This window comes from Panicum hallii, chromosome 4 (assembly GCF_002211085.1).
Source record: "Panicum hallii strain FIL2 chromosome 4, PHallii_v3.1, whole genome shotgun sequence".
NCBI lineage: Eukaryota > Viridiplantae > Streptophyta > Magnoliopsida > Poales > Poaceae > Panicum > Panicum hallii.
In genome coordinates, this window is record NC_038045.1 from 23845981 (window position 1) to 23918069 (window position 72089).

General features: G+C 49.0%; 1 protein-coding gene across 1 annotated transcript; it reads left to right on the forward strand.

Moving 5' to 3' along the window:
• Positions 1-34361: 34361 nt before the first annotated feature.
• LOC112890400 lies at positions 34362-34703 on the forward strand. The gene has a single exon (XM_025957296.1). It carries the CDS (start codon positions 34362-34364, stop codon positions 34701-34703), a length of 342 nt encoding a protein of 113 aa, XP_025813081.1.
• Positions 34704-72089: the final 37386 nt, after the last annotated feature.

A 72089-nucleotide genomic window follows, 5' to 3' on the forward strand; every position in this document is an offset into this window, starting at 1 on the left:
GCCGTCGCAGTTCTTCTCCGCCACCGTTCGGCTCATTGTCGACCCGCCGCTCCCGTCGTTCTCCGTCCTCGACAAGCGTACCACCCGAACCACATCACCCCGGCGTAGCTCCTAGACCACACCCCCACCCCTCTCCAGTCTCCAGCACGCCGGAACACCGCCGCCATAGTCGAGCTCCACCGCCGCCGTCTCGGGTGGTCACCATTCCACCTACTCCGGTCAACCCCGACCTGCACATCACCTCCAGCAAGGTTCCCCCTAGTCCCCTGGTCCTCCCTGACCGGTTTCCCCTCGCCACCGGCAACCACCGTCGTCAGAATTTGGCTGGTGAGTTCCAGCTTCTCTGTCCCGATGAACCAAGGACCCAATTGCGTGGATTTAAATCTTCCTGAGGGTCTGGCTGCAAGATTCCAGTCCCTCCCCTCAATTCAAAATTAGTGATATTTAGAAATTTGTAAAAATTCGTAGGAAACTCAGAAAAATGTCAAACAAGTTTTGTTTGAATCCTTGAAGTAAATTCTACAATTTTGTTACTAAAGTTTAATGTGAAACAAAATGCATTTTGAGCTATTTTAAAGTTTAGCAAAAGGGTATCTTATGTGTAACTTTTGCATGCTAGCTCTATTGCTTGTGATTTTTGGTTTGTAACCTGTTTAGGGTATGAGTGAGCTTATGTGCAAGTTTCACTTATAGTACTGAACTCTAGCTTGAACTAATTTAAACTTATGCAAATCAAGCTTAAAATGGTTTAAATTTAGTCAGGCCCATTACTAAGGCTTTCATGCTTAGATCTCTTTACCATGGGATGTTCCGTAATTGAGTAGTTCATAGTAAATCTTTCAAGAATTTATGGCACTATTTTTCTAAGGTTTGAATTTAAACTTGAAATTTGAACTTAATTCAAATGCTTTAGTTTCTATTTTTAGAAAATTATGAAAAATTCATAGTAAGCTTATCTGCTAGAAGTAAGCTTACCCACAAAAATTCATGGCCATAACCTTTATGGATTTCAAAATAAAAATCAAACTTGTTAACCTAATTCAATTAATTCAATTGATTATGATAATTGAATTAAGATACCAATAGTAGGGTTGAATTCAAATTTCTTGTATTATGAAGTTGTGTTTATCTATTGTTAGATTGCAACTTTATTGTGAAGTAAAATTCTTAACTCAAAAATCACCTAATTCAAATCATGGCATATCATGTAGAGTCAACGACACTCGACGACGGGGACTACGAACTAGTCCCAGAACACGAGCAAAGATTTTCTGAAGACCAAGTGAACATCGCCGAGGAATTAACTGAAGCCCCGAACCAAGGTTTGGAAGTTTTTGACATCCCTGACCCCAACCCCACCAGCAAAGGCAAGCTCCGGACATAAACCGCTATTTTATTACACTTCAAATTATATATATTATATATATCTACGAGTGCATGTAAGTTTCCAGGAATTATATTGAAACCCTAGTTGCATATTCCTAGAAACCTATGTACTGAATAATAGAACCTGAGTCCGACTAGCTGCTAAGCTAATAGGACCGGTAGAAATCGAGTCATTTCCTATCACTCACGAGCTTTATAGGAGTTGCATTGTTTACATTCCTGTAACAACCATAAGGATGACGGGCGGGGTTGTGATTCATGACATTGGTAAGAACCCCATCTGTGTTGATGAAAATTTGATAAGGTCGCAGTGTGTGGTAGCAGTGGTTAAGCGTTTGAAAGTACTAGCCATATACCGCGAAATATGGTAAGCGGTAAGACTAGTAACCGATCGGCCCGAGGAGTGGACATACCCCCCACCACTAGTAATTTAGCTCTTCACACGCACTGACGTGCGGGAGTACGTTCCGCACAGCGGACAGGAGTACGGTCATGTAGTCGCGCTACAGACGTACGTCCTGCACATTAGTGTGCGTATGGTCCTACAGTCGCTTGTGGTGGCACTGATCCACGAGTCGGAATGAAAGGCAAACGGTTGCTTCAGAATAATCATTGGATATTCCAAGCGTGTGAGTTAGGTTTGCCCTTGCAAGGTTTTGAAATTCGATTCAGAATCGTTCGTTTCTCGTGGAGATTGAGACTGCTTGATCCCTTTGCCACATAGAGTAATAAGAGCAACCTGATGATGATCAAAGATGATATTTGCTGTAAAAGGATCTACCATACTTGGGTAGCTATAGTTGCCTACTTAGAATGGATAACCAACTAGAATTTGAAAGCTAAAAGTTGAAATTAAGGATCTACTCTTTGTTGCTTTTCAGCTGAAATTAAACCCAGAACCATTACAAGCCTTCATAGTCTAGTTACATGGCTAAGTATACCATGAAGCGGGTAAGTCTTGCTGAGTATTAGAATACTCAGCCTTGCAATGTAACTTCTGTTCCAGGTACTCCCCCTGAGGACTCTGCTCTGCCTGTACCATGGCCCTATGCACTTCCCGATGGTTGGACCGTGGAGTAGGATCCGTCCCTGGCCAACACAAGACCCTCCGAGTGATATTGAGCTTGGGCTTAGCTCAATATCCGTTTCGCGACGTCTAGTAGTGTCGCATTTTAAATTCCGCTGCAGATGCTCAAACTTGAACAGTTTGTATAAATTCATACTAGTTAGATTTCGCTACTTTATATGTTTGGATACTAATGAAATATTATGCCTGTGATGTAAAATTTGTCGGCACTTGTATCTCTGGACTCGCCTTCATGCGAGGTATCTTGTTTTGATCCTGAGTTAGGTGGTTTTATCGGGACTTTACCCGACAGACCACGGGGTTACACCGTCTGAAGTGCAGTTGAGCCTTTAATGCCGAGAAAGGATCAGCGCACTTGAGCTGGTGTAATTTAGGTTGGTTCTGCCACAGGGATCCTTTCTCCGTGGGACATTGAATAAGTGTGATTTTGTTTCTAACTTTTCTTACTCATCGATTTTATCGGTGCTAAACATGAATTTATCATGTTGACGCAAAAAACGTGCCACGCTAAATTTCAAGCAGCACCACTGCGCAAACTGGTCAAACCGGTTTGATAGGCTGGTCAGAGCAGTTCCATTGGGGAGTCCGATGAAGATCTAACAAACGCTTGTCCGGAAGGGACCCTGTCGGGGCAATCCCACGTTGTACACACCGGTCAGGTCGGTTTACACAATCTTGCCAATTTTGATTGTCTAACATATCCACGCCATGTTGACAAATAAAATAAATATTTATCGCTGATGCGAGAGGTAAAAAGATAATTTTGCCCTCATCTCTTTCTCTCCCTTTTATACCGGATCCACTTAGTATCATGTCATCATTTGTGACCGGCAATCTATCTAGGGTTGCATTTACAATGGTAAATGAATGGGAGGGTTGTTGAGCCAAACGCTAAGTGTAAATATATGTGCGAGTCTTTTATTAGGTTTGGACCGTTGGTAGCGTAGTAATATTGTAGGTCTGATGTTGGTTAGTTTGTATTACTTGTGTGATTAGGGTTTTTATGGGGTCATACCCACCTTATATATTCAGGTGATAATGTTACAAGTCAATCGTATGAATTTCCTAATCAGTTATAAAGTGTTAGATCTGAACAGATTACAATCATAATCTTCTTAACCACCGATCAGAATCAATCCATATCTTTACATCATATGATCTTTAAGAATCTCATCCTCATCACTGGTCAAGTCAATAAAGTCTATCACTATCATTGTGCAACCTGCAAATAATGTAGCATGATACAGTAATGAAAGAGGTAGAAGCACACTCCTTGGGCAACCAAAAGTTTTCAATTACTCTACTTTTCCAGAGAAGAAAAGATCAAAATAGAAGAAGGTAAATCAAAAGGGACCCGTTCTTCCAATTGTGAGTGGGACACACCACTCTGCTTCCTGGTTCCTACCTCACAAATAAACAACCCAATTTCGTCAACTATGCCAAAAACAAAAGGATACCTCCGACAAGAAATTCCTATCCCAAAGAGACCACATAATGCAGTTCAGTCTTGCCTAAAATAAAAGCTGGGAAGCAATCTCCGCACGTGCATTCGGTGCCATAAGGTCCAGGCACAGCTATGTGGGGACCCAAGAAACACTAGTCATGGTCAAAGAAGCTACATGAAACGTGGCTAGGGCAGGTGCAGAATCAAAACGACTCTATGTCTCTGTACATGCTTAAGGGCAGTCCCAATGCTCCAGGTCATCTAGTTTCCATAGCATTTAATAGGCTGCCACTTTAGCAATTTGATGATGTGGCAAGAGAATTAAAGAGGAAACAGAGGGAAACAATTTCTTATATGAGAAATGATGTCTACGCGTACTTCAAGGGCTGAAAACATGACCGGATGCACGATGGGGTGACTATGTAGTTTCCATCATGTGGGGGCCACATAGTATACACTCTACCCGAGGTCCTTGCCATTATCGCCCGCTCGTGCTCGGCTACCGTGGACTGCGTCGCCGCGCGTGCCTCGCCAACGGCCATGCGCTATAAGCTACCGCTGCTTGTGGGCAAGCTCGCCACCGTCACCACCCCTCCCCCCCCCCCACTCTACCTCCGTGCCGGCGAGCGTGTTAAGAATATAGACAATTGCAGTATTAAATTCCGTACGAAATAAATCATGATGAACACAGGAACTAGCATGCACAGATCTAACATACTAGACAATATAAACAGCATAGCTAGAATCTCAGGGTACATGCTTAAGAAATAGATCAAATCACAGAACACGTACTGAGTATTGGCTGGAGGGCTGATGATGACGAACCGCCGCTGCTGGAGACGACGAAGGCGGTTGGCCCTTGAGGCGACGGAGTTGGGTGGAAGACGCGCTGTGGTGAAGACCTTGAGCAGTCGCACGAAGTGCTTCCCAAAACCTTATTCGCCCTCTCCCGGTGCAGGATCCCAAAGGCGAAGGGTTCTGGAGACCTGCTCTCCCATTTGCCGGTGCATGCCGGTGCTCGGGATGGAGAAGGCTACAGTGGTGATGCAGCAACGAGAAGAGGCAAAACCCTAGCTCGTTTTGATGTATTTTTGGTGGAGGCCGTTGGGTCATATATATAGAAAAGCCAACCACCATCCCTCTTCTCCACTAGCAAGGTGAGACTAAACTTGCCCATATCCTCTTGCATACATGGGCCTTTGAGATTTACTAGAATTTCTAAAATTTTTAATGGGCCAAGCCCACTAAAATTTCAGCAATCCCCCACCAGATCTCAAATACCCGTTTAGAATTTTGACTGTTCTTACCACTGTTTGTACTAGTGTTTCAGCAAAGACTGTTAAGTTGAACTTCCGCCTAGAGCTTCAAGCTACGCTTATTCACAACTTGACAATGGACTATGCCTTCAATTACTAGTTTTCTACGAATAAGTTTCACTCAAAGTCATAACTAGTATAAGGCTGCCTGTAGCCTACCCCTCGGGTGGAGCATATACGGCGTACTTTCTGGTCTCTTCATGAGCTTGCTAGAGATTACCAAAATCTCATAGACTGCGACATTTAACAATCATGCTCATATAGGTGTGTTCTTTCATGGATGCTCTGTAGGATAGCACTGTTGCTTATCAAAGCATAATAGAAACACATTAAGGCATATAGCCAACCTGCCTTACAGCATTTGAGAGTATTGCATCTTCACTTAGAGAGGGTTAAAAGTTACTCTCCTCAGTTAACCAATAGCTTGTTCTTCCTAGGTCCTAATTCACGGGATCTCCGATCACAAAGGTTGGGTTACTACTATGGCAACCTATATAGGTCACATACCCATCTCCCTCGATGCATTTTCAATCATATTCCATGAAAGCTCTTTTGTAAAGGAATCTGCCATGTTTTTCTCTGTTGAGATATAAGTCACACTTATCACTCCGGAGTTTCTCAACTTCCTGACTGACTTCAGTCATCTCTTGACATGTTTTGATGACTTCGCATTATCTTTAGCACTGTTAAGCTTGACTATCACTGTTTGATTGTCACAGTTCATAAGGATAGCCGGCACTAGTTTTTCAACCACAAGCAAGTCCATCAAGAGCTCACGCAACCACTCTGCTTCAATAGTGGCTGTGTCTAGAGCAGTAAGTTCTACTTCCATGGTTCACATCATCAAAATGGTCTGTTTGCAAGACCTCCATGATATCGCACCACCTCCTCATGGCATACAGCTCATCTGCATCAAAAATCCAGTTCGAATCACTATATCCCTCCAGCACAGTGGGGTGCCCAGCATAGTGAATCTCATAGCTCGTAGTACCTATCAAGTAGCGCATAACCTGATCAAGTGCATGCCAATGATTAGAACCTGGGTTTGACTTGAACCTACCTAATTTGCTCATAGCAAAAGATATGTCGGGCCTCGTTGCGCTAGCTAAGTACTTGAGTCAACCAATAATCTGAGAGTACCTCAATTGATCCTTACCAATTTTCTTGTTCTTGCGAAGTATCACACTGGAATCATATGGTGTTGGAGATGGCTTGCTACCCATGTAACCGAACCAGCTCAAGACCTTCTCCACATAATGGGATTGTGACAAAGTAATCCCATTCTCATCCTTTATAAGCTTAATGTTGAGGATCACATCAGCTTCTCCTAGATCTTTCATATCAAAACTCTTTGACAAGAAAGACTTGACATCATTAATCACCTCAATATTTGTGCCAAAAATTAATATGTCATCCACATACAGGCATAACATAACTTCTTGACCCCCACCATGGTGATTGTACACACATCTATCAGCCTCGTTAATGACAAAGCCCACAGAAGTCAATGTTTTGTCGAACTTCTCATGCCATTGCTTAGGTGCTTGTTTAAGACCATACAAGGATTTTTAACACCTTGCACATCTTGCTTTCTTGACCTTCAGCTACAAACCCATCTTGTCTAATCCATGTAAATCTCCTCATCCAACTCTTAGAAAAGCTGTCTTAACATCCATCTGATGTACAATAAGACCATATCAGGCAGCCAGGGGAAAGTAGTGCTCGAATAGTGATCAATCTAGAAATAGGTGAGTAAGTGTCAAAGAAGTATTCTCCTTCCTTTTGTGTGTAACCTTTGGCCACAAGCCGAGCCTTGTACTTCTCAATAGTACCATCAGGCCTAAGCTTTTTCTTGAACACCCACTTATAACCAACTGCTTTGCAACCCTAGGGTCGTTCTATTAATTTCCAGGTCCCATTGGATAGAATCAAGTCCATCTAGTTATGAACAGCTTCTTTCCAATCATCAGCATCAGGAGATGCGTATGCCTCTGCAATAGACGTGGGAGTGTCATCTACAAGGTACACAATGAAATCATGACCAAAGGATTTTACAACCATCTGTCTCTTAATCCTCCTAGGAGCTTCACTATCATCCTTCTCAAGGATTTTTTCCTCATTCTTGATAGGTTGTTCAGAAAACTCAACAGGTGCAGTAGGTTTAGGAGTTATCTCAGTAGAAAATCTAGAAATACTATGTATATCTTTCATTGGAAATATATTCTCAAAAATTGTTGCATCACGATATTCCATAATAGTATCAACATGCATATCAGGTACCTCAGATTTAACTACTAAAAATCTATAAGCAATGCTCCACTAAGCATACCCTAGAAAGACGCAATCCATTATCTTAGGTCCCAACTTCCGTTTCTTCGAAATAGGTACATTAACTTTCGCCAAGCAAGCCCAAGTGTGCAAATAAGAAAGCGATGGTTTTCTCCCAATCCACATCTCATATAGTGTTTGATCTTTATTATTGTTTGGAACTCTATTCAGGACATGACATGAAGTCAAAAGAGGCCCCCCCACTATGCCTTAGATAAACCAGCAGTGTCTAACATGGCGTTAACCAAGTCACTCAGGGTGCGGTTTTTTTCCTCTCAGCAACCCCGTTTGATTCGGGTGAATAGGGAGGCGTCCTCTCATGAATAACATCATGTTCCTCACAGAATTCATCAAAAATTTTGGAGAAATATTCGCCACCACGATCGGACCTTAGACGTTTGATCTTTCTCTCTAGTTGATTTTCAACTTCTGCTTTATAGATTTTAAAGTAGTCGAACGCTTCATCTTTAGTTTGCAACAAATAAACATAGCAAAATCTAGTCACATCATCAATCAACATCATAAAATATTTCTTTCCACTTTTGTCAACACACCATTCATCTCGCAGATATTAGAATGTATGAGTTCTAGATGTGCCAAATTCCTCTCCTCAGCCGACTGTGAGGTTTTCGAGGTTGTTTCGATTGCACACAACTATAACACTTAGAACCTTTGGCAATGGTGAAACTCGGAATTAAACGCATCTTGGAAAGCCGAGACATTAAACCAAAATTAACATGACATAAATGAGAATGCCAAACACTCACATCATTATTACGCTGCCACAAATATGGTTCATTGACTTATTTCAAAATTCTGCAAGGGAAAAGCAGAACAAGCCTCCGCTATCATAGCCTTTACCAACGAATTGTCCATGCTTAGACACTACTAATTTATTGGACTCTAAAACTACCCTTAAACCATCCCTACACAGAATGGGCCTGTCAGATCCGGATGCACTGGACTGCACACATGGCATACTTCTCCTAGGATATGGGATGGGACATGGCCCACGCCCTACATCTGTTGTAACTACTTGTAATGCAGTAAGATTACTCATAGAGTAGTGAAACTAGTCAGACACGGTAGGAAACTACTCAAAAAGTACTCGAATAGGACTTCTGGGCTTGTACCCGACTAGGACTTCCATGTAAACCTGTCCCCCTAGACTATATAAGGGCGGACAGGACCCCCTCGGGGACAATCATCATCAAAGGCAATACAAACCACATAGGACGTAGGGTATGACGCTCTCGGCGGCCCGAGCCAGTCTAAAACCCTATGTTCCTTTGCACTTTCAAGTTCCTGATCTCGGCGACACCCTACCTACAAACTCACCACCTCGGGGGTATCCCTCGGTGGGCGTGGTGGTAAAATACCAACAATTGGCATGCTAGGTAGGGGTGCTCATTGAAGATCCATCGAAGAACTTGGTGGCATCGTTCAACTTCACCAGCGTCATGCTCGACGAGGGCATGACTTTCATCTTCGGTTCCTTGATCTGCGTCGCTAATGGTTTGGGAGGCTTCAACAGCCACCTAGCCAACTCCAAGGAGCCGGAGGCCTCTTCATCAACTTCAAGCAACGATCTAGATGACTTCATGGACAACCTCAACTGCATGCTGCTTCCCGATCTGGCCCAGCAGATCCAAAAGATGTCCGTTGAAGTAATGCACCAGATTTATTCAGGTCGGATTCAAACCGATCTGAAAAGACCTCACGATCTAAATCCCTCTTCGACTTGGAGGAGGATTTGGATTTGCTGCTCAAGATCAAGGACGCGGGCGCCACCGCTTGCTGGGCTGTCGGGTTTTATCTGGCTGCCCACCGAGGGGTATACCCAAGGTGGTAGGTTTTGGGTTAGGATGCGCCGAGATCAGGAACTCGAAGGAGTAGACAACACAAGATTTAGACAGGTTCAGGCCGCAAATATGCGTAATGCCCTACGTCCTGTATGATGGTTTGTATTGCCTTGATGTTGATCTGGTGATCTTATGTTCTGAGAGGGGTCCCTGCCCGCCCTTATATATCCGGGAGGATAGGGTTACATGAATCCTAGCCTGATACTAACTTAGGAATCGTACTCAAGTACAACTCGAGTAGTTTCCTTCTGTACCGACTAGTTCTACTCCGCATGCGGGTAGAATACAACATAAATAGGGTACAGGACACGTCCTATCCCCTAGCCCAATACGGACTCCTTGATGTACACAGCCCCATGGCTCCGGGTCTGACAAGCCCCCGAGCTCTTCGTAGCTGAGTACTGCAGGCTCTTTGAATACTTCTGAAGCAACCTTCGATTTCTTTCGAAGCTCCGTCTTGAAATTTCTCTTCGAGTACTCTTCTGACTGCATCGAAGCTATGAGGTGCTCATGCCCCGAATCCTTTCTCTTGTATGGGGTGCGATGAATAATCGCACTCCATATGGAGTAGCCCCCGAGCCTTAGGTTGAATCAAAGAATCAAGCTGAGGGTCAAATAGTCTTGAATCTTTTCTTCTTATCCTTCGAGTACTTTCGAAAAACAAGTAGTCGATGCCACGTGTCTCACAGCCCCCGAGCCTTGAATCCAAATCTTTTGGAGAAAAGGATCCCAAAGGTCGTGGCAAAAATGCTCCCTTTTGATAAAATATATTCTAAGAGAAGGTAATTGGCAGAAATTGAACTCGAAACTCAAAAAACCTCTTTTTTCGGGACAATTAACCCTGAAAAAATGGTTAGTCAAGTAACGGCCCAAAAAAATCCACCAAAAAACTGCCCATGTCCCATTAGTCCCCTTGCGCGGCGCTTCACCTTTCACACAGTAAACCACTGCCTGAGCGCTGGTTATTTAACCCCGCAGTCAGTTAGGGTTTTTCCTGTGTCTTCAGATCTAACTCCGCCGCCAGAGAAAAAGCAAAACCCCAATTAGAGCTTATCCTGCCATCGCCCTCCCGCCGCCCTGCGTAGTCGAAAATCTCCGAGCCCGCCACCGTAGCCCCCGAGCGTTGTGTAAACAACTCGTGGCTTAGGAGATTTGCGATGGCGCCGAAGAAAACCGACCAGAAGGACTTGAAGGAAGCGCAAGCAGCAGCCGGCGAGTGGTCGATTAGTAAGTGTTCTCGCTACAATCTCGCAAATTTGGTATTGGGAGGTCTGCTTCAGGAGAGAGATCTCATCAATTGGTGCCTTCCCTTTCGTGATCCATTCCCCATGGAAAGCGTCGACAAGATCGTTTCTTTCTACTCTTTTTCTGAACGGGGATTTGCCCTCCCCACTTGTTCATTCTTCCGTGGCCTTCTCTACTTCTACGGGATTGAGCTGCAACACCTCAACCCCAACTCGATCTGTCATATCTCCATTTTCATCCACTTCTGTGAAGCCTTCCTCGGAATTGAGCCCCATTGGGCTCTTTTCCGCTATCTTTTCCGCGTGAAGCCCCAGCCCACCTCAAAAAATCCTTCTGCGATAGGGGGCGCTGGTATCCAGCTTAGGCAACATGCTAGCGAAAAATACATATCTTACAAATTTCCTTCCAATATCCCCGGGTGGAAACAGCAATGGTTCTACATTGCAGCCCGGTGAAGCCGAGATGGACCAAGTAAAAGAGCTGCTCGAGTTGATTGCCGCACACAAAGAGATGGGGGTAACCGGGGCATCTATAATGTTATCATTCTTCAAAAGCTGAATTCAACCCATCCAACAGCGCCATACCTTAGGATTCGAGTACATGGGTACTGAAGATCCATCCCGTATGTGCGCAGAAGAGCTTGGAGACGATGCTGCGATGGTTCGCGTCAAGCGAATTCTGCTGGATGTGGATGCCGTCCCTTATGTTCCAGCGGGATTTACAGCCCAGAATCGAACACCATCGGTGAGTGTTCGACTTCTCGACTTCTCCTTTGATATGAAGAGTTAAGACTGATTGACTATCGTAACATAGGATTCAACAGCATTGTATCGGAGTTACCCGCCGCAACCCGATCTGCCTCGCCCTTATCACATGTTGCCCAGCGCTGCAGCCAAAGCACAGAAAGAAAAAATTGCTGGCAGCGAGTCGACCGTGGGCAGCCAGGCAACCGGGGAGAGGGTGCCAGCAAACAACTCCTCCGGATCATCCGTGGAATTATTTGACAACGCACCTCAAATTCCCCAGCGGCGCCGGGAAATGCGGAAACGCAAAGCCAGCACCGCTGACCTCGCCGGGTAAGTACTCGTCAAACTATAAAGGTATCGAGTTGCTTTGCTGAATACTGATAACAACTCTGTTTTGCAGACCTTCGTCTTCTTTGCCCAGCCCCCAGCGCCAGAGGGTAGCCGAAGTGCCCCCCACCGGGAATGATGCACCAGAAGCTAGACCCACAGAAACTGATAGGGTGGACCCGTCACCGTCTCGCGCAGATGATGTAATGATCGCCGTGGCGGGTCTTGTATCGGGGCTGCCCGCGCCCTCAACTGAAACAGCTCCACCGCCAGCAGAAGGTGCCGCAGTCATCGCCACGCCAGCGCTGCCAGCCCCCTCGACTTGTGCATCTGCGCCTCCGGCCACGAGTACTATGGTGAAGAAACCCTTGAAGCTGGTGTGGAGGAAACCAACAATGATCCGATCCCGAGTGTAAGTGACGCTCTGGACCCTGCCTTTAGCTATGCGTGGAAATTATACTAAAGGTGTTGTGCTGCTGTCTTAAACAGATCAACAGCCGAGGTGACGCCAGAACTCGAGTTGGCTCCACCAGCCCCCGAGCCTTCGTCAGAGCAAGCCAACACGCCGGAGCCAGCAGAAAGCGCAGATGTGGCCCTGCCTGACTCACCGCGGCCTGAGCCCCAGCACGCGGAACTCGAAGCCACTGGTGATGAGCAAGTCGAGGCCGCCGTTACCGTACCCGCCGAAGTTGCAGGTAAATGACCCAGTTGCCTTCTGCCGTAATCGTCGCTATGTTAAACACTTGTCCTTTGCAAAGACCACACAGCCGTCAGTCTTGGAGGGTGCGGGTGCTTCTAACGAAGCAATTGTGGTGCCAACTCCTGGAGGAGAAAATGATGACACGCTCCAAATGATGCACCTTCCAAGGGACAACCTGAGCCGCATGCGTCAGATGATCAACATTGCGATCGATAAGTTTGCCCTGGTAAATCTTGTCTAAACTGCTGGTAACTGTACGCTCAATTCGTCTATCTCTGACGTCCAGGAACGTGCAGGATATGAGCCAAAAAGTTGATGAGCGGGCCGTGAAGCTGGAGGAGTTCACCAAGCGTATCGACGAGCTGACGCAGGAGCGGGCCGGCTTCGAGCAGACCATCACCGAGCTCCAAGGCCGACTCAAGGAGTAGTGGAAAGCCCATCAAGGTACGTTGGATTCAATTCTTGAAATTGTACCCGCAGTCGATAGCTCCATGGTCTGAAACCTGCTTATCATCGCAGAACTTAAAGAACTCTTAAATTATAAAGAGGGATTGCTTACTGATTTGAAGAACATGCTGTATCGCCGCGCAGATGAAGTTGAGAGTCTGCGGAAAGTGATGGCCGACACGGAGAGGCAGTTCGTCGACTGTCTCCAGCAGATCAAGACTTTGGGCGAAGAGAAAAAGCAGCGCCAGAAGGAACTCGATGATTTGAAAACAGCGGCCCAGGAACTCGTAGAGATGGTGGACCCTCGGGAAGACGGCGCTGAAGACGGGCCACCACTACTGGATCGACTTCGCGGGTGTAAGCATCGAGGCCCTCAAGGTATGTTTCGGTGATTAATGACAACCATTATTGTGACTAATGAGTTTGTACAGCTTTATAGATCATTATCGCTCATTTGGTCATATGTCAAAAGAGGCCCCTAATTTTCATTATTCAAAAAGGCGATCTCGGCATTCAACTCAATAATATATCAAGACTAAGGATCTTTCTAGTCCTAAGTGTCATAAGGTTGAGAAGGACACTTAGGTTAGTATAGGTTTTATAGTTTTGTAGTGATCGCACTATTAAGAGGGGTTTAGGCTAAGTAACTTGAGCATGGACATGGTCACTTGAAAATGAATGCACACAATGGTCACTCAGGGTTCTAGAAGCTCTAATAAGTGGTTCTCAACTTATATCTCAAGAATAATTGGATTTCATTCAAGACTCAAGTCAGAAAAGGCAAAATCAGGAAAAATCCTTAACACCGGCTTAACCGACGCCTCAACTTTTCTATACGTCGGTTAAACAAAGTCAGCAGAGTCTGGACAAGTCAATACACCGGTTAAACCGATGATATTTGAAATGGGACGTCGGTGCTGTTGTCCAGAGACTTGGTTTTTCAGTTGATCAGTGGATGACTACACTCACCGGTTAAATCGATGATGCGTCGGTTAATCTGCCCAAGCTGTAACGGCTAGTTTTCAGAAGGGGTAGTTTACATTCACCGGTTAAACCAACGATGACTATTGGAGGTACGTCGGATTAACCGGCGCTACGCAGTTTTCTGGCAGCTTTTTCTCCAACGGCTCTATTCGTGTGAGCTGCCTATATATACCCCTCCAATGGATCATTTTACTACTCTTGACACCAGGCAACATCCAAACACTCATACTATAGTCAAGAGCCACCTTGAGCTTCATCATTTCACATACTTGTTCATTCAATCATTCAAGAAGCAAGATTAAGGACTTGAGTAGAGAGAAGCTTGTGTGCATCCGTTCTTGGTGATCGGTTCTTGCTCAAGTGAAGGCCTTAGCTTGTTACTCTTGGTGATTGGCATCACCTAGGCGATCTTGGTGATCGAGGTGATTCTCGCGGAGCTTGCCAAGGATTGTGGGAGCCCAGAGAAGAAGATTGTACGTGGCTTGATCTCCACCACACCGGGATGGTGAATGGAGACTCTCAGTGAGCGCCCTCGTCTTAGTGACTTGGGAGGTGACAAAACTCTTTGTGAGTGTCACAACGTGGATTAGGGGTGTGTGCCAACACATCGATACCACGGGAAAAAATCCGGTTGTCTCTTGTCCACTTTACTTATTCAAGCATTATCTTTCATGCAATTTATTCATGTGCTTGATTTAGGGATCATTACTTTGCTCTACCTTGCTAGGCGTTACCTCTTTTTATCTTTCCTAGCTTGCGTAGGTAGTTTTAGTTACCCGGTTGGTGAATTGGTGCCTTTCTAGCGTTGCATAGGTTAAGGTTGCTTTACCTTATTTTAGAATTTGAAAAAGGCCCAATTCACCCCCCCTCTTGGTCCATCGATCCTTTCAGCGGGGCGCCGCAAAAGATCCTCAACTTTGTCACCGAGGCGGCCACATCATACGTGGGTCATGCTCTGGGCCTTGTGAAGTCCTTCTGGCCGAAGGCTCAGCTAGAAGTACTCGCGGAGGGTGCAGCTGCTGATTGTACTGACGAAAACTTCCGCGAATATTTGCTAGAGGTCCGGCCGGTAGCTGAAAAAATTGTGGGAAACATGGTCCAGGATTGAACCGTTAGAGGTTGTGACTTTTGTAATACAAGAAACCACATTTGTTTTTTTGTAGTCTTATGTGAAGTTTAAGAGCCCCGCCTGCTTTGGAGCAGGGACATGCTACCTCTGAGTGCAGCGACTCAGAGAGTAGTTGGTTTAGCTCTTCACGCGAGCTCATCGGGTGAGCTAGGTAAGATCCAGCCGAAGGGATCCAATTGTGCCCGGAACGCGCGGTTTGTGGCGCGACGACTAGGATGCTCATGGCAAACAGTCGAAAACTACCCTGAAGTGTAACAACCGCAGGAGTAGCCTATCATGCGGACATGTCAAACAAGTTAGGTAGAACCCGAGCCAGACGGGCCTAACCAGTTTGGAAAAAACACGATTATCATCGCGAAGACCCATGTGCCACTAGCAAGTAGTCGATTTGTATAAAGCTTGAGCGTGGCCAAAGCCGCCGCATTTGGAGTCAAGAATTTATATTTCGGATCATGTGGCCTAAAGCCGCCAAATCGACCCAGAAAAGAATAACTTGCCCTTGACGTATACAGAGATTGAAAATGAGTCTGTTTAGGGGTAGAACCGTCACAGGTGCTGGATATTCCAAGAATTGGGTACATCCTGACCATCGGGATATTGTAGTCGATAAGATCCTGGTCTTGTGGCCCTCTTGACGATGAACGGTCCCTCCCATCTTGAGTTAAGCTTGTGTAAACCCGACTCATCCTGAACGCGACGAAGGATGAGGTCGCCTATGCTAAACGACCGTTCCTTAATGTTGCGATCATGATATCGCCGGATTCCCTGTAGGTAACGGGCTGACTGAACGAGAGCAGAGCAGTGAGCCTCTTCGACAGAGTCCAGCTCCAGCTGTCGTGCTTCGTCCGCCTCGCCTTCTTTATACATCTCGACCCGTGGGGATTTCCACAAGATGTCTGCTAGGAGAATTGCCTCGGAGCCATAGACAAGAAAGAACGGGGTCTGCCCTATGGCCTTGGAAGGTTGAGTCCTGAGCCCCCAGATGACATGTGGCAACTTATGAATCCACTTCCCGCCCTTCTTGCTATTTGCGTCGTAAAGTCTCTTCTTGAGGCCATCAATAATCAAGCCGTTTGCCCGTTCGACTTGCCCATTTGCCCTTGGGTGTGCCACCGAAACATATTTGACCTCGATGGAAGAATTTTCACAGAATTCCCAGAATTGGGTGGCCGTGAAATTTGAACCCAAATCGGGGATAATAGTGTTAGGGAAGCCGAACCGATGCAAGATATCGGAGATGAAGTCGACCACCCTGTCTGGAGTAAGCTTGGCGATCGGTTTGAACTCGATCCACTTGGTGAACTTGTCGATAGCCACCAAAACATGAGTAAAACCTCCTGGCGCCATTGCGAAGGGCCCAATCATGTTGAGGCTCCAGCAAGCGAACGGCCAGGAAGGCAGTATAGTAATGAGGGTGTGGGCCGGGACATGAGTTTGCTTGCCAAAGAACTGGCAGTTCTGACATCTTCGCACCAGATCTTCGGCATCGGACACGGCGGTGGGCCACCAGAAGCCAGCTCGAAACGCTTTGCCTACTAGCGTGCGTGACGCTGCATGGTTACCGCATACTCCCTCGTGTATCTCTCGCAAAATATCCTAGCCTTCTTCCGTTGTGACGCACTTCATGAGCACACCAGATCGTGCGCCGCGCTGATAAAGTTTGTCTTTGACTAGGGTGAACCCCTTGCTCCGTCGCATGATGCGGCCAGCAGCAGCGCTCTTGGGATCCACCCCTGCCGATAATACGAGATCTCGGATGAAGTCGATAAAGGGTCCTCTCCAGTCCTCGCCAACCAGCATAACCTCCCGTTCTGGCCATACAGAGCCAGTTCTGGTAGAGACCTGTGGTGAAGGGCTGATGGATGGTTGCTTCAACTCTTGTATGAATACCCCTGCTGGGACTTGTGCTCGGGTTGACCCCAGCTTAGATAAGGCATCCACAGCAACATTGTGCTCCCGTAGCACATGAAGGATTTCTAGGCCAGAGAATTTGTTTTCTAGCTTGCGTACCTCTTGTACATAGGCTTCCATGGTCTCCTTGTTGCAGTCCCACTCCTTGTTGACTTGCTGAACGACCAAAAGTGAATCGCCGTATACAAGTAGTCGCTTGATCCCTAGTGATATCGCCAAACGAAGCCCGTGAAGCAAGGCTTCATACTCGGCTTCATTGTTGGATACCTCCCAGAGGATTTGGAGGACGTACTTGAGTTGTTCGCCTCTTGGGGGAAATGAATAAAACTCCAGCACCGCCGCCATCGAGCTTGAGTGAACCATCGAAGTACATGGTCCAATGCTCTGGCTTGCCAACTGGATTTGGAACTTGATTTTCCCTCCACTCTGCCATGAAGTCGACTAGAGCTTGGGACTTGATTGCGGTACGTGGCTTGAAGTCGATCGACAAATGTGGCAGAACCAACCTGAATTATACCGGCTCAAGTACGTGAGTCCATTCCTGAGGGCTCCAACGTGCTTCAAACGGTATAATCCCTTGGTCTATCGGGTAACGTCCCGATAAACCACCGATACACAGGATCAAATAAGGTTACCTCACACGAAGGTGAGTCCAGAGATACAATCACCCTCACATTTTACATCACAGAGACTTACATTACAAGCATTTCCAAAGGAAAGTATGAAGTTTCAAATTTAGAGAAAAGATTACAAACTGTAAAACTAGGGTTAAAAACAGCGGAAAACATACGCGAAGAATTACAACACGTCGTCAAGGTGGATGTCATGCTAATCCCAGACACGACATCACTCGAGATCATCAGTATTGGTCGGGGACGGATCCCATTCCTCGGACCAATCTTCTGGAAAAGCACAGGGCCATGACAAGGAAAGAGTAGGGTCTTCAAAGGCTTTACCTGAAAAACATAAAGCTAGCAAGGCTGAGTATACTAATACTCAGCAAGGCTTACCCGGGATTGGGTATACTTTAGCCCATATCTAGACTTATGAAAGCTTATAATGGTTCTGGGTTTAGTTTCAGCTGAAAAGCAACAAAGAGTAGATCCTTAACTTCAAGTTTTAGCTTTCAGATTCTAGTTAATTATCCATTCTAGGTAAGCACCTATAACTAAGCAAGCATGGTGTAATCTTTGGTCAAACATCATCTTTGTTAACCATAATATTGCTCTTGTTACTCTATGTGATAAAGGGATTAAGCAGTCTCAATCTTCGTGAGAGGCGGACGATTCTAAATCGAATTTAACCTTGCAAGGTAAACCTAACTCACACGCTTGGAACATCCAACGATAGTTCCGAAGCAACCGTTGCCTTTCATTCCAACTCGTGGATCAGATCCACCACAAGCGACTGCAGGAACATACGCACATCACTCGTGCAGGACATACGTCTGTAGCGCGACTACAAAACCCGTATTCCTGGTTGCCCTTGCAACACGTATTTCCTCAGTCGAACATAAGTAACCAAAAGAAGCAAATCGAGTGGTGGGAGGTATGTCCACTCCTCGGGCCGATTGGCTACTAGGCTTACCGCTTACCATATTTCGCGGCATGTGGTTAGTACTTTCAAATGCTCAACCACCGCTAACACACCCTGCGGCCTTATCCAATTCAACAACACAGACGGGGTATCACCTCAACCATGATACCTCACAAAACTCCCGTCCGGCATCCTTATAGTGATAACAAGAATGTAAACATTACAACTCCTATATCGCGCGAGTGACAGGAAATCACCCGACTTCTACCGGTCCTATTAGCTTAGCATCTAGTCGATATGACCTCAGGTGCAATACATTGGTTCCTAGGATTCATGCATCTAGGGTTTCAAGCAATTCCTAAGAACTTAATGCATAGAATACGTAAATAGATATAGATTGCAGTGTAATAAAATAGTAGGTTATGTCCGGGGCTTGCCTTTACTGGTGGGTCTGAAGTCAGAAATGTTAATATCTTCCGAACTTTGGTTCGGGGCTTCAGATATTCCCTTGGTGACATTTACTTGATCTTCAGGAACATCCGCCGTAGACTTCTGGAAGATCTTGTAGGAACTGCGTGCGGAAGTAGTCGTATCTACATGTAATGCAACATCACATTCAAGTATGCACTCAAAACTATTTTACTTCACAACAGAGTTGTAATCCAACACTCATATAACACACTATTCACATAACAACTAAAAGATCTGAACTAAACCTAGACAAAGCTTTAGGGGGACAACTAACTAGAATCGGCTACTCGTTGAAGATTACAACAGAGCCGATTGGAAACAACGGGGGTTTAGCTGATTGATGTGCTTAGGTCGTGCCTAACAGAGGTGTGTCTAATGCACGATCTTATTGATCTAGGGTTGTGTACTTTAGTTTGTGTAGCCGATTGATAGGTGCACCGGTTTCCTGATTGATCGATGAAAGCATCGATTACTTCAGCAGAGGGAGGATTCCTAAAGCAGTTGTGTCTTAACTGAGATGTGCTTTAAGTGTCATTTTAGGTAACTAAGTGTGGTTATATCGACTCGAGTACGTCAGCACAACTATTGAGTGACGTACAGTCGATGGGAGTGTGATTGAGGATACATGACTGATAGATATAGATAGACGATCTCTCAGTCGATAAATCGGCTCATAGAGATGTGTGGAATGGAGATAGGAAAACTAAGATTGATCGGCCGTGTTTGACCGACATGGAAAAGCAACCAAAATCGGCTTGGGTCGGCCGATGGCAAAAACCCTAAGATTGTGTGTGTCTCTTCGATACATCGACTCTGTGTAGTCGATGTAGGACAGAACAACAGACTTGTATCGGCAGTAGTCGATACTTGAAAGGTAACAATCGTATCAGTTAACCAGCCGATAGTAGAAGCATATCACAAGAAATGTATCGGCTGACAGCTGTTACGCAGAAATATTCTAAACTCAAAGGGAACAGATGCTTAGTGGCTGATCTGATAGCCAATACTAAAGCATAGTTGCAGAGAGGTATTGGCTAAGTAGCATATACACACGGATTAATAGGGATCTTTATACGAAGAGAACCCTAAGGAAACGACAATCAAGAAAAGGACAAAGTCTTGAAGGCAGAGATATGAGCACTCGGGTGACAGGATTAACTAACTGTCACACATCTCCATTTAAAACATATATCCTATAATTATTTCCCAGCTATATCACATGCATACAATATAAAGCACAATAAAACATTCATTCCCTAATATTTGACCTAAACCACGCATCAAAGATCTCAACTCAAGATCATGACATAAAGCTTGTAGTGTTTGACTTAGGGTTTCAAACAAAACTGATTTTACATTTTTATGAACTTCCTACGAAAATCTATGAAATGTAGAAGTTCATCGATTTGAAATACGGAAAGCTTTGGAAATTTTTACAAAGAACACCCTAGAATTTTCTAAAACATCGTAATCAAGTCCCTGGTCGGGGAAAACAGATAACAGGAAGATAACGACGATATTTCAGTAAAGAAATCACCGGTATTAAGGAGATTTAGTGAATTAGGGTAAACCTTGGTTGTGGAGAATAGCAGACGGAAAGTGAATTCCCGTGGCGAACAAGATTGGCGATGAGAAGAGCTCGATGAGAGGGTTCACGAGCTTTCTTGAGGTGTCAAGGTCTTGCTCGGATGATCGACGGGAGATAGGAGTTGCTGGGTGTCGTGGACTCCTGGGACGAGACGACAGAGCCGGATTGGTTCGCTATGCCAAATCCTCCGCGAACCTCAAGGTCCTCTTGTTCACGGGTTAAGCCTTCACTGCCCATGCGCGTGTGCCGCTGAGACATGGTCGGCACACCCGCGCAGTTGCTCCTTTTGAATTCGCCACGCTATAACTGTCGCCTTTGCTTCGCCATCTTTCCTTCCGGCTCGTTGCCCCTCGTGCATCTTACGAGCGAGCGAGCTCGCATCCTCGATACAGCCACTCTTGCATCACCAGAGATCTCCGTGGCGTAGTTAAGGTCGACGCCACCGTGTTCCCGCTTCTCGCGCAGAAACCCCGCTACGTATCGCCAGTCCTTGCGCAGGGGCTCGGCGTCACTTGTTCCGGTCTTGCCGCACTGCTTCTGCGTTCTTGGTCCGCGTCACGTCTTGCTGCGGCTGCCCGCGCCAAACTACCATCAGATACTCCACACACGGGGCCTTATTGTCCTCGTACTGGTTCACGCCAAACTGCCGCGCCAAAACTCCACCTGCACACTCCATCCGCACAGCCGCGTCACTAGCTGCACCCACTCCAACTTCGCTCGCCATCAGCCGAGCCGCGCGCCCCTTGGCCGCGCCCATTCGCACGCCGTGACCCGCACCGCCGGATCCGCTCCTGCACCGCGCCTGTGCGCATCCACGCCGCGCCACGCCAGCACACGCCGCCGCCAGCTCGCTCGGGCTCGCCTGCGTTTCGCGCCTCTCGCCTCTGCTCCCCTGCGCGTTCGCGAGCCACCGCCTGCCCGCCAGCGTCTCGCTTTCCAGCTAAGCTGCCGCTTGCCGCACGCTTACGCGCGCCCTTAGCGCTTGCGCCGCGCGCGCTCCTGCTCCACGCCGCCAGCTCCTGCATCCGCGCGCTCTGCCAGCTCCTGCACCTGCCGCGCGCGCTGCTGTGCCGAGCCATCCACACGCCCGCTCGCACCGCACCCGAGCCGCTGCCGCCGCTCCATCTTCCGCTCCTGCGCAGCGCCGCCCGCCGTTCTGCCCAGGCCGCCTCCGCTCGCTCCTCCACCGCTGGTCTCCGTGCTAAGCCGCCCCGCGCCTTGTGCCGTCCGCTCTGGCCCCTGCGCCGCCCGCACGCCCACCTGCGCCGGCCGCTCTCCGCCTGCTCCGCGCCCGACCCACCGCGCTGCTTGGGCCCGCTCCAACCCCGAGCTGCTCTGCCGCCAGTGCGCCTGGGCCGCGCGGCCGCTCACCCGCGCGCGCCCCGCCTGGCCTGGGCTGCTCGCCGCCCTGGCTCCCGCCGCAGCCGCCGCTGCTAGCCGCCCGAGCCCGCGCTAGGAGCCGCGCCTGCCGCGCTTCTGCACGCAAGCCGCCGCCCGCCGCTCGGCTCCTGCCGAGCCGCCCGCTGCCGCCTGCTGCGCTTGGAGCTGCCCGGCCTGCTCCTGCCTGGATCCACTGCCCCCCGCCTGGTGCCGAACAGAGGGAGGGAAACAGGGGAAAAATCCCCCACGCCGCCTGGACGCCCTGTATCAGTGGAGGGAAGAGAGAGGGAGGGAAAAAAGAAATTTGCTAGAGCTGCTGCCGGTGGGGAAAGGATAAGGGCGCCAGAGAAGAAACAGAGCAGAAGGGGAAAATTGATTTTCCCAAGGACTTATGCGCAAATACAGAAAACTGCAAGGGCTTGTCTGTAAAACAAAATTTCCCGTTGATTTAAAACTCAAATGAAGAAATGCCCAAAACGAAAGTTGGAGAGTTTTTCAAACTCTACAACATTGCTTTAGGGCTCAAGTTCAAAAACTCAAAACTTGTATTTTTACACGTGAATCTTTGAACAAAAATCGGATTTGAATTGCTTTTGTACTAAAGAATGAATTTTATAAAATTCAGGACCTAAATGCAAGCATTTATGACACGTCATAATGACGGGATAGACTCGTCATAATGAGTGGATAGACAATGTCATGATGACTTGCACTTTTACACTTTAGTCCTGAGTAATTTTGAAAGTTACTTTTGTAAATCAATTACTTTGCATAAAAGGACTTGTACTTTTATAAAATCACATAAATACCCTTATTTTTACCACTTTACCCAAAATTTTTACCCATTTCAACATACACATTTTAAATGAAACTTTTGGATAAATAATATTTATTTTTACAAGACATAAAATAAGAAAAACATGTTTACAAAACCACCTTTCACTTATTTCGAAATTACTTCCCATCCAAACATATTTTGCAAAAACAACCCTAGGTTTTTCTGTAATTACACAAATACCCTTTTTACTTGCACTTTAAATTTTCAAAAGCTTCACACAAACACGCACAAGCTTTACGGTAACAAACACATATTTCACACTAACAAAATATATCTAGCATTACAAATACACGAACTGTCACAACAAAGCCCCCAGTTCTACTGCCCACTTTGAAATACGACCCGTGGCGTCCTGGTTGTGTAGGATGTCGGCCAGCGGGTAGTCTGTGATCACGGTGATCTGGTACTCTTCAAAGTAGTGACGTAATTTCCTTGAAGTAATCAATATGCCATAGAGAAGCTTTTGGACCGCCAGGTACCGCACCTTAGACTCCGAGGGTACCTCACTGACAAAGTATACGGGCCTCTACACGCCAAAAGCATGGCCCTCCTCGGATTGTTCGACAACAACGGCACTGCTAATAACATGGGTAGTTGCCGCAATGTAAAGTAAAAGGGTCTCACCCGGCAATGGAGCTGTGAGGATCGGGGGCGACTGTAGGTGTTGCTTGAGATCCTGCAGGGCCCGCTCGACTTCCTCTGTCCAATGAAACTTGTCTTGATGCTTTAAGAGTCTGAAGAAAGGTAATCCTCTCTCCCCGAGCCGGGAGATGAATCTGTCGAGAGCTGCCATGCACCCTGTAAGCTTCTGCACATCTTTGATTGTGGCAGGTACCTCCATGTCGGTGATGGCGGTAATCTTTTCAGGGTTGGCCTCAATGCCCCGGTTACTGACTATGAACCCGAGCAATTTGCCTGATGGAACACCGAAAACGCACTTGGTCGGATTGAGCTTCCATCGGTACTTCCTTAGGCTGGCGAAAGTTTCCTCCAGATCCGCGATCAGGCCCTCGGGACTTCTGGTCTTCACGAACACGTCGTCCACGTAGGCCTCCACGTTCCGGTGTAACTGATCAGCGAAACACATTTGAATTGCGCGCTGATAGGTAGCGCCTGCGTTCTTCAACCCGAAGGACATGGTTTTATATGCATAAGTTCCAAACGGGGTGATGAACGCGGTCTTGATCTGGTCTTCCTCCTTGAGAGCAATCTGGTGGTACCCTGAGTAACAATCAAGGAAACATAACAGTACACAACCTGCGGTTGAGTCGACTACCTGATTGATGCGAGGGAGCCCAAAGTGATCTTTTGGGCAATGCTTGTTGAGATCGGTATAATCGACACACATTCTCCATTCTTTATTCTTTTTCAATACAAGAACAGGGTTAGCTATCCACTCTGGGTGGATTACTTCTTTAATGAATCCAGCCGCGAGGAGTTTAGCTATTTCTCGTTTGATAGCCTCCCATTTGTCGGGGGCAAAACGATGAAGTCGTTGCTTCTTTGGTACAGCTTGCGGATATACATTAAGACTAAACTCGATCAGCTCCTTGGGCACCCCTGGCATATCCGATGGTTTCCATGCGAATATGTCTCGGTTAGCCCGCAGGAAACTGATGAGCGCGAGTTCCTATTTGGCACCCAAGCCTGCACCGATAGTGGCTGTCTTGGATGAATCGCCTTCTTGGAGCTGGATCGTCTTGAGAGCCACATCGCCTGTCGACTTGTCGCCTGATTGGCTCGCCTTCTTCGTCGGAATTTCCAGCTCGGCTTGAGAAAGTTGCTGTGTAGCCGCGAGTACGTCTTCGGAAGCATCTGGCACACGGGAAGTCGATGCATACTGGATGGCCTCTTGGTTGCAATCATAGGACTTCTTCAAGTCGCCTCGGAGCGTGAGCACGCCACTACGTCCTGGCATCTTGAGAAGTAAATAGACGTAATGCGGCACCGCCATGAACTTAGCGAGCGCCAGCCTCCCTAGTATAGCATGGTAGGAAGATTCAAAGTTGGCCACCTCGAACTTGATGAACTCGGTTCGGTAATTCTCCCTCGTCCCAAAAGTGACTGGGAGAACGACCGTTCCAAGCGGGTGCGCGGCATTGCCAGGGACAATACCGTAAAAAGGAGCCTTGCTCGGTGTAAGCTTGTTGGTCAGGTCCAGACCCATCTTCTTCAGTGTACTAGCGAAGATAAGATTAAGTCCGCTCCCACCATCGATAAGAACCCGAGTGAGCTTAACTTCTGCGACCACGGGATCCAGCACCAGTGGAAACTTCCCAGGCTCAGAAAAGCTGGTCCACTGGTCAGCACAGGAAAACGATATGGGGACCTCCGACCATCGGAGTGGTCGTGGTACCGCTGGCTCAATGGATAGAATTTCCCGTAGCAGCAACTTCTGTTCCCGCTTGGAGCAAAAATCTTCATCACCGCCAAAGATGACATTGACGGTCTTGGAGGCATCCTGGCACTTGGGCGTCTCAGATTTATCTTCCTGTTCCTCGTCTTCGGGCTCTCTGCCCGTCGACTTGTTCTTCTTGCCGTTTCCAGGAGAGCCAAAGGTGCGCTTGAGCTGAAAGCAGTCGATCGCTGCGTGTTTGGAGTTGACGCACCACGGGCACTTTTTCTGCAGGAGTTTTTCAAACTACTCCTGCGTGGTCGACTTCTTGCCCCACGAAGGACGTTCCACAGCCGTGACAAGATCGTCTGGCTTGCGTTTTCGGGAAGAACCCGAAAAGTCCCGCTGGCCTTTGTCAGCCCGGTTGTCGTTGTTGCGCTTCTGGTTGAGGTCGGTGCGTCTTGGAAACCTCTCGCGCATCTTTTCTTCTTGTTCAGACCAGTCGTGCATCATGTCGCGTAGTCCTGCAACCGTCTTCGGTTTGTTACGTCCAAAATTGCGATATATACCTGGGTCTGTGAGGCCGTTGTAGAAGCAGTCGATGATGTCCTCCTCCGAGATGTTGGCGATGGTGGCCCGTACATCGAAGAAACGTCGGGTGTAGGATCGAAGGAGTTTGTTACGCTCTTGCTTGCACTGGGCGAGGTCGTGCCGGGTTCCTGCTCGGGATATCGCCCCCTGGAAGTTGTCGATGAAAACCTTCTTGAGGCCTTCCCAGGAGTTGATGGAGTCGTTGGGGAGGCTTTCCAGCCAAGTCAATGGTGCAGGCTCCAAAGCCATCGGAAAGTAGACGACTTTGGTAGTGTTGGAGCCGTCAGCCACCTCAATAGCAGTGGAGTAACAGCGGAGCCATTGTTGGGGGGCCTGCTTACCGTCATACTTGGTAATACCAATTGGCTTAAAACCCTCCGGGTACTTATAGCTGTTGAATCTCGCAGTGAACGCAGGAAAACGATCGCTGCAGTCAGCATCGTCTCGCTCGACTACCTCGCGTTCCCGTCGCCTCGAGTCGAGGACTGACCGGGCATCGCGCCCCTCATTGATCTTCTGGCGAAGGTCTGGTTGTGGACGTGGAGGGTTGGGCTGCCTCGAGTTGTTTGCCAGAGGTGGCTGCCGCCTCCCGCCGGTGAACTGACTCCCGCCCACACCATCATTGTTATTGCTGCGTTGGGGTCGCGGGCGATGACCTGTTGTTCGGCTTGGGGCCTGGCTACGGCTGTCTCTGATGTGCTCGTCCCTGAAGAGTGATGCCGGAGCCTGCTGGTCTAGCTGGACCCACGCCCGTTGGGCGTAGAGGAGCGCTTGTCGAACGTTGGGGTCATTGCTTCGCTCGAGTAGTACTGTTACCCGAGCAATGTTGGCCACAGGAGTCCTGAAGCCACGTTCATCTGCCGCGGCGAATTCAGCATCGAGTTCACGCTGTGCAGAACGTATGCGCTCGTTAGCCCACCTTCTACGAACCGCACGAGCTCTGTTTCTTGCTCGTCGCGCGTCGCGCTCGGCGTCGTTCTCGTCCACAGCTTCAGCAGTGTCTTCGTCTTCTGATATCCCGTCAAGTGCGCCAATGGGGATGAGGGCATCATCATCCCCCTCCTCCGCCATTAGAACTTGGCGGGTTGCGAGTTCTTCAGAGGGGGCTTCGACTAGTTCAGTCGAGCCCACGGTAATGGTAGCCAACGCTCTGCCCTCCTGAAAAGGCAAAGGCTCAAGGTGGGCTACCAAGCGGTCTTCATGTCCGAGTAGATCGGACAGATCCATCCCCTTCCAATGAATGATTCGTCCTTCGGAGGTGGTGGTGATCATCAACCCACAAGTGGCCAGGTGATCCTCAGCCCCCCGACATGCGGTGGCATCGGAGCCCCCAGCCTGGAGCAAAGAGCCCAAGTCCTTTTCCAACGCGGAAAAAGGAATAGTAGTGACAGACTCTGCCTCGGTTTCCCTGGCAGAATCAAGAAACGGCAACTCGTCGAGATTATCGACAAAGTCATCGAGCCTTGAGGCGAGTGCTTTCGGCTTGATGGTGTTGTTGACGATGTGCCGACGAAAACCGCCTGCGCCGTTGGCAACGCAGACCCACGAGCCAAAAACAAAGGTTGTGCCCTCTGGGAGCATGGGACTGGGGAGCTTGAAAAGAGCCATCGAGTTCTCCAGCGGATCTCTGATGCACTCCCCTACCTGGCGCGCCAGCTGTCGGGTTTTATCCGGCTGCCCACCGAGGGGTATACCCAAGGTGGTAGGTTTTGGGTTAGGATGCGCCGAGATCAGGAACTCGAAGGAGTAGACAACACAAGATTTAGACAGGTTTAGGCCGCAAATATGCGTAATGCCCTACGTCCTGTATGATGGTTTGTATTGCCTTGATGTTGATCTGGTGATCTTATGTTCTGAGAGGGGTCCCTTCCCGCCCTTATATATCCGGGAGGACAGGGTTACATGAATCCTAGCCTGATACTAACTTAGGAATCGTACTCAAGTACAACTCGAGTAGTTTCCTTCTGTACCGACTAGTTCTACTCCGCATGCGGGTAGAATACAACATAAATAAGGTACAGGACACGTCCTATCCCCTAGCCCAATACGGACTCCTTGATGTACACAGCCCCGTGGCCCCGGGTCTGATAGGAGGTCCCCATTTTCAACATCTACTCGAATTCCGATGAAGAGTACTCCCCGTGCAGTACTACACCTTTAAGCCGGATCCAAGAAGGACTTGAAGACGAGGGAGTCACCGCTTGTCGGGCAGCCCCCGCCCTTGAAAACCACTCGCAACCCGATGGCCACACCGAATCTTTTTCGGGTAGCTTTCTGGGTCTAACAATCACTTCAACGCTGCAAGGATGTTTCGTGTACTAGAAAGGCTTTGAGCCCTCCGAACTACTCGATTATGAGTCTCGCCTTGTGGCCTTCATGCAGGAACTACCCTTCCAAGAGGGTAGACCTCGTTCTCCTATCGCGGAAGAAGGAGAAAGTAGCACAGAGCTACTCGAGTACAGCCTTAGGGCTAACCACTCGCTAGATCGTCAAGTCTGCATGGCCTCCCTTCGCAATGCGGAGGAAAACGAGCTGGGCACCCAGTACGACAATGAACAACTCACGGACATCTCAGCCGACAAGCCCACAACTGACGCTCCCCAAGATGAAGACGAGGAGCACCGTTGGATCCGGCGGGCAAAGAATGCCAAACGCGCTCAACGCAGGTGCAACGCACAGAGTCGCGCCTATGAACCAAGGGATCTCAACAAGTCTTTTGCAGCAGTCGCGGATCGCGAGTACCGTACACCGATTGGCGCAATAGCAGAAGCAGCACTACTAGCTCAACAACTCCCAAAGGCTACAGTACTTGACCCCACGCGCGCACGTGCAACTCGATGGGCAACACCCAGTGTCCTCCACTCGAAATCAGCTCTCGAGATCTGAGCTCCATGGTGATACCATGCTGGTGAGTCGTATCCCTAGAGGAGGACATGGGAGTCGGAGGAACGACAACAGCCAGCGCAATGAGGGCCATCTTTTCGCGCGTGGCAACAATGAACAAGAAGTACAACAACCCCCTTGCAACCAGCGCAGGGCAAAGCACCACGACCAAGATCCAGTCGAGGCCAACCTCCATGATGCTCCCACGATCGACCTGAGGCAGAAAATCAACAAGGGCTGCGACACGCGGCTTGTTATTGAAGCGAGGAGAAGGGACCGTCCCGGCAGGTACCGTGACGATGATGACAGCGGCCGCTTCCCCGCCTTCACCACCAGCACCACTGACAAGTCCTACCCCAAGGACTTCAAAACAGTCAAAATCCCCAAGTATGACAGTAAGCAAGACCCGCGCCAATGGCTTTGTTGCTACTCTATCGCCATTGAAGTTTTAGGGGGATCCAACTCTACAAAAGCTCTCTACTTCCTGGTGGCTCTGGAGTCTGCACCCCTCACGTGGCTTGAAAGCCTCAAGCCAAACTCCGGCGACTCATGGGAGGACCTCAAGCGGGCCTTCAGCGACAACTTCCAGGGGTCCATGATCAGGGCGGGCACTTACCACGACTTCTTCCAGGTGAAGCAGGAGATGAATGAGACCCTGAGGTCTTACACACGGCATTTCTTTGAGACGCGCGCCACCATCGCTAACATCACCGATGAGGACATCATCTTTGAGACGCGCGCCACCATCGCTAACATCACCGATGAGGACATCATCCATTTCTTCCAACATGGCCTTTTCTCAAAGAACACGTACCACAACTGTGACAATCAGGTAATTAGAAATCTAGCCACTAGATTTAGTGTAAAGGGTATATTGGTAAATTCTATAGAATATGGGTCCTTGAGTGTTAATTAAGTGAAATGGGAGATAACATTAAAACCCAAGATAAATATAATACTAGGTGTCAAATTTATATGACCCTAGGGAAGAAAGTGTAAAAGGTAGGTTAAAACCTAAGAAAATAGGCCTTTGTGTGGAACTAGGGACCTATGTGTGACTAAAACAAAAATTGAAGGGCCTATAAGCAAAATAGTTGAAGTGTCAAAGTAATAATCATGTTATTTAAGGGCTAAAGTGTAAAAATACAAGTCATCATGACATTCCATGAAAATTTACAAATATATCCAAAATTTGATCAAATCTATTTTAGTAAAGACAAAGGTAATTCAAATTCCACCTTTGTTTGAAAATTTAACATAAAAAGCTGTAAACTTTGAATTTTTGAACTTGAGCCCTAAAGCAATGTTGTAGAGTTTGAAAAACCCTACAACTTTCATTTTGGGCACTTTCTCATTTGATCTCTATATCAGTGAGAAATTTTAGTTTACTGAGAGGCCCTTAAACTTTCTAAAAATTTCAAACAAGTCCCCTGGACCTCCTCACCTCTCTTCTTCTTCCTCGCGCACGTGCCTCCCCTGCTTTGCTCGCCTGTCGCCGGCAGTGCTTCACCTCTGGCCGCCGCTCTGCCGCCGCCGCGCCACCTCTTGCTGGATTAACCCCCACACGTCATCCTCTCCTCAACCCCGGTGCTATTTGCCCCCTTGCTGCCCTCTTCCGCGCACGCCACGGCGACCTGAACCACCCGCCGGCCGCCACGCACCTCATCGTCATCGCCAGCTCCTGCTTGCCCGCGTAATGCCCCTCCTGGCTCTAAGGCAGGCTCAACCGTTGCATTGCGACTTGCTTCACTTCTCCGAACGCCCTAAGCCTTAGCATTTTCTCTTCTTCGAGCTTGAGCTCTCACCGGACCTCCGTCGCCCTTGCTGTCCACCGTCGCTAGCCACCCTCGCTCCATCTAAACTCCAATCCAAAGCTGCTAAAGCACCGCCGTGACCCATTGGTGCTCTCTAGCCCGATCAATTTCACCCTCTCGCCCCCGAGCTACATCTTCCATAGCTCCGGCTACCTCGAGCTCCGCCACCGCCTTCGGTTCACCGTGGGCAGCTCACTTCAAGCATTTCCACGCCGCCGCGACCTATTGGCCAGCACTACATCATCGCTGTGAAGCTCTACGGCCACTTCGTAGGGTCTCTAGTGCCCTGCATCGTTCTCGCGACGCTCACCGGCATCCATCCCCCCGCCGCCGCCACTGTCTTCATCGGTCACCTCTAATCCGAAGTGTATACTTCCAATTGACAGCATCACCACCATCCCCACGTCTCACTGAAGCTCGTGCGCAGGTTCCCTGCCGACGTTGGCCGCCGGAGCCTCACCGTCGACAGTGACCTCTCCGCCGCCACCTCGGGTTCTCATCGAGATCCACTCTTCTGACCACCACAGCCCTCGACACGGGGTGCACCTGAACCGTCGTGAGCTTCTGAAACCTCCCCTCCCCTCGGACCTCGCTGCCGACGACCCTCTTCGCCGGACCCTCTTCGCCGGAACATGGCCGTCCCCTCCCCGCTCCCCTTCTGTCTCTAGCCTAGGGATCTCGGGTTAGAAGAATTAGAAACCCAGGGGGCTATCTGAAAAAAACCGTAGACTCATGTGAATAGTGCTTAAAGGACCCCTTTATGTTATTCTGATGCAAATTTTGAAATTCTGTATCAATTCAAGGAAAAATCACAAAAATACAATCTAAAGTTTGTTAGAATCCTCTTTTTAAGATCTACAATTTTACTTAAAGGATGAAATTCAGTTTCTGAATGTTTGATGCTCTAATTTAAATGTTAAGTTTAATTGGTTGTAGGCTTAAAGAAAGTCTAGTATTTGATAGAAAAATGATAAAAATATGAAATCAGTTGTGTTAGTTTTCTTTTAATATGTAGAATCTAAGAAAAATATTTATTCTTTTATTTAAGTAGTATTTTCATAATATATGAGTTTAATTATGAATAATGCATAGTTAACCTTATATAATTAATATCTGTAAATTTAAATGCTCAAAAATTATGAAAATATGTTAGGGTGCTGTTCTCTAATAGTATAACCTGTCATTAAATTCCCAACTTAGGATTAGATGGTAAACAATTAAAATAATTTGGACATATTATAATAAGTCCATAATTTAATATCAACATAGGGTTCATGTAAATACTTGGTACAGCAAATAAATAAAGTTATTTAATATGGTTATTAGAAACCCACCCAACCTTTTACCTTATGCCACTAGTTAGATGCTTAGTGTAGTTAACCCTACTGTTTAATGTGTCTAGATAAAATAATTAATACCCAATAAATGACTGCCCAGTGCAGAACTAAATGACATATGTAATAAGTAATTTCTACTTTTCTTGGATTGGAACTTTATTGTGAAATAACATACAAGAATATGCATTCTTCAACTTATAGTTTTGCACATCATGTAGACTCGACTACTCTCGCCGACGGTGATTACGAAGTGGTTCTGGAACAAGGAATAGAACCAGCTGAAGACCCAGGGAACACCGTCGAAGGTCTAACTGAAGTTCCGAACCAAATTTCGGAAAACTTTGACCCTACTGCCCCCAACACTACGCAAGAAGGCAAGCCTCGGACATAACCCACTATTTTATTTACACTGCAATGTATATCTATTTATATATTTCTATGCATTAAGTTCTTAGGAATTGCTTGAAAACCCTAGTTGCATAATTCCAGGAACCAATGAGCTGAACACTAAAATTTGAATCTGAATAGCTGCTATGCTAATAGGACCGGTAGAAGTCGGGTGATTTCCTGTCACTTGCGCGATATAGGGATTGCAATGTTTACCTTCCTATAATCACTATAAGGATGACGGACGGGAATTATATAAGGTATCATGGTTGAAATGATACCCCGTCTGTGTTGTTGAATTTGATAAGGTCGCAGTGTGTGGTAGCGGTGGTTAAGCGTTTGAAAGTACTAGCCACATGCCGCAAAATATGGTAAGCGGTAAGCCTAGTAACCAATCGGCCCGAGGAGTGGACATACCTCCCACGACTCGTATTTTGGTTCTTCCTGTTACTCTATTCGACGTGTAGGAATACGTGTTGCAGGGCAACCAGGAGTACGAACATGTAGTCGCGCTACAGGCGTACGTCCTGCACTTTGGAAGTGCGTATGGTCCTGCAATCGCTTGTGGTGGATCTGATCCACGAGTCGGAATGAAAGGCAAACGGTTGCTTTGGAACAATTGCTGAACGTTCCAAGTGTGTGAGTTAGGTTTATCCTTGCAAGGTTGAAATTCGATTCAGGAATCGTCCGTTTCTCGCGGAGATTGAGACTGCTTGATCCCTTTACCACATAGAGTAACAAGAGTAACTTTGTGATTATCAAAGAGGATGCTTGGCTAAAAATTCTACCATGCTTGAATAGCTATAGGTGCTCACCTAGAATGGATAACCACCTAGAACTGGAAAGCTAAAAGTTGAAAATTAAGGATCTACTCTTTGTTGCTTTTCAGCTGAAAACTTTACCCAAAACCTGAAAAGCCTGCATAAGTCTAGGTACATGGCTAAGTATACCATGAACGGGTAAGTCTTGCTGAGTATTAGTATACTCAATCTTGCATTATGACTTTCTACTTCAGGTAATCCCCCTGATGAGACAGCTCTCCCTATACCGTGGCCCTACCCCCTGCCTGATGGTTGGTCCGTGGAATGGGATCCGTCCCCGGCCAACACAGATCTTGCTGAGTGATATCATGCCTGGGCTAGCATGATATCCATAGTGACGACGTGTACAGTGTCCGTGTTTTCAAACTCCGCTGCTGTAACTTAAAACTTAAACTATGCTGTAATAATGTCCCTTCATTGGGAACTAATGTTGCTTTTATACACTTATGTAATATACCTGCCTGTGATGTAAAGTGTAATGCCATTTGTATCTCTGGACTCACCTTCGTGCGAGGTACCTTGTTTGATCCTGCTTTCGGTGGTTTATCGGGACGTTACCCAACAGGCCAATGGATTATACCGTTTGAAGTACGGTGGAGCCCTCAAGAGGGGACTCGCGTACTTGAGCCGGTGTACTTCAGGTTGGTTCTACCACAACAACTTCGGGCGCAATCGCCCGACTACTGCCCTGGAGCTGCGTGACATGATGGCAAGGTGGGCTGACCAGGAGGATGAGAAAAACAATCGCTTCCCCAAGCGCAACCATGACAAGCAAGGCAATGGCAATGGCCACTTCGACAAAAGCCAGTGGAACCACTCGGGGAACACCCGAAAGCGCAAGCTAGACCATGAAGTTGCGGCTATTGAGCACAACCCGCGTGGCAAGAAGTCGGGGAACAACCACTCGGAATACGAGCAAGTCATCCGCAAACAATGCCCGATACACCCGAAGTCGTGGCACACACTCTTCGAGTGCATCACCATCCGCAAATCACTCAACGCACCACCCCTCCATCAACCAGGAAAGCGAAAGGACAAGGAGGATGATGAAGAAGGTGACAAGTCAGGGGCTCAAGACTTTCAGGATCCGAAGAACATCATTAACATCATCTTCGATGGAGACGGCGGATTCCCATCCAAGCGCGCGCAGAAGCTAACCCTCCATGAAATACTCTCTATGGAGCCGGGCACGACACGACCTCTGAGATACAGTGAGGTCCCAATCTCCTTTTCCAGGGATGATCAATGGACCAGCTTCTCCAAGCCAGAAAAATTCCTGCTCATCCAAGACCCTGTCGTAGCGGGCTCACAACTCACCTGAGTACTCATCAACGGCGGGAGCGGCCTCAACCTGCTCTTTGCGGGTACTCTCAAGAAGATGAGACTGGACATCTCCAAGATGTTCACTTCCAGCAAAGCTCCTTTCTATGGCATCGTCCCGGGTAATGTGGCTACACCACTCGGGTCAATGGTCCTGCTAGTCACCTTTAGGACAAAAGACAACTACCGCACCGAGTACATCAAGTTCGAGGTGGCAGATTTCGACTCGTCGTACCATGCCATCCTTGGTAGGCCTGCACTAGCCAAATTTATGGCCGTGCCCCACTACGTTTATCTGCTGCTCAAGATGCCTAGCAAGATAGGTGTACTCACACTCCGTGGCGACCTGAAGAAGTCGTACGACTGCGACCAGGAGGCAATTGAGTATGCCACAACTTCACGCATGGCAGAACCGTCTGTAGAAGTACTTGCGACCGCGCTGAAGCTGACCAACATAGAGATGGAGATCTCCAACCAACGGCCAAGCTAGTCGAGGGTTAAACCCAACCCTAGCGACGTCGGCATCAAGACCATCCAGCTGCAAGAAGGCGACCCATCCAAGACTACCTTGATCGGGGGTGGCTTAGATGACAAATAGGAAAGTGCGCTCATCAGCTTCCTCAGGGCTAACCAGCGGATATACCAAGGGTGCCCAAGTAGTTGATTGAGCATTGCCTAAAAGTTGACCCTAAAGCCACTCCGAAAAAGGAACGACTACGATGCTTCGCCCCTGAAAAGTGGGAGGCCATCAAGAAGGAGCTAGTAAAACTACTCGCGGCTGGTTTTATTAAAGAAGTTTACCACCCCGAGTGACTAGCTAATCCTGTACTTGTATTGAAAATGAATAATAATGAACGCAGAATGTGTGTGGACCATACTAATCTCAATAAACATTGCCCAAAGGACCCCTTCGCACTCCCACGCATCGACCAAGTCATCAACTCTACGGCTGGCTGCGTCTTGCTCTCCTTCCTCTACTGCTACTCGAGCTATCATCAAATAGCTCTCAAGGAGGAGGACCAGATCAAAACAACGTTCATCACCCCCTTTGGAGCATATGCTTATACTACAATATCTTTTGGGTTGAAGAATGCAGGAGCCACCTATCAACAGGCCATCCAACTGTGCCTTGCGGACCAACTTCACCGCAACAGCTTGTGACGGTTTCGACGAAAGCTCAACCCGACAAAGTGCATATTTGGCGTGCCTCAAGGCAAACTACTCGGGTTCATTGTCAGTCACCACGGGATCAAAGCAAATCTAGAGAATATTAACACCATCATAGCCATGGATGCTCCAAAGACGATCAAGGACGTCCAGAAGCTCACTAGCTGCATGGCAGCTTTGAACCGATTCATCTCCCGACTTGGAGAAAGAGGACTACCCTTCTTCAAGTTGCTCAAGCACCACGACAAGTTCAAGTGGACTAAGGAGGCAAACCAGGCGCTACAAGATCTCAAACATCACTTGCAGTCGCCACCCATTCTAACGGCTCCCCAACCAGGCGAGAACCTGCTACTCTACATTGTCGTGACTACTCACGTCGTCTATACAGCAATCGTGGTGGAACGACATAAAGAAGGCCATGCCTTTGGGGTGCAGTGACCAGTTTACTTCACCAGCGAAGTCCTCTCTGAATCTAAGGTTCATTATAAGACGTTATAAGACGATTCAAAAAATACTTTACGGTATACTCATCACTTCCAGGAAGCTTCACCACTACTTCGATGCATACAATATCCTGATGGTCTCCGACTTCCCACTGGCGGATGTCCTCCACAATCGGGATGCTACCGGGCGCATCTCCAAGTGGGCGGTGGAGCTGGGAGCCCTTACACTCGACTTCAAGCCCCGGACAACCATCAAGTCGCTGGCACTAGTCTATTTCATGGCGGAGTGGCAAGAAAACCAAGTGGAAGCCCCAACCAACCAGCCGGAGCATTGGGTCATGTACTTTGATGGTTCACTGAAGCTTGGTGGTGGTGGTGCGGGAGTACTTTTTATCATCCCGAGAGGAGAACAGCTCAAATACATGTTTCAAATATTGTTCGAGGTCTCCAACAAGCGACTACTCGTCTATTGCGACTCCTTACTGGTGGTTCAACAAGTCAACAAGGAGTGGGACATCAACAAGGACACTATGGACGCCTACGTTATGGAAATACGTAAGCTCGAGAAAAGTTTTCAGGGTTGGAAATTCACCACATGCTTCGCGACAACAACGTGGGCGGTGCTCTCCAAATTGGGTTCTGATCGAGCTAACATCCCACCGGAGTTTTCATTCACGAGTTGCATCACCCTTCCATTAGGGCACCAGACTCAAGTACCATCGCTCAGGGTCCCAAGGAACCCGACCGAGAGGTCTTGATGATCGAGGTCGACTGGAGGGTGGCCTTCAACGACTACATCCAGGAGCAGAAACTACCCCCCAGCATTGACCCAAAAAGTGCTGAAGTTACTCGCATTCTACGGTGCAGCAAAGGGTATGTTCTAGTCAGGGTCAATCTATACAAGCGTGCATCAGCATTTGGCATACTCATGAAGTGTGTCAACATGGAGTAAGGCAAAGAAATACTCCAAGAGATTCATGAAGGCGTGTGCGGGAACCACACTGCTTCTCGCACACTAGTCGTTTGGCTCTGGTTTCTACTGGCTGACTGCTCTGGCATATGCCAAAGCACTCGTTCGCCGATGCACCAACTGTCAATTCTTTGGCAAACAGCCTCATATTCCGGCTCATAACCTCATCATATACCACCATCATGGCCGTTTGCATGCTGGGGCCTAGACATGAATGGGCCCTTCACAACTGCGCCAGGAGGTTTCACACACGTGTTGGTGGCCATCAACAAGTTTACAAAGTAGATCGAGTACAAACCAATTGCAGCACTCACTGCAAATCGAGTGGTTACCTTCATCTGCGACATCTTACACCACTTTGGCTTTTCCAACACAATTATCACAGATTTGGGATCCAATTTCCACTTGCATCAGTTTTAGAATTTCTGTGAACGCAGCTCCATTGAAGTCAAATATGTTTTGGTGGCTCATCCGCGGGCCAATGGCCAGGTAGAGCGCGCCAACAGCTTGATTCTTGATGGACTGAAGAAAAGACTTTATGACGAGAAAAGCAAAAAGGGCGGCAAGTGGATCAATGAGATCTCATCAGTAGTCTGGGGGCTTCGCACACAACCAAGCAAAGCCACAGGCCAATCACCTTTCTTTCTCGTATACGGGTCTGAAGCCATATTACCAGCTGACGTAATATGGAAGTCTCCACGACTGAAGATGTTTGAATAAGGTCTCGGTTGATACTGCAAGACAGCTTGAACTTGACTCAACTGAGGAAATCCGATGCAATGCATTGTTCGTCGTTACCTACAAGGAGTTCATCATTACCACGACAGGAACATTCAACGCTGCTCTTTCAACGTTGGAGATATGGTTCTTCGACGAATCTAGGATGATACCGGGCTACACAAGCTTAACTCATGGTGGGAAAGACCTTTCACCGTGCACAAGGTTAGAGGCTCTGGATCTTATCGGTTACAGTACCCAGATGGCCAAGAGGTACCAAACTCATGGAATATTAAACATCCACGTCGGTTTCATCCTTCATCAACTGGGGACATCTTCTATTGATGCCTAGAGGTTACTACTACCGGTACAACTCTGTTTTACCGGTTTATGACTAGTACTACGCGCAAGTTGGCTGAAGGGGCCTTGCTCCCATACTTCTAGTAACTAATTCTAGTCCCTGACTAGTTCCTTAGGTTACTGAAGGGGCCTTGTGCTCATACTTCCAGTACGACGCCATTTTATTGGTTTACGACTGGTACTACACGCAAGTTTGCTAAAGGGGCCTCGTGTCACACCCGATTTATAAGAACATAAATCGAGCAATCATATATGCGCCAGGATCAAGTCACGCATATATACAACAGACTATCAAGATATCACAACACATGTCACGAATAAAAGCGTATAAATTATAAAATGAATATCTTTATTACAACTGATCAAGAATCAGTTCAAGAAATTGCGGAAGCGTAAAATGGATACATGAAAAGCTGGGCGCCACAGGGACGTCAACTGGGAGACAAACGCCTAGAAGTCATCGAAGCTGCTAACGTAGTCCTCCACGTTGCCGGGCACTGAGCAGCAGTCGAAGATATTCGAAATAGAACAGAAGAGTAGAGAGGCAAGTGTGAGTACAAACTCGTACTCAACAAGTATAACACAAACTATGAGGCTCTAGGCTAGCTGACTCAACTGCATTAGCTTTTAATCTTGGCAAATTTTATTTAAGCTAATTACTACAAGTGGATGAGTTACCATAACCCAAATTGCTTAAGAAATTAATCAGTATTATTTAAGAACTACTGAGAACCATCCAAACCAAAACCACCCGGGGAAATCTCCCTCGCCAAAGGTTGATAACCCCACTAATCAAAAGGAGGATCTGGGCCGCTCATGACTGTGAGCACAGCTGATATATCAGTTTTACACTCTCGAGAGGTTGCACAACTTTACCCACAAGTCGTGAGCTACGCTAGCTATTCATCACACTTCCTCAGGTGAGATGGCTAGCAAGCACACTACGAGACCGTTACAAAGAATCACGTTGGTAAGGTGTAACCGCTAAGGATTCTGGATCAGCGACGACGGGGCCCACCTCCGGGGGTACAAGACACACAGCACAGACCAAGCTGGAGGAGCAGGGACCATAGAAGCTTACCACCCCTCTTGCCCACGCAGGTAAGTTACTCCCGAACCAACACGACCTAATTAGTAAGTCAAGACCGTCCCATTCCAGTCTTGTGGTTGCGCGGTTGTCCCAGGTTGTCGCTCTATGAACCGGTCCTTATGGAGAGTGGCCAACCAAGCACTAAGCACCGTGCTGGCCCCCTAAACCATGTTTCTAACAAAAACATCTTTTAAGGACGCACAAACCACTCAAGCACACAGCACAGAGGGTCGGCTCCAGAATTAAGTTGCATAGGACCATTAATCCAATTAATTAAAAAGGACCAAGATTTGTTATAGCGCAGCAACCTAGCACAACTAACCAAAATGCAACCCAAAGGATATATGTAAAGGATATAAAGGTGGCTAGGAAATCCTTATAGGTATACAGAATTAAAATGCAGTATGAAATTGTATTTACAAGTGATAGGAGGTTCATGTTATACTTGCCTTCCTCGAACTCTCCCGGCTGCTGCTCGAACTGCTCGGAAGATGGTTGCTCCTGGTACTGCTCCGGTGGCTCGATGTCTACTCACGATCATAACAGCAATACATGGGCCACACATGCACACACATGCAAACAATAGCAAAACATAAGAAACAGTACATCAATACAATGGAACAGCACATAAAACTGGCCTAGAACTATTCTACGCGTTACAACGATCGCGTGGATATAAAGAACGCTTAAAACGGAGCTAAAACGCGAAAACTACACTTAAAACAAGACCCAGGGGCCTATCTGCAAGAAAAACTGGACTACAGGGGGGTTCTGGGCAAAAACTAGGGGCCTAAATGTAATTAAAGCATAGACTCGGGGTTAGCACGTGAAAACACAGGGCATGGACGGCGGGTTCAAAAACTGGAAAGCTCAGGGGCTTCGGTGCGAAAAACAGGACCTAGCTAGAATTTCTTCTGAACGAAGGTGGACTGCGGGTTGATTCCAAGGAAGTTCAGGGGCTCTTTAACAAAACTGCCACAGCTGAAGGGGTACGCGGCTTCTAATCTGGGCGGTTGGATCTAAATCGAACGGTTCTGACGCACTCTGGTTCGGACGGTCCGATCTAACTGTAAACGGTCCGATCTGACTGCCGTTTACGGACGGTCCGATCTATCCGAGGGGGTCCGGTCCACTGGATCTTGATCGGAGGGCTGGGATAGAAGAGGTACGCGGGATCTAATCCCGACCGCTGACTTCGGATCGGACGGCTCGGTTTGGGTCGGGGAGCACAGGCGGCGGCAAGAGACGCCGGCGATCAAGCCCGCGGCGGCGCGGCTCGGGAGCTCGCCGGAGACACGCGATCACGCGTTCCCGGGGACATTTCACGACGAGATCAAACCCAGGAGGTAGAGCACAATGCGGGGAACCTAGCTGGGCACTTGTGGAGGTGGATTCGAGCTCGGTTAGGGTGGAACGACAGCGAGAGCGGCTCGGCATGACCAACCACGCCGGCGTGCGCGCGGTCTAGGCTCTGCGGCTAGCTAAGGATCACGACTCCTAGTACAAAAGAACCAGGGCGCGAAGGGGAAGCTCACCGAGGGGTGTGGAGGCCGGAGACGCGACGGAGTGAGGAAGACGACGACGTCCGGCGGCGTAGAGGATCGGGCTTCCGCGGGGAGGGGTGATGCCGAGGTGACCGGGGTCCTTGGCTGGCGTAGATTGGCTCCGGGGACCCCTGTGGAGGTGGTCAGAGGGTCAAAATGGGTCGGGATGCAACGACTGCGAGGAATTCCGATGTCGGAGCAGCTCACCGGAGAAGGTTTCCTCGGAAAATTCGGTCGATGCCGAGGCGTAGAGCTTCGATGCTGGCCTCTTGGAGCTTCGGGATGGCGAGGGGAAGCTTTTGCGAGTGACGTGGGGGTCCGGGGTGCAACGGAATGGCCGGTCGACGGTGAGGCCGAGGCGTCTGCGCGGCGGAGGAAAAAGGGCGGCGGCGCTGGGGTCTCCGGGGTTGCAGGGCTGGGGTTAGGGTTCTGGGTACCAGGGCGCAGGGGGGTTCCCTTTTGTAGGGCGGCGGCGCTGCCCTGGGCGTGCGGGCCCGGATAAGGAAGCTCGCCGGAGATCTCGGGGGAAGTTGAGCGCCGGAGAAGAAGGAGGAGAGGGGGAAGGGGCCGACAGGTGGGGTCAGGCTGAGGGAATGACTGAGAAAGGCAAGGAACGACTGAGAAAGGAAAGGAATGACTGAGAAAGGAAAGGAATTACTGAGAAAGGAAAGGAAAGACTTAGAAAGGAAAGGAATTACTGACCTACTTTCCTGCTTCTTCCCTTTTCTTTATCAACCCAACTCAATTCTATTTGAATTCAACTCAAATTTGAATTCAACTCCTATGCACTCAACCAAATAAAACTTATGCACCAGCATGAATGCACAAACATGTTGAACCTAAAATAAATTTTAATTCTTTACGTTTTAAAATTTCTTTAAATGCAAGGTAAATTAGAGAAAAGTCTGGAAAATTTTATTTGAGCCCAAATAAATTCATTAAAATTTAAGGAAAATACCTTAGGGTGTTACAAACCTACCCCCCTTACAGGAATCTCGTCCCGAGATTCGGATAGGCTAGCTAGCGAAGAGATCGGGATATGTCTTTCTCAGCTCATCTTCTCGCTCCCAAGTAGCCTCATCCTCCGTGTGATGACTCCACTGAACACGGCACATCTTGATCTTCTTGTTTCTGGTAACTCTCTCAGACGTCTCCAGAATTTTTACCGGATGCTCGATATAGGTCAGATCCTCCTGCACATCTAACCCTTCTATCGGTGCTTGCTCTTCTGGCACTCTCAAGCACTTCTTCAGCTGAGACACGTGAAACACGTCGTGCACTCCTGAGAGATTGAGAGGCAACTCCAAACGATATGCCACTTCACCTTTCCGTTCCAACACCTTGAACGGACCAATGTATCGAGGTGCTAGCTTCCCCCGTACATTAAACCTGCGGATCCCTCTCATCGGCGAGACCTTCAGGTATACATGATCACCCACTGCGAAGGTCAAATCTCGGCGACGCACATCCGCATAGCTCTTCTGACGAGTCTGAGCGACCCTCAGATTCTCTCGCACCTGCTGCACCAGCTGTTCGGCCTCCTCAACAATATCCGGACCGAATACCTGCCTCTCACCAATCTGATCCCAATACAGCGGAGTTCTGCACTTCCGACCATACAGGGCCTCGAACGGGGACTTCTTCAGACTGGCCTGATAACTGTTGTTATAAGAAAACTCTGCATACGGCAGGCATTTATCCCAGCTGGTACCATACTGAATAGCACAGGCTCGAAGCATATCCTCCAACACTTGGTTGGTTCTCTCTGTCTGCCCATCTGTCTGAGGATGATAAGCGGTACTGAAGCGCAGCTTCGTATCCAACGAATCATGCAACTGCTCCCAGAACCGTGAAGTGAACTGAGATCCTCGGTCAGATATGATCTTCTTCGGAACGCCATGCAGACATACAATCCTGGAGATGTACAACTCTGCGAGTCTAGCGCCGGAGTAAGTAGTGTTCACCGGAATGAAGTGAGCAACCTTCGTCAACCGATCCACTACTACCCATATGGAGTTGTACCCTTTTTGAGTACGAGGCAAGCCAACAATGAAGTCCATAGTGATTTCCTCCCATTTCCACTCTGGAATCTTCAACGGCTGCAATAATCCTGCTGGCCTCTGATGCTCTGCCTTGACGCGCTGACAAGTGTCACAGATAGCCACGTACTCCGCAACGGAATGCTTCATTCCATACCACCAGAATCGTTCCTTTAGATCGTAATACATCTTCGTGCTGCCAGGGTGGATAGAATACGCTGTATCATGAGCCTCACTCAGAATCAGCTTCCTGAGATCATTCACATCCGGCACACATATATGACCCTTGTACCACAGGGTACCCTGATCATCCTCTCTGAAATGAGGAGCCTTGCCAATCTTGAGCAACTCACGAATCTCCTGCAGCTTCTTATCTTCCTTCTGATGCTGCCTGATCTCTGCCTCTAGAGTGGGTTCTGCCTCGAATGATGTACCCGAGGTATGATGCAAGAAACCCAGACTCAACTGCTCGAATTCCTCGCATAACTCCTGAGGCATCTGAAAAGCCACGGCCATGTTAACATAGCTCTTCCTGCTCAGAGCATCTGCCACAACATTAGCCTTGCCCGGATGATAGTGAATCTCCAAGCCATAATCCTTGACCAATTCTAGCCATCTTCTCTGCCGCATATTCAGCTTGCTCTGAGTGAAAATGTACTTGAGGCTCTTATAATCGGTGTAAATATCACACCTCTGCCCAAACAAGTAATGCCTCCATATCTTCAGAGCATGCACAACTGCGGCTAACTCCAGATCATGAGTGGGATAATTCAGCTCGTGCCGGCGCAGCTGCCGCGAAGCATAAGCTATCACTCTGCCTTCCTGCATCAGGACGCAACCAAGACCATCCCTCGAAGCATCACAATACACTGTGAACCTCTTGCTTTGGTCTGGCAGAGTAAGGACCGGCGCCGTAGTTAACCTCTTCTTCAACTCCTCGAAGGCCTTCTGACGCTCATCAGTCCAAGAGAAACCCACGTCCTTCTCCAGTAAGGAAGTCAAGGGCTTCGCAATCTTGGAGAAATTCTCGATGAACCTCCGATAATAACCTGCTAAACCCAGAAAAGAGCGGACTTCCTTCACTGTCTGTGGTACAACCCAGTCAAGCACATCCTTCACCTTCCCGGGGTCCACAGCAATACCTCCCTTGGAGATAACATGACCGAGGAACGGAACCTCGTCAATCCAGAACTCGCACTTGCTAAGCTTGGCATACAGCTTGTGCTCTCTGAGCCTCTGCAACACGAGCCTCAGGTGCTTCTCATGCTCCGCTTTTGACTTGGAATATATCAGGATATCATCAATAAATATCACCACAAAGGTGTCCAGATAATCCATGAAAACCTTGTTCATCAGATGCATGAAGAAAGCCAGAGCATTGGTCAAGCCGAAGGACATGACCGTATACTCGTATAGCCCATACTTGCAAGTGAATGCCGTCTTCGGAATATCCTCAGAACGAATCCTCAGCTGATGATAACCCGATCGCAGATCAATCTTCGAGAATACACAAGCACCCTGAAGCTGATCAAAAAGATCCTTAATACGGGGCAATGGATGCTTGTTCTTGATAGTGACTGCATTCAGATCCCGATAATCGACGCACATCCTCTTCGCGCCATCCTTCTTCTCTACGAGCAATACAGGAAAAGCCCAAGGAGAGAAACTGCGACGGATATAACCCTTAGCTAGCAACTCGTCGACATTCTTCTTAACCTCCTCATGCTCGACAGGAGCCATACGATAGGGCCTCTTAGCAATAGGAGCTGTGCCAGGCAAGAGATCAATAGAAAACTCAATGTCGCGATCAGGCGGCATACCTGGCAAATCATCCGGAAAGACATCCGGAAATTCAGACACCACGCGAATACCATCCGTGGGTCTGGCCTCCATCTGATGAAGAAATCCAGAAGGCTCTGTGGCACCAACGGTAACCTCCTGACCATCCGGTGCTGATAGAAGAACCGTCCTCTGAGCACAATCTATCCGGACTCCCCACTTGGCAAGAGTCTCCATTCCAAGGATCACATCAATGCCTTTGGAGTCTAGCACCATCAGATTCGCACTGAAATCTACCCCCCTTATGGCCACACTGACTCTGGGACAGAAGATATGAGACCTCAACTGTCCTCCCGGTGAAGATACTAACATGCACCTCTTTAATGTGCTAGTAGGAATACCATGATGCTCAACAAAAGACTGGGTGATGAAAGAATGTGTAGCACCAGTATCAAAAAGCACTGTAGCAGGATGGGCATTAACCATGAACGTACCAATAACCACGTTAGGAGCCTCGGCCGCTGACTCGGCCGTCACGTGGTTCACCCTGCCCTGAGCTGGGGCCTTGGGCGGTGCTGCACGGCCCTGCTGTCCTGCCTGTGCCTTCCGAGGGCAGACGTTGGCGTAGTGCCCCGGCTCACCACAGTGGAAGCACACTCGAGGAAATGCAGCGGCCTGCTGCCCAGGAGGAGGAGTGGGCGCTCCCTGCCTCTGAGCTGGTGGAGCCGGAGGCGCCGGAAGCCTCTGACCCTGACCCGCCTGCTGCTGCTGCTGAGGACGAGGCGGAAACTGCTGCCGCTGCTGGTACTGCTGGGGCGGCCTCTGCTGCTGCTGTGGTGGATGCTGATAGCGGGGGCGAGTGTTGCTGCCCGAAGAGGATGGAGCCATCTTCCTCTTCTTATCCTCAATCTCCCGGCGCTTGCGCTCGGTGTTGAGGGCAGCATCAACCAGCTGGTTGAAGTTGTCAAAGCGGTGGTTCAGCAGCGCATACTGGATGTGATCATCCAGTCCCTCCTTGAAGTACTCCTGCTTATCGCTGTCGCGAGCGACGTCAGCAGGGGCGTAGCGGGCAAGCTGAAGGAAACGGTCACGGTACTCCGTCACCGTCATCGATCCCTGAAATAAAGAACACGAATAACAAGGATGGAGATTGCTCAATGTGGTCAGGTTTACGAAAGAGATCAAGGATAGATCAAGCTCAAAGGAAATTGTAGAGAATTCCACTCAAATTTACCTGCTTAAGGGCACGAAACTCCTTCTGCTTCATCTTCATAATGCCCTCAGGAATGTGATGGTTCCTGAAGCGCTCACGGAACTGGTCCCACGTGAGAGCATCACGGTCTCGAGCGGGGTAGGACTCCCACCAGTCAAGAGCGGAGCCTCGCAGCTGCCCTGCTGCGTACAGAACCCGCTCTCGGTCGTCGCACTGCGCAACAACCAACTGGCGCTCCACCGAACGAAGCCAGTCGTCTGCCTGGAGTGGGTCCGTGGCGTGAGAGAAGGTCGGAGGATGACCTCTCAGAAAATCCGCATGCCGATCACGAGGCTGAGGTGGCGGAGGAGGCGGCGGCTGGGCGTGGATCTGCTGCAGAGCCTGAACAGTATTGTTCAGGGTCGCCATCATCTGCATCTGGAGCTGGAAGAACTGCTCCGGGGTCAGTGGTGGAGGCATCGGTAACGGCTGACCAGTACTCTGGTTGTTCTGCTCCTGCGGGTCAGAACCGGAACCGGTGCGCCTGGTGTTCACCATCTGATTGCAACAACGAAATTTTTATGAGAGTAAGATATCGTGCAGCTGCGGAAATGAACTTCGATAGGATATGGCAGGAAGAAGGGAATACAGGTTTTACCCCCAACGATCTAACTCAAATTTTTATTATTTAGTTCAAGTTGGGTTAGGGTCGAATTGCATGAACAAATTTAACTACCAAACTATGCAATCAACCAAAAATCCAAATCAAACATTTGCACAATAACAAACATTCAATATTCACAACTTAGTCGAGTTTTCCACACTACTCGACTAACACACTCGTTCTAGCGTATTTTCATCGGGACAATCCAAACTTATAAATTACAGGATTAGGCGACTTAGGCCAACGTCTACGGAAGACTCAAGCTTCTTCTCAGAAAGGACAGGAGAGATAGCAAATCGAGAGCTTAAGACTCAAGGAATAGAAGCAGAAAAATGATGGTTGGGTTTTGCGGAAGTAGAGCAAGCGAGAGGAAATCCCTAAACTCGACCAATTCTATCTAGGCTTCGTCCTACAGTCGACACGGCTCTGATACCAATCTGTCACACCCGATTTATAAGAACATAAATCGAGCAATCATATATGCGCCAGGATCAAGTCACGCATATATACAACAGACTATCAAGATATCACAACACATGTCACGAATAAAAGCGTATAAATTATAAAATGAATATCTTTATTACAACTGAATCAAGAATCAGTTCAAGAAATTGCGGAAGCGTAAAATGGATACATGAAAAGCTGGGCGCCACAGGGACGTCAACTGGGAGACAAACGCCTAGAAGTCGTCGAAGCTGCTGACGTAGTCCTCCACGTTGCCGGGCACTGAGCAGCAGTCGAAGATATCCGAAATAGAACAGAAGAGTAGAGAGGCAAGTGTGAGTACAAACTCGTACTCAACAAGTATAACACAAACTATGAGGCTCTAGGCTAGCTGACTCAACTGCATTAGCTTTTAATCTTGGCAAATTTTATTTAAGCTAATTACTACAAGTGGATGAGTTACCATAACCCAAATTGCTTAAGAAATTAATCAGTATTATTTAAGAACTACTGAGAACCATCCAAACCAAAACCACCCGGGGAAATCTCCCTCGCCAAAGGTTGATAACCCCACTAATCAAAAGGAGGATCTGGGCCGCTCATGACTGTGAGCACAGCTGATATATCAGTTTTACACTCTTGAGAGGTTGCACAACTTTACCCACAAGTCATGAGCTACGCTAGCTATTCATCACACTTCCTCAGGTGAGATGGCTAGCAAGCACACTACGAGACCGTTACAAAGAATCACGTCGGTAAGGTGTAACCGCTAAGGATTCTGGATCAGCGACGATGGGGCCCACCTCCCGGGGTACAAGACACACAGCACAGATCAAGCCGGAGGAGCAGGGACCATAGAAGCTTACCACCCCTCTTGCCCACGCAGGTAAGTTACTCCCGAACCAACACGACCTAATTAGTAAGTCAAGACCGTCCCATTCCAGTCTTGTGGTTGCGCGGTTGTCCCAGGTTGTCGCTCTATGAACCGGTCCTTATGGAGAGTGGCCAACCAAGCACTAAGCACCGTGCTGGCCCCCTAAACCATGTTTCTAACAAAAACATCTTTTAAGGACGCACAAACCACTCAAGCACACAGCACAGAGGGTCGGCTCCAGAATTAAGTTGCATAGGACCATTAATCCAATTAATTAAAAAGGACCAAGATTTGTTATAGCGCAGCAACCTAGCACAACTAACCAAAATGCAACCCAAAGGATATATGTAAAGGATATAAAGGTGGCTAGGAAATCCTTATAGGTATACAGAATTAAAATGCAGTATGAAATTGTATTTACAAGTGATAGGAGGTTCATGTTATACTTGCCTTCCTCGTACTCTCCCGGCTGCTGCTCGAACTGCTCGGAAGATGGTTGCTCCTGGTACTGCTCCGGTGGCTCGACGTCTACTCACGATCATAACAGCAATACATGGGCCACACATGCACACACATGCAAACAATAGCAAAACATAAGAAACAGTACATCAATACAATGGAACAGCACATAAAACTGGCCTAGAACTATTCTACGCGTTACAACGATCGCGTGGATATAAAGAACGCTTAAAACGGAGCTAAAACGCGAAAACTACACTTAAAACAAGACCCAGGGGCCTATCTGCAAGAAAAACTGGACTACAGGGGGTTCTGGGCAAAAACCAGGGGCCTAAATGTAATTAAAGCATAGACTCGGGGTTAGCACGTGAAAACACAAGGCATGGACGGCGGGTTCAAAAACTGGAAAGCTCAGGGGCTTCGGTGCGAAAAACAGGACCTAGCTAGAATTTCTTCTGAACGAAGGTGGACTGCGGGTTGATTCCAAGGAAGTTCAGGGGCTCTTTAACAAAACTGCCACAGCTGAAGGGGTACGCGGCTTCTAATCTGGGCGGTTGGATCTAAATCGAACGGTTCTGACGCACTCCGGTTCGGACGGTCCGATCTAACTGCTGTTTACGGACGGTCCGATCTGACTGCCGTTTACGGACGGTCCGATCTGTCCGAGGGGGTCCGGTCCACTGGATCTTGATCGGAGGGCTGGGATAGAAGAGGTACGCGGGATCTAATCCCGACCGCTGACTTCGGATCGGACGGCTCGGTTTGGGTCGGGGAGCACAGGCGGCGGCAAGAGACGCCGGCGATCAAGCCCGCGGCGGCGCGGCTCGGGAGCTCGCCGGAGACACGCGATCATGCGTTCCCGGGGACATTTCACAACGAGATCAAACCCAGGAGGTAGAGCACAATGCGGGGAACCTAGCTGGGCACTTGTGGAGGTGGATTCGAGCTCGGTTAGGGTGGAACGACGGCGAGAGCGGCTCGGCACGACCAACCACGCCGGCGTGCGCGCGGTCTAGGCTCTGCGGCTAGCTAAGGATCACGACTCCTAGTACAAAAGAACCAGGGCGCGAAGGGGAAGCTCACCGAGGGGTGTGGAGGCCGGAGACGCGACGGAGTGAGGAAGACGACGACGTCCGGCGGCGTAGAGGATCGGGCTTCCGCGGGGAGGGGTGATGCCGAGGTGACCGGGGTCCTTGGCTGGCGTAGATTGGCTCCGGGGACCCCTGTGGAGGTGGTCAGAGGGTCAAAATGGGTCGGGATGCAACGACTGCGAGGAATTCCGATGTCGGAGCAGCTCACCGGAGAAGGTTTCCTCGGAAAATTCGGTCGATGCCGAGGCGTAGAGCTTCGATGCTGGCCTCTTGGAGCTTCGGGATGGCGAGGGGAAGCTTTTGCGAGTGACGTGGGGGTCCGGGGTGCAACGGAATGGCCGGTCGACGGTGAGGCCGAGGCGTCTGCGCGGCGGAGGAAAAAGGGCGGCGGCGCTGGGGTCTCCGGGGTTGCAGGGCTGGGGTTAGGGTTCTGGGTACCAGGGCGCAGGGGGGTTCCCTTTTGTAGGGCGGCGGCGCTGCCCTGGGCGTGCGGGCCCGGATAAGGAAGCTCGCCGGAGATCTCGGGGGAAGTTGAGCGCCGGAGAAGAAGGAGGAGAGGGGGAAGGGGCCGATAGGTGGGGTCAGGCTGAGGGAATGACTGAGAAAGGCAAGGAACGACTGAGAAAGGAAAGGAATGACTGAGAAAGGAAAGGAATTACTGAGAAAGGAAAGGAATGACTGAGAAAGGAAAGGAATTACTGACCTACTTTCCTGCTTCTTCCCTTTTCTTTATCAACCCAACTCAATTCTATTTGAATTCAACTCAAATTTGAATTCAACTCCTATGCACTCAACCAAATAAAACTTATGCACCAGCATGAATGCACAAACATGTTGAACCTAAAATAAATTTTAATTCTTTACGTTTTAAAATTTCTTTAAATGCAAGGTAAATTAGAGAAAACTCTGGAAAATTTTATTTGAGCCCAAATAAATTCATTAAAATTTAAGGAAAATACCTTAGGGTGTTACACCTCGCTCCCTTATTTTCCAGTAACATATTACCTTTTTTCAACTTGTACACTATGTTATTGAAGAGGCCTTGCTACCATGACAAGAAGTTTACTAGTTTACGTCTAGTTCTACATATGGTTGACTATTTCAACTACTTGTCTTTACTACATTCCTAGTCGGGATTGACTTCGACTGCTCATGCACTAGCGGCTACTTGCTCCATGCTTGGGCTTCGGGGCTAGCGCCACTGCTCTGCTACGAATACTTTATGCTTATGATCTGGCTCCTGGCTCAGGGGCTCGATGCGATAAGGCACTTAGTGTGCCTCAAGGGATTACTCGACAATACCCGATCCCAGAGGCTTTTTACGATTTGTCTTGGGTAGATGTTTGTTAACCATTATTTCAGGGATTTTATTCCGAAATAAGGGGTTTGTTCAATCTTTTATCCAGATGCCTTATTTAGTCATTGGATTAGGGCACAAAAAGTTGATTTGAGAGGTAAATTTAGGTGTTTCTTGGGGGATGATATTTGCTTAACCATTTTTTCAGAGAACTCATCACGAAAAAAGAGGTTTTTCCAATTTACTACAATAATTTGCCCATATTTTACCATCAAATCTTTTCCATCATATATTGCATGCCACGATTCTTCGGATCCTTTATTCCAAAACTTGGGAATTTGGACTCAAGGCTCGAGGGCTGCAGGACACGTGTCATCAGCGACTTTATTTTTTAAAAATTGCTGGAAGATAAGGACAGAAGACTCAAGATTAAATTGACCCTCAGCCTGATTCTACGAGTCAACCTAAGGCTCGGGGGCTACTCCATATGGAGTGCGAGTTTAATCGCACCCCATATAAAGAAGACTGGACAACTACTCGGAGCATGAGCACCTCACAGTCTCGATACGGCCAAGAAAGTACTCGGAGGACACTATCAGACCCGGGGCCACGGGACTGTGTACATAGCGTAGTTTAAGAGATTAAGTCCGTCTTATCTCTTATTTATCTCGTTTATCTCTTTTTTATCCCGTTTAAATAGGAGATAGAGCTAACTGATACAGAGGGAATCTACTCGGGATATGTTCTGGTATGATTCCCTGGCTGGTGTTGGTTAGTATCTTTGTAACCCTAGCCTCTCGGATATATAAGGGAGGATAGGGATCCCTCTCAAAACACGATCTCTGGATCATTCTACACAAAAGGCAATACAAACCACCATACAGGATGTAGGGTGTTACGCATCTTGCGGCCCGAACCTGTCTAAGCTTTGTGTTCCTTGCACCTTTGAGTTCTTGATCTCGGCGTCTCCTCACCCAAAACTTACCACCTTGGGTATATCCCTCGGTGGGCAGCCGGTTAAACACCGACAACTGGCACGCCAGGTAGGGGGACGCATCGAAGATCCTTCGGCGAGCTCGATGGCGACTTTCAAATTCTCCAGGTCAGTTCCCTCTCAGGGTACGACATTCATTTTTGGCTCGTGGGTCTGCATCGCAGATGGTGTGGGCGATTTTCGGCGATTCCTCGTCGACATGAAGCTGAAGATTTCCACTGCGGATCTCCGCAGCGACCTCGACAAGTTCGTCGATGATTTTGACAACTTGCCAACCTGTGCTTCTGCAACAAGGATCGAGATGGAGTCTGCTTCAAGCTCGACTTCTTCCAGCGTTGCAGCAACTTCCCCTGGGATGGACTCGTTCCAATCTAGGGATCTGCATAGCCGATCCCAATTTGGTTCATGCGAACCAGCCACTGATCTCCAGGACGCCAACGTCTCTGGGTCCCTCTCCATGTTAGAGAAGGACCTGGACTTTCTGCTCCGGGACGGAAAGCCTGAAGCCACCACGTGTCGGGGGGCTTCGAGTTGTTTTGGCGCTAGTAATCTGGTGATCACCTCCATGCCGGAGGGGCGCATTGTGCATTGGAGGGGCATGGTGCTCTCCGATCTACTCGAGGCAGAGGGTCGACTTGTGGCTCACCTCGAGCCCTTGCCCTTTCAAGAGGGCGGGCCATTGGCTACCGCGGCGGAGGGGTCGACTGAACTAGTCGATGCAAGCTCTCACGAGCTTTCCTCCCGCCAGGTGCTAATGGCGGAAGAAGGCAAGGACGATGGTGATCTTCCCCTCATCGGCTTTGAAGCGGTCTCCGAAGATGAGATCACAGCCAACGCCGGCGATGAGAACAACGCCGATCGTGAGGCGCGGAGGGCCAGGAACAAGGCCTGCACAATCCGGCAGAGGAGGGCCAACGAGCGTAGGTGATCTATGCATTGCGAGCTTGACCCTGAGTTCGCCGCCGTAAGCGAACGGGGTTTCAGGACTCCGGTGGCCAACATCACCAGGGTGTTGGCCATTCTCGAGCACAGTCATGATCCGGATATGTGTCAAGCACTCCTTTACGCGTAGAGGGCCTGGATCCAGCTGGATCAGCACAACCCGGCGTCCACCATTAGGGAGGAGCGCGTGGGTGAGAGTCGGAGCCAGGCTCACAGCCGAACAGCTGGCGGCCGTTCTCGACACCAGCTCAGCAACGACAACGCTCGCGGGAGCCAGGTCCCTAGCGGGAGGCAGCAGCCACCGCAAGGGGGTCACCCGCGACAGGCCAATCATCGACTTCCTCCAGAAGACCTCCGCCAGCACATCAATGAAGGTCATGACGCATGGACCGTGATCTCCTCCAGGAGCAAGGCCCGCGAAGAAGTCGAAATTGAAGGTACTGATTGTAGCGACCGATTCCCAGCTTTCTCTGCACGTTTCAGTAGCTACAAGTACCCAGAGGGTGTCACACCCGATTTATAAGAACATGAATCGAGCAATCATACATGCGCCAGGATCAAGTCACGCATATATACAACAGATTATCAAGATATCACAACACATGTCACGAATAAAAGCGCATAAATTATAAAATGAATATCTTTATTACAACTGAATCAAGAATCAGTTCAAGGAATGCGGAAGCGTAAAATGGGTACATGAAGAGCTGGGCGCCACAGGGACGTCGACTGGGAGACAAACGCCTAGAAGTCGTCGAAGCCGCTGACGTAGTCCTCCACGTTGCCGGGCACTGAGCAGCAGTCGAAGATATCCGAAGTAGAACAGAAGAGTAGAGAGGCAAGTGTGAGTACAAACAAGTACTCAACAAGTATAACACGAGCATGAGGCTCTAAGGTTAGCTGACTCAACTGCATTAGCTTTTAGTCTTGGCAAATTTTATTAAAGCTAATTACTACAAGTGGATGAATTACCATAACCCAAATTGCATAAGATTTAATCAATATTAATTAAGAACTACTGAGAACCATCCAAACCAAAACCACCCCGGGGAATCTCCCTAATCAAAGGTTGATAACCCCACTAATCAAAAGGAGGATCTGGGCCGCTCCTGACTGTGAGCACAGCTGATATATCAGTTTTACACTCTCAGAGGTTGCACAACTTTACCCACAAGTCGTGAGCTACGCTAGTTGTTCATCACACTTCCTTAGGTGAGATGGCTAGCAAGCACACTACGAGACCGTTACAAAGGATCACGTTGGTAAGGCGTAACCGCTAAGGATTCTGGATCAGCGACGATGGGGCCCACCTCCGGGGGTACAAGCACACAGCACAGACCAAGCCGGAGGAGCAGGGACCATTGAAGCCTACCACCCCTCTTGCCCATGCAGGTAAGTTACTCCCGAACCAAAATGACCTAATTAGTGGGTCAAGACCGTCCCATTCCAGTCTTGTGGTTGCGCGGTTGTCCCAGGTTGTCGCTCTATGAACCGGTCCTTAGGGAGAGTGGCCAACCAAGCACTAAGCACCGTGCTGGCCCCCTAAACCATGTTTCTAATAAAAACATCTTTTAAGGACGCACAAACCACTCAAGCACACAGCACAGAGGGCCGGCTCCAGAATTAAGTTGCATAAGACCATTAATCAAATTAATTAAAAAGGACCAAGATTTGTTATAGCGCAGCAACCTAGCACAACTAACCAAAATGCAACCCAAAGGATATATGCAAAGGATATAAAGGTGGCTAGGAAGTCCTTATAGGTATACAGTATTAAAATGCAGTATGAAATTGTATTTAAAAGTGATAGGAGGTTCATGTTATACTTGCCTTCCTCGTACTCTCCCGGCTGCTGCTCGAACTGCTCAGAAGATGGCTGCTCCTGGTACTGCTCCGGTGTCTCGACGTCTACTCCCGATCGTAACAGCAACACATGGGCCACACATGCACACACACATGCAAACAATAGCAAAAATATAAGAAACAGTACACCAATACAATGAAACAGCACATAAAACTGGCCTAAAACTATTCTACGCGTTATAACGATCGCGTGGATATAAAGAACACCTAAAACGGAGCTAAAACGCGAAAACTACGCTTAAAACAAGTTCTAGGGACCTATTTGTAAGAAAAACCTAACTTCCAGGGGCTTCTGCACAAAAACCGAGGGCTTAAACGTAAATAAACCCTAGACTCAGGGGCTAGCGCGAGAAAACCCAAGACATGGACGGCGGGTTCAAAATTCAGGAAGCTCAGGGGGTCAAACGGGAATAAAAGGACCCGTCTGTAAATACTTTTTAACTAGGGCTGGACGGCGGGTTGATTGCAGGAAAACGCAGGGACTCTTTAGCAAAACTACCGGCGCTGACCGGTACGCGCGGTTCTGGGCCATTGGATCTAATCTCTACGGCTCGGATTTAAACTTAAACGCGAAGGGGTACGCGCGCCTAACAGCCGTTGGATCTGCATCCAACGCTCCTGGCCTATACTTAAACGGATCTAATCTAGACCACCCATTCTAGATCTAATGGCCCCGATTCATCCATACCCCGAACCGGTACGCACGATTTAGATCCCTTGGATCTCGATCTCACGGCTCAGATCTAAGCGTGCGCGATCTAATCCCATCCACCCGTCCCAGATCTTACGGCCAGGAATGAAAGGAAGCACAAGGCGACGGAGGGGGGTCGCCGGAGCTCCTTCCCGCGGCGGCGCTTCGCTGGAGTTGGCCAATCTCGGCGCTCCGGGCTCGGTTTGGAATGACGTCAAGCCCTAGAGGTAGGGTGCGGCACGGGGAACTCATCTAGGTGCTCAAGAGAGTGAAACAGGGCTTGGATGGTTGCCCTCCACGACGAGGGGCGGCTCGGGTTCGCTGGCGTACCGCGTGATCGCGGTTCCGGCCCCTGGGGCGGTCTACGACCTACGGCACTGGGCGCAAAAGGGGCAAGGGAAGAGGGTAAGGCATCACCGAAGGGCCGTGGAGGCCGGAGACGCAGCGGAGCGAGGGAACGACGACGACCGGCGGCGGGGAAGATCGGGCTTCCGCGGGGAGGGGTGTTGCCGAGGGTTCCTGGCCTTCTGATCACCGGGGATCATCGCGTGGAGACCCTGCCAAGGTGTTGCGTGGGTTAAGAGGGAAAAAGGAACCCCGGCGGCGATGAATTGGACGGCAGGGGCGGCTCACCGGCGGTAGCCCCGTCTCAAATTATCCTCGGTGAAGGGGCGTAGGGCCCCTTTGCTGGGCTCGGGGAGCTCCTGGGTGGCGAGGCGAAGCTGCCGCGGGGCTGTCGGGGTCGGTGGCGCTCCGGAGCAGCAGGTCCGCGGCGGAGAAAAGGCGCTGAGCAGAGGAACGGGGGCGGCTGTGGTGCTTGGCGTCGGTGGCGGCGGCGGGGCTAGGGTTAGGGTGCAGAGAGGGGGGTCGGGGCTACTCTTTGAAGGGCAGCGGCGCTACCTGGTGTGCGGGCCCGGAGCAGGGGGGGTCGCCGGGGATCTCGGGCCGTTGCGCCCGGGGAAGAAGAAGGGGAAGAAGAAAGCGCTGACGCGCGGGGCCCGGCGGTCAGTGAGAGAGAGAGAGAGGAGGGAGGGGGCGCGCGGGCGCTGGGCCGGCCGAGGAAGGAAACTGGGCCGGGGGTCGTGGCCCACGCGGGGAGAAGAGGGGAAAGGGAAAGCTGGGTCGGGCTGGGCTGGGAGAAAGAGGGTTTGGGCTGGCTCTTTCTTCTCCTTTCTTTTCCTTTCCTACTCCTAAACTATTCAAGCAATCTATTTGAATTCAAATAAGTTTGAATTCAAACCTTATAATTTCAACACAAATAAAATAATGCTGCGGCATGAATGCACAAACACTTTAATCCTATGATAAATTTTATTTTTCTTGTGTTATAAATTGCTTTAAATGCCACAAAATTTAGAGAAAAGCCTGGAAAATTTGTTTAAGCCCAAATAAATTCATTAAAAAAATTAGGGAAATTACATTAGGGTGTTACAGAGGGCTTCAAACCGATCAGCATCACCAAGTACGACGGCAAGCAAGCTCCTTAGCAGTGGCTCCGTTGCTACTCCACGGCCATTAAGGTTGCAGGGGGTTCGAATATCACCAAAGTCATCTACTTCCCAATGGCTTTGGACCCTGCGCCACTCACGTGGTTGGAAAGCCTCAGCAACAACTCCATCGACTCCTGGGAGCGACTCAAGAAGGTCTTCATTGACAACTTCCAGGGAGCGATCACTCATGCAAGTACTCGTCATGATCTTGCCCAATGTAAACAAGAACGTAACGAGCTCCTGCGGTCCTACACACGTCGCTTCTTCGACGTCCACGCCACCATCGCGAACATTTCGGAGGACGACATCATCGACTGTTTCTACAACGGCATCACCGACCCAGGCATCTACAGAGATTTTGGGCGGAACAGGCCGAAGACTGTTGCGGGCCTTCGTGATATGATGCATGATTGGTCCGAACAGGAGGAGAAGATGCGGGAGCAGTTCCCACGGCGTCAAGATAGCAATCTGAGGTGCCCAGACGACAACCGCAACGACAAAGGCCAACGGGACTTTTCGGGTCCGCCCCGGAAACGAAAGCTAGATGATATCATCGCGGCTATCGATCGGCCTTCGCGGGGCAAGAAGTCGACAACGCAAGAGGAGCTCGAGAAGCTCCTGCAGAAAAAGTGCCCATGGCATCCAGTTGCCAACCACGCTGCCATTGACTGCTACCACCTTCGGAGGATGTTCAGCAACTCCGGTGGTGGTAAGAAGAACAAGAAGCCTGTGGACAAAGAACCCGAGGATGACGACCATGACGACCAAGGGCGCAACTCGAAGTTCCAGGATTCTTCGAAGGTTGCCAACGTCATCTTCGGGGGAGATGAGGATTTTAGCTCCAGGCAGGACCAGAAGCTGCTCCTCCGGGAGATCATGTCCATCGAGCCGGTGGTACCACGACCGCTTCGTTGGTCGGAGGTCCCCATCTCGTTCTCCCGCGATGACCAATGGACGAGCTTTTTGGAACCCAGAAAGTTCCCCTTGGTCCTTGATCACGTAGTGGCGGAGGTCAAGCTTACCAAGGTCCTCATCGATGGCGGGAGCAGGCTCAACCTCATCTTCATCAGCACTTTGAGGAAGATGGGCCTGGATTTCAAGGACATGCTGGTTCCCAGCAAGTCCCCCTTCTACGGCATCGTCCCAGGTAACACGGCACACCCGCTTGGTACGGTAGTCCTCCCAGTCACCTTCGGCACGCGGGAGAACTATCGTACTGAGTTTATCAAGTTCGAAGTGGCTAACTTTGAATCTTCTTACCATGCAATACTGGGTCGCCTGGCACTCGCCAAGTTCATGGCAGTGCCGCATTATGTTTATCTGCTTCTCAAGATGCCAGGACTCAGTGGAGTACTCACTCTCCGTGGCGACTTGAAGAAGTCGTACGACTGCAATCAGGAGGCGATCCAGTATGCTTCGACTACTTGCGTGCCAGATGCTTCGGGAGAAGTACTCGCGGCCACGCAGCAGCATTCCCAGTCCGAGCTGGAGATTCCCTCCAAGAAGGCCAGCAAGTCAAGCATCCAGTCAACTGATGATGTGGCCCTCAAGATGATCCAGCTCCAGGAGGGAGATTCATCTAAGACCGCTGTCATTGGCGTAGGCTTAGGTGACAAATAGGAGCTCGCGCTCGTCAGCTTCCTTCGGGCTCACCGAGACATATTCGCGTGGATACCAACGGATATGCCAGGGGTGTCCAGAGAGTTGATCGAGCATGCTTTAAATGTACACCCAAAGGCTACGCCTAAAAAGCAACGCCTGCGAAGGTTTGCTCACGATAAGCGTGAGGCCATCAAACGGGAGATAGCTAAACTTCTCGCGGCTGGATTCATTAAAGAAGTAATCCATCCAGAGTGGGTAGCGAATCCTGTTCTTGTAAAGAAAAAGAATAATGAATGGAGAATGTGTGTCGACTACACTGATCTCAACAAGCACTGCCCAAAGGACCATTTTGGGCTGCCGCGCATTGACCAAGTTGTCGATTCGATGGCTGGTTGTGTCCTTCTTTGTTTTCTTGATTGTTACTCAGGTTATCATCAGATTGCGCTCAAGGAAGAGGACCAAATCAAGACCGCATTCATCACCCCGTACGGGACATATGCCTACAAAACCATGTCCTTCGGGTTGAAGAATGCAGGAGCGACCTATCAGCGTGCAATCCAGATGTGCTTCGCGGATCAGCTGCACCGGAATGTTGAAGCCTATGTGGACAACGTGGTCATGAATACCAGGGAGTCTAGCGACTTGATTGCAGATTTGGAGAAAACATTTAGCAATCTGCGTAGATTTCGGTGGAAACTCAATCCTACTAAGTGCGTTTTTGGAGTGCCTTCTGGGAAATTGCTCGAGTTCATCGTTGGCAACCGGGGCATCGAAGCCAACCCTGTAAAGATCACGGCCATCACTGATATGGAGGCTCCGGCCACAATCAAGGATGTGCAGAAGTTAACAGGTTGTATGGCGGCCCTGAACAGGTTCATCTCCCGACTCAGGGAGAGAGGACTACCCTTCTTCAAGCTCCTGAAACGCCAAGATAAGTTCCAATGGACGGAGGAGGCCGAGCGAGCCCTGCAGGATCTGAAACATCACCTTCAGTCACCTCCGATACTTACAGCACCATTGCCAGGGGAGGATCTACTACTCTACATCGTGGCAACAACTCATGTTGTCAGCAGTGCGATTGTAGTCGAGCGAGACGAGGAAGGCCATGCGTTTGGAGTGCAGAGGCCTGTCTACTTCGTCAGCGAGGTCCTCTCTGAATCCAAGGTACGGTATCCAGCTGTTCAAAAGCTTTTATATGCAATCTTAATCACATCAAGAAAGCTACGCCATTACTTCGACGAGTACAAGATCACTGTGATTACGGATTTCCCGTTGGCGGATATTCTTCATAATCAAGATGCCACGGGGCGTACATCCAAGTGGGCAGTGGAACTAGGGGCTTTGTCAATCAATTTCAAGCCACGCACTGCAATCAAGTCACAAGCTCTAGTCAATTTCATGGCTGAATGGAGGGAGAATCAAGTCCCAACTCCAGTCTATAAGCCAGAGCACTGGACCATGTACTTTGATGGGTCCCTCAAGCTCAACGGCGGTGGCGCTGGTGTTCTGCTTATTCCTCCACGAGGTGAACAATTGAAGTATGTCCTTCAGATCCTGTGGGCGGTATCCAACAATAAAGCCGAGTATGAAGCCTTGCTTCACGGGCTTTGTTTGACAATATCACTAGGGATCAAGCGACTACTTGTGTATGGCAATTCTCTTCTTGTCGTTCAACAAGTCAACAAAGTGTGGGACTGCAACAAGGAGACGATGGATGCTTATGTCTAGGAAGTGCGCAAGTTGGAAAGCAAATTTTCTGGCTTGGAGGTTCACCATGTGTTGCAGGAGCACAATCTTGGCGCAGATATCCTGTCCAAATTGGGGTCAACACGTGCTCAGGTCCCGCCGGGAGTTTTCGTCCAGGAGCTCAAGCAGCCATCCATCAAGTCTTCTCCGCAGGTAACCATCGACGCGGGTCCCCAACAACCCGATTGAGAGGTTATGGTGCTGGGGGAGGACTGGCGAGAGGCTTTTATTGACTTCATCCAAGATCAAAGGCTACCAGCGGGAATTGACGCCAGGAGCGCGGAGGCGGCACGCGTCCTGCGCAGAAGCAAGGGTTTTGTCCTAGTCGACGGCAAGCTCTATCAGCACAGCGCTTGGTCAGGAGTTCTCATGAAGTGCGTCACAAAGGAAGATGGTTACGACATACTGCGGGAGATCCATGAGGGTGTCTGCGGAAACCATGCAGCTTCAAGAACGCTGGTGGGGAAAGCATACAAGGCCAGTTTCTGGTGGCCCACTGCAGTGACCGACGCGGAGGATCTCGTGCGCAGGTGCCAAAATTGTCAATTCTTCGGCAAACAGACTCATGTTCTAGCCCATAGCCTCATCACTATACCGCCATCCTGGCATTTTGCTTGTTGGAGCCTCGACATGATTGGGCCCTTCACAACAGCGCCAGGTGGTTTCACCCTTGTTCTGGTGGCTATCGACAAGTTTACCAAGTGGATTGAGTACAAGCCGATAGCCAAGCTCACACCAGATCGGGCTGTCGACTTTATCTCAGATATCTTGCACCGTTTCGGCTTCCCCAATACCATCATCACGGACTTGGGATCAAATTTCACGGCCAACCAGTTCTGGGAATTCTGCGAGAATGCTTGCATCAAAGTTAAATATGTCTCGGTCGCACACCCAAGGGCCAATGGACAAGTCGAAAGGGCGAACGGCTTGATAATCGACGGCCTCAAGAAGAGACTTTATGATGAAAACAGCAAGAAGGGAGGCAAATGGGTGCATGAGCTGCCACATGTCGTCTGGGGGCTTCGGACTCAGCCGTCCAAAGCCACAGGACAAACGCCTTTCTTCCTCGTATACGGATCGGAAGCTACTTTACCAGCCGATATCATGTGGAAGTCTCCAAGGGTCGAAATGTACAATGACGGCGAGGCGGACGAGGCGAGGCAGTTAGAGCTCGATTCTGTTGAAGAGGCTCGCTGCACCGCTCTTGTTCAGTCAGCCCGATACCTGCAGGGGATCCGGTGATATCATGATCGCAACATGAGAGAGAGGTCATTCAGCATTGGTGATTTGGTCTTGCGTCGCATTCAAGACTAATCTGGCCTACACAAGCTCAACTCAAGGTGGGAGGGCCCGTTCGTCGTCAAGCAGGTTACAAGGCTAGGGTCATATCAGCTACAATGTCCCGAACTCCTGGAACATTCAGAACCTGCGCAAGTTCTACCCATAAGAATATGCCCGGTGATAGCTGATTCCCCGGGGGCTTAGAAGATCTCTTTTCCTCAAATCAATTTGGAGGCTATGTGCCACAAGATTCGGGTTGCAAATCCCTTTATGGGCACACGGAGGCCACGGTCACGTGCAACACTTATATAAATTGACTTCTTGTCGTGAATGTTACGGAGGCTACGGCCACGTTCATATCTCATTAACTTCATTTTTTGATGGAACCCTTGGCTTCGTCCAAATCCTCTACACATCGACTTCCGCCGCGACCTTGGATGGTCGCACGCAACAGCAGTCACGTTTTCCCCAACATAATTGATCCGTTCGACTGGTTTATACTCAGTTTGTTGGATGAGCTCGTACAAAGAGCTACCTCGACTACATCCCGAGTGGTTGCACCCAGGGTAGTCTCGTTTCTGCCAATTGCACGGCAGACCAGCGGTGACGCCCGCATTTGCTCCCAACAAGTCCGATCCGTCCGTCCGGGTCCTACCTAACTTGCAGAGCATGCTCATATGCGGAGCGACCCTGACTACGTCCAGAGTCGATGCACTCGGGGTAGTTTTGCCTTAAGCATGGCAATTGCGCGACGATGCTCGCGTTCTTTTCTAACAGTTTTAGACCCACGAGGTCGGGTTGTGGACAGCTTGTTAGATAAGTTCCTACATTGAGCTATGGCTACGTTTAGGGTCGTTGCACCCAGGGTAGTGTCTACTACTTAAGACTTGTAAGCTTGGATTCCAATTCAGCCTAGGCACACACACAAGTAGAGACATCAAAAGAAACCATATATACAAGGAAGTGAATACTTGTTTTTAGTACCCTAATCCTGCATTACACTTTGAACTATATGTTCTGATACAGGTTGGGCTTCTAGGAGGTATCTGTCAAACTGATCCTCGGTGCAGTCCGTCGCCATTCCTTGAGCAAATATTTGCAGCTGCGCGTTTGGCAGGAAGGACTTCACAATCGCGAGGGTGTTGTTGACGCATGTGACAGGAGCCTCGGAGAGGAATTTGAATATTTTTTTCGAGGCCTCGCGGAGCCGCTCTAGCAAGGGCCGAGGGTTTGCTTCACCTTCCTCCGGTGGATCCACCATGTCCACCAGCTCCTGGGCGGCCCCCCTGAGGTCTTTGAGTTCTTCGCCCAGCATCTTGATTCGCTGAAGGCCGTCGACGAACTGTCGCTCAGTGTTGCCGATCACCTTCTGCAGCCTCTCAACGTCATCTGTACGATGATAGAGCAGGTTCTTCACATCAGTAAGTAGCTCTTCTTTACCCATTAAGATTCTCCTAAGCTCTGTGATGGAAAGCTTTTCAGAATCCAGGATGAGTCGTACAGTGCAAATACTCAAGGGAAGCAATGGCTTACCTTGGTGTTTCTTTTGCTCCTTGAGCTGCTCCTGGTGCGTGTGCTTTTGAGCCTCGAGCTCCTTCTTCTGTTCTTTGAGTTGTCGCTGGAGCTCGGCGTTGACTTTCTCGAGATGCAAGTTCTCCGTCTTCTCATCGTCAACGCGTCTCTTCAGCGCAGCAAGTTCTTTGTGGTCACTCACAACTCCCCGCAATTTTTCTGATATCCTCTAGGAGTCAGTGATCACATTCTGCATAAGGAGGGAAATCCAGATAAGCAACTCGCCATGGTCACCAGCAGGAAAGTGCTCAGGTCTTACCATGATAAAGTCACACGCCTTCTTGAAGTTTTCTATGTTTTCGTCTGTCAGCAACGGGTCATCCGCCAGCTCGGCGGCGACGGCATCTCGATAACCTGACCCAATCAGGAGCAGCTCAACGGGTCTCCTAGAGGTTCCCGCGGCTTCTTCAAAAGCCGACTGCTGAGCACCTGCAATCACAAATATTCTCAGCATACAGCACGCGGATCCCGGCAGCCAGCCGGGGTAGTCAGATGCTCACCTGTGCCATCCGTAGGAGCGGCATCGGGTGCCTCGACTTGTTTCCCGCCACCAGCTCCAGTTTCGACTTGTCGGAGCTCGGGAGGCGGCAAGTCGGGCAGCGTCGCGTCCGCCTCGGGGGCTGGCTCCGCGGGCGCTGACCTTCTGGGGATGACGGCTCGGGGGCTGGCACAGCTGTGACTGGCCCCACGCTTGAAGATTCCTCTCGGGTTGAAGACCCGGGGGCTGGGGTAGTCGAAGCTGGTGTCAGCTGGAGGTCCGCGGCACTTGCAGCTCTAATGCAGTCGAAGTCAGACAACACACAAGTCGAAAGATCCAAAACTTATTGTGTAACCAGAGGCAAACTTACAATCTAGACTTGCCCTTGATGGCTCTTTTCACCTGTATGGCCTATCGCGGCGTCCCCGTTGCTGGCGGCGGGGTTTCACCAGCCTGTGGCGCGGTCCCCGACACGGCGATGGTGACGGCTGCGACGGCCGATGGGGCTGTTTCTTCTTCTCCAGGCTCGGCCCAGGAGGAGGAGGCGGAAGGACTACAGGAGGACATTGTAAGCATGACATAATATCAAAGTACGGCAATACAATAAGGCAACAACAAGTACCCGGAAGATTCGACTTCTTGTGCCTTCCGCTTCCGCACTATCCGACAACCTTGCGGCACCAGCGGCAAAGCGCCGGTCAACTCCACGCCTGGCTCGGGGGAGTTGTCCCAACGCGCTTCCCCTTCAGCTCCCTCCTCCGCCTGGGAGCTCATATCTTCTGTGGACCTTGCTGCTGCGCTGAGCTGCAGCAATGCGAGCCCTCTTCGGCTCAACAGCGACGCTGGGGAGGAGGTGGTCCGGCCGGGGGATGTCGGGTCGTGGCGGATAGCTGCAGTACAGCTCTGTGTGTCCCTGCAGGAGGTTCTTCAGTCAGTAATGGGGTGACAGAGGTTGATTTCAACAAAAAATAGTCGAGTACTTACTGGTTTGGGTGGATTTCGCGCGGAAAATAATTTGGGCATGAAAGGTACGGCGTCCACGTCCAGTAACACCTGCTGGACTCGCTGGAGTGCGGCTTCGTCTGATAGTTCCTCTGCGCACATGGGAGAAGGATCAGTTGAGCCTGTGTAGTCGAATCCAAGCCGGTGGTGTTATTGGATCGGCTGGACATGGCGTTTGACAAACGCGAACATAACGGAGGCACCAGTCACTCCCGTCATCTTCTGCGCCTCTATGATGTCCAGCAATTCCCTGACTTGATCCATGTCTCCACCGGAAGGTTCAAGATTCCACTCCGGCCTCACTACAGGTGGTCTGTTTGATTTCGCTAGGAGTTGGGGAGCATGGTTCTCGATATAGAACCAGTGATTCTTCCACCCGGGAAGGTTGGAAGGGAATTTGTATGAGAGATATTTGTCACCGGCCTGCTGATGCAGTTCGATGCCGGCGCCACCTGCAACAGAAAGGTTTTTCAAAGTGGGCTGTGGTTTGATGCGGAAGAGGAAGCGGAAAAGATCCCAGTGGGGTTCGATTCCGAGGAAAGCTTCGTAGAAATAGATAAAAATCGAAATGTGGCAGATGGAATTCGGGTTGAGGTGATGGAGCTCAAGCCCGTAGTAATACAGAAGGCCGCAGAAGAAACAACAAGAGGGGAGGGCCAATCCCCATTCCGCAAAATGGAGAAATGTGACAATTTGGTCAACATTTTACATGGGGAAAGGTTCACGGTAAGAGGGGCACCAGTTGACAAGGTTCTTCTCTTGCAGCAACCCCTCAGAAACTAGCTTGTTTAGATCGTTGAGGGAGCACTTACTGTGTGTCCACTACACGGTCGACGGCTGTGCTTCCTTCTTCTTCCCTTCGATTTCTGACTTCTTAGGCACCATCTCCGATTCGCTTGCCACGAGATGCTCGGGGGCTGCGGGGAGAGGGGCGGGGAGATCGAAGTGGGGGGATTTCTTTGGGGAGATGGCGGCGGCGTTTGGCTCTGATTGGGGATGGCGGCGGCGCTTGGCCTTGATTGGGGATTTTGGTGGCTCTTGGCAAAATGCAGATTGAAAGCACAGTTTGTCTCACTGTTGCCGCGGGGTTAAATAACCAGCGAGGTGGGAAAAAGTTACTGTTCCAAAGTTCAAGAGTCATTTTTTGGGAATATTCCGAAGATGAGGGGTCATTTGGTGCACTGTTTGGATTAAATATTCGATTAATCATTTTTTTAGGGCTAATTAGCCCGAAAAAAGGGGTCTTTCGAATTCATGATCTAATTTCCATCATTTGTATCATCATTTGGGTAAGTTATCAAGTTGTCATTTTTTAACCTGCATGCCACGGTTTTCGGATCCTTATCTCCAATTTTGTGGGATTTGGATTCAAGGCTCGGGGGCTGCGGGATACGTGGCATCGACTACTTATTTTTCAAATTTCTTTGAAGGATAAGGAGGATTACAGACTAATGGGACTCTCAGTCTGATTCTCCGATTCAACCTAAGGCTCGGGGACTACTTCATATGGAGTGCGATTTTTAAATCGCACACCATAACAAAAATTCGGGGCATGAGCACCTCATAGCTTCGATGCAGCCAGGCAAGTACTCAAAGAAGGACTTCAAGACGAAGCTTCAGAAGAAGTCGAAGATTGCTTCGGAAGTACTCAATAAGCCTGCAGTACTCAGCTACGAAGAGCTCGGGGGCTTGTCAGACCCGGGGCCACGGGACTGTGTGCATACGTAGTTTAAGAGATTAAGTCCGTCTTATCTCTTATTTATCTCGTTTATCTCTTATTTATCCCGTTTAAATAGGAGATAGAGCTAACCGATACAGAGGGAATCTACTCGGGATATCTTCTGGTACGATTCCCTGGCTGGTGTTGGTTAGTATCTTTGTAACCTTGGCCTCTCGGATATATAAGGGAGGACAGGGACCCCTCTCAAAACATGATCTCTGGATCATTCTACACAAAAGGCAATACAAACCACCATACAGGACGTAGGGTGTTACGCATCTTGCGGCCCAAACCTGTCTAAGCTTTGTGTTCCTTGCACCTTCGAGTTCCTGATCTCGGTGTTTCCTCACCCAAAACTTACCACCTTGGGTATATCCCTCGATGGGTAGCCGGTTAAACACCGACAGACACCTTCAAGACGAAGTTTGTGAAGAACTCGAAGACGCCTTCAGAAGTACTCGGACGCTTGCAGTACTCGGCTATGAAGAGCTCGGAGGCTTGTTAGACCCGGATGCACAGGACTGCACATGTGGCATGCTCCTCCTAGGATATCGGATGGGATATGTGTAACACCCTAATATAAAATTCCAAGATTTATAATGAATTTAATTTGGCTCCAGTGATTCTCTAAGGATTTATTTTGCCTAGCTTGCACTTAATTTAATTAAATTATACAAGTAATTAAAAATTTATTTAGGTTCAACATGTTTGTGCATTCATGCTGGTGCATAAGTTTTATTTGAGTGAGTGCATAGGAGTTTGAATCCAAATTTGATTTGGAATTCAAATAGATTTGAGTTGGTTTGAAAAAGAAAAGGAAGGAAACAGGAAAGTAGGTCAGTCATTTCTACTTTTCTTAGTCATTCCTTCTTCTCTCAGTCATTCTTTCTTTTCTCAGTCATTCCTTCTTTTCTCAGTCATTTCCATTTCCTTCTGAGTCATTTCCACGGTCGCTCCCTCTTCCTCTGACTGCTCGGTCCCACCTGTCGGCACCCATTCTCCTTTCCTTCTTCTTCCTCGTTCCCGACCTCCTCTGTTCCTCCTCCGCCATCCCGGCCGCTCCCCCGCTGCCCATGGCCCCACTCCGCCCCCAGTGCGCGCGCTCGAGGCCCACTAACCAGCCTCGCCGGCACCCTCACCTTCTAGAAGCTGAGCCCCAAAGCCCGGCATTGCACAAATCCGTTGCGCGATCCGCTTTCACCGCGGAGTCCGTGGCACGCACGCACGCCTAGAGCACCCCGACTGCCTCTTAAGCACCAAGCTGCTTCCCCTGTGATTTCCCTAAACCACAACCGCAACCCTAGCCACGCCCAGCTCGCTCTCGCCATCAAATTTTGCCACGACCACCATTGCCAGTGAGCTCGGCCTCTACCAAAATTGATCGCCGCCGGCGTGTTTCCGTCCTCCCTAACCTCGTGGTACCTTTACAGCATCACCACGAGTCAAGCCATGGGATTCAGGAGCTCGGAGGTGCCCTGCATCCACCCCCTCCACGAGCGCCGCCCCATCTCCGCCGCCTACCATCGCCGTCGACCCCCTGCACTATTTCTCCGACCAATCCGAGCCCTCGGTGAGCACCAGCGCCCTCTCCTGCCCCTTTTTGCACTAGATGTTGTAGACGTAGGCCACTCCTTAGACCGGAACGCCGCACACCGGCGAACGCCACCGCACAGGACTGCCCCTGCCGCTCCGCGCGCATGCCCAGAGCACCCCGAGGCCCGCCAATGCCCTAGGTCGATCACGCATGGCGTGGTGAACCTCTTCGTTCAAACCCTAGCTCGATTTGACCCCCGGGGCATCGATTTCGATGAGCTCCGGTGACGAGCCGCCGCGGGAAATCGTCTCCGGTGAGTTCCGCCGCCGCCTCGCGCGCCCAACCAACACGAGCCGTCCGATCCACAGTGACCAGATCGGACTGTCCAAACCCCGCCGTTCAGATCGGACCGTCCGAACCGGAACGCGTCCGAACCATCCGATCCAGATCCGACGGCCCAGAAGAAAAGATATCGCTTCAGCCATGCAGTTTTGCTAAAGAGCCCCTGAGTTTCCTTGAAATCAACCCGCAGTCCACGTTAGTTCAAAAGTAATTCCAGTTGAACCCTTGTTTTTGCACCGAAGCCCCTGAGCTTTCTAGATTTTGGGTCCGCCGTCCTGCCGTGTAGTTTTTGCACGTTAGACCCTGCGTCTATAGTTTAATTGTGTATAAGTCCCTAGTTTTTACGCAGAACCCCCTGGAACCTTTGGTTTTTCTCGCAGTTAAGCCCCTAGACCTTGTTTTAGCCCTGGCTTTCGCGTCTTAGCTCCGTTTTAGGTGGTTTTCGTGCTCACGCAATCATTGTAATGCATAGAATAGCTTTAGCTCAGCTTTATGTGCTATTTTATTGTATTGTTGTACTATTTTTTATCTTTCATCATTGTTTGCATGTATGTGCATGTGTGGACCATGTTTTGGCGTTGCGGTCGTGAGTAGACGTTGAGCCACCGGAGGAGTACTAGGAGCCACCTTCTTCAGAGCCCTTTGAGTAGCAACAGGAGAACTTTGAGGAAGGCAAGTATAGCATGAACATTCTATCACTTTTGAATACAATTTCCTACTACATTTTAATACTGTATGCCTATAAGGATTCCCTAGCCACTTTATCCTTTATATAAATACCTTGGGTTGCATTTTTGGTTAGTTGTGCTAGGTGCTGCGCTCTCATACCTTATGGTCCTTTTTAATTAAATTTGATTAGTGATATATGCAACTTGATCCTGAGAGTGGCCCTCTGTGCTGTGTGCTTGAGCGGCTCACGTCTCGTTAAAATATGTTTTTATAGAAACCTGGTTTAGGGGGCCGGCACGGTGCTTAGTGCTTGATTGGCCACTCTCCATAAGGACCGGTTCATAGAGCGACAACCTGGGACAACCACGCAACCACAAGACTGGAATGGGACGGTCTTGACTTACTAATTAGGTCATTTTGGTTTGGTAGTAACTTACTTGCGGGGCAAGAGGGGTGGTAAGCTTCAATGGTCCCTGCTCCTCCGGCTTGGTCCGTGCTGTGTGCTTGTACCCCCGTGAGGTGGGCCCCATCGTCGCCGATCCAGAAACCTTAGCGGTTACACCTTACTAACGTGATCCTTTGTAACGGTCTCGTAGTGCGCTTGCTAGACATCTCACCTAAGGAAGTGTGATGAATAACTAGCGTAGCTCACGACTTGTGGGTAAAGTTGTGCAACCTCTCGAGAGTGTAAAACTGGTATACTAGCCGTGCTCACGGTCATGAGCGGCCTAGATCCTCCGTCTGATTAGTGGGGTTTATCTTTGGTAGTTTGGTTTGGTTTTCAGTAGACTCATGATAAATTTTAATTATTTATTTATGTAACTTGGGTTATGATAATTCATCCACTTGTAGAGAATAGCTTTAATAAAATTTGCCAATATTAAAAGCTAATGCAGTTGAGTCAGCTAACCGTAGAGCCTCATCATTCGTGTTATACTTGTTGAGTACAAGTTGTGTACTCACACTTGCTTTCTATACTCTTCTGTTCTCTTTGGGATATCTTCGACTGCTACTCAGTACCAGGTGACCTGGAGGATTACATCAGCGGACGCGATGATTTCTAGGCGTTTGTCTCCCAGCCGACGTCCTTGTGGCGCCCTGTTCTTCATGTATTCATTTTATGCTTCCGCACTCCTTGAACCAATTCTTGATTCGGTTGTAATAAAGAATTCATTTACAATTCATACGCTTTTATTTCGTGATATGTGTTGTGATAACTTGATAATTCTGTTGTATATATGCGTGACTTGATCTTGGCGCATATATGATTGCTCGGTTTATGTCCTTGTAAATCGGGTGTGACAATATGGCCCACGCCCTTCATCTGTTGTAACTACTCGTAATACAGTAGGATTACTTGTAGAGTAGTGAAACTAGTCGGACACGGTAGGAAACTACCCGAGAAGTACTCGCGTAGGACTCCTAGACTTGTATCCGACTAGGACTTCCATGTAAACCTATCCCCCCCAGACTATATAAGGGCGGACAGGACCCCCTCGGGGACAATCATCATCAAAGGCAATACAAACCACATAGGACGTAGGATATTACGCTCTCGGCAGTCCGAACCTGTCTAAACCCTATGTTCCTTTGCACCTTCGAGTTCCTAATCTCGGCGACACCCTACCTACAAACTCACCACCTCGGGGGTATGCCTCGGTGGGCGTGGTGGAAAAACACCGACAGGATCCGCTCACGAGATTCTTGTTGATAGATGGGACGTGATGCACGTTTTTTAGGTGCACGATCTTTTCTGAAGTAAACTTTAGATCTACCATGCCAACACCATGAACAGAAGCATGTGACCCATTCCCCATCAGGACGAAAGAACCCCGAGTGACCTTGTAAGAAGAATACATAGAGATGTCAGCACACATGTGGACATTAGCACCCGTATCAAGCCACCAGCTAGTAGATTGAAATACTGAAAAGACAGTAGGTAAATTACCAAACTGTTGTCGGTCAAAACCCTCCGGCGAGCAGCGACAGGCAACACGAGGAGCCGGGAGGCTTCCGGGACTGCTGGTGGATCCCGGTCCCTCGGTCAACGGCCCAGAAGTCCGGCACACGCCCTGGCTTGGTGAAGTGCTAGGCGTGCCACCTGACCTATATCTGATCAGGAAGGTGTAGAAACCGTTCGTCAGCTATTTTCCTGCGTACACAGCCAAATTAAACATTAGTCCGAGCCATGATCGGCTCTGACAACGATCCCCAGATCAGCCAAAGAAGCTGACGGAATCATTGTACTAGATTGGACCTTCGGGTACGTGTCAGAATCGGCTGAGAGAAGCCGATTGCTACATTTAATAGATCGGATCTACTAAACATATGAACACTTTAAATGAATCCGATAGAAGAATAAAAGCATGTTCTGTAATTGCCGAGCCAATCCAATCTGCGACGGTAAGAGCTTTCACTGTATGACAAGAACATCCTATGCGTGGTTAAGCCTAACAAACATGAAAGATAACAATATGCTAATCCGAAGAGAGGCCTAAAAACCAACTTAACAAGTCGATTCCTGGAACAATCCCTCATCAGGTTACCATAAGGCACCAAACGTGCAGCCGGAATAGTCAACCCGTTTGAAGGGCCTAATCATACAGATATTAAAGCAATTCTTTGTAACACAAAGAACTACCACAACAGATTAGGTCTACTAAGTGATAACAGAACAAGGCGCTGCCCTTGCACCCGAGATCGTGTACAAGAGCAGCTAAACGATTACGAGCAGCAAGCAAAACATGGATTTACTATTCTAAACCAATGCAGCATCATAATCGTTTAAGATAACTAGTGTTGCTCGCCATCGAAAACGCTTCGGTACGAGAAACACAATGATAAACAGATAAAAGCAACACTGCTCCGACCATGTGGAACATGATCGGAGCAGCATGACAATTACCTGGAAAAAGCCCTTGAGGAAGGGGTGGCAATGCGCCGAGAGTTTGTTGTGAATGATTGATTCTGCCTTTATTGAATCTCACGATACATATATATAGTCCGGAGACTTGATCTTTTCTAACTAACCCTAGCTGATTACAACACAATCTCTAACTTACTATTTTTAAACTATCCTTAGATACACGGCCACCCTGGCCCTTGACATGTTCGCACAGAGGCCGATTTGCAGACCATTACGATGATTTCTTTCAGCCCATGTTGCTTTCAGCCCATCCCTTGGCCCAGTCAAATTATGGCGATAACACATACTCATCTCCAGTGTTGCTCATGGTCACTGTGTTCACAGTTTTGGATCCAGATCCATTTCTAGCCTTCTCCTTACAATTTGCATGGTTTGAACAGTCCCTCACGAGGTGTCCTCCATCACCGCACGTGTAGCAAGCTCCTGTAGCTTAAGTAGTTTTCTTCTTCTTCTTGAAGATAGTAGTCTTGATAGGTTTGTTGACAGCCTTCCCTTTGTTCTTGCTATGTGGGTGGTTCTTCTGCACCATGTTGGCGTTGGAGTGGTCCTCACCTCCTTTCTCATTAGCATCCATAGCCCGAGACTTCTCCTCAAGATCAAGAGATGCTATCAGATTTTCAACTGATATTTCCTGTCTCCTATGTTTTAGAGATGTGGCGAAGTTCCCCCATGAGGAGGGCAACTTTGCAATCATGCATCAAGCCACAAACTTGTCAGGTAAAGCACACTTCAGGAGTTCGAGTTCCTTCACAAGGATCTATATCTCATGAGCCTGCTCTACCACATAATGGTTGTTCACCATTCTGAAGTCATGAAAGCTCTCCATAGTATACAGTTCACTGCCCGCATCAGTCGCATCATACTTTGTAACCAATGCATCCCACAGCTCTTTAG

Bases quoted from the DNA above. Each gene is read 5' to 3' on its own strand.
- LOC112890400 (XM_025957296.1), top strand. From the start codon at position 34,362: ATGGTCCTGCTAGTCACCTTTAGGACAAAAGACAACTACCGCACCGAG.